Source organism: Protopterus annectens, chromosome 2.part1 (genome assembly GCF_019279795.1).
Source record: "Protopterus annectens isolate FY-2018-M chromosome 2.part1, PAN1.0, whole genome shotgun sequence".
NCBI classification, from domain to species: Eukaryota; Metazoa; Chordata; order Ceratodontiformes; family Protopteridae; genus Protopterus; species Protopterus annectens.
Genome location: NC_056729.1, coordinates 1,784,906,908 through 1,784,978,996, shown reverse-complemented (window position 1 = coordinate 1,784,978,996; position 72,089 = coordinate 1,784,906,908).

Below are 72,089 nucleotides of genomic sequence, written 5' to 3'. Positions count from 1 at the left end.
ATCAATTTTCCTGTAGGCTATATTTATTTCATTTCTAGAAACCAATGTATATGTACTATCATTGTTTAAAATTTCCAACATCCTATTTGTATAGTCCCACTGATCAATAATGACCACTCCCCCTCCTTTATCTGGTTTCATCACATGGATCTTACAATTATCTCCTAATTCATACAACAAACTGCATTCTTCTTTCGTTAAATTACTACCACATGCCTGTTTATTTTGTTTATATTCAGTTCTGACTTTTTTAATAAGAGTAGTCTCAAAGTGTAAAATGTCCTGATAAAGTGGAGGGTTGTAAGTACTACTCCTCTGTAACGTGTTAACCACAATGTTACTTGCATTGTCTTGTTTAAAAATATGCTTGAAATTCAACTTTCTAGCAAAGGTTTTAATATCAAGAATAATATTTTCTATTCCTGGTTTTTTAACTGGCACAAAGGTAAATCCTTTAATAAATAATTCAAAATATACCTCATTAATAATAACATCTGAATAGTTAAAAATGTTAAAACCTTTAAATGAGTGAATGATAGATCGAGCATTTTCGTCAGGACACAATTCCATATTATTATTCAAGCCTGTGTTAATGTTAGTTACTATCTGTAAGTTCTCCTTGTGTACCCTTGTTGATGCTGACTCTCTACTATTGTGCATAAGAGGGTTGTTGCTGGGCCCGGTTCCTCAGTCTCTCTGACCTCCTCGGGCCTTCCACATCTAAAGGGATCCCCTCCCTAGAGGTATTTCTTTGATCATCATAAAACTCCTGTTCATAGGATTGGTGCAAGTTTTGCCCCTGATAATTGTTGTTACCCCTATATTTATTAACTCCATAATGTGTGTGTTTATAGGATTTGTGTGTATTCACTACACCATAATTCCTAAATTCTGAGTCTTGCCATTTACCACGAGAATTAGTACTATATGCTGTCCCACATTTGTATTCTTTCAAATCCCTTTCTATCTTAGATAACTTGCGATTATAACTTCGTGTAACAGCTTTATCTACATCATAAAATGTTCTTGTAAAAACTATTTTGTATTCTTCGATAGAAAAAAGTAAATCCTCATTAATTTCTTTAAATAACCTATCTATTTCACTCTTATCTGACTCCATCCTCTTTTCATTAAAATTAATGAGTATTTTAAGCATAGCCAGCCCAAATTCGTTAAAAACCTTGCTAATACTTTTAAATAATTCACCATCCATATTATCATAAACATTATTAGGAAATTTTTGAATCCTAAGACCCTTCGGGACAATTTTGTCCTTCAGGCATTGGTTAAAATACCAATTTTCTACAGTCAAGTTTTTATATCTCATAAGCAATGATTTAAACATTTTACACTTCTCTTTGTAGTCCAATCGACGTGTACCATCACCCTGTTGTTTATTGTTCATTCTGACAAAAGATTTGTTCAACCAGGTATTAAAATCAATATTATCGTATTTCGAAACATTATTGTTGAATGTACCAGTACCTGGTCACCCTCTGTCCCTATAATGTCCATTGCCAGAGCGATTATTTCCAAAATTGTTTCCAACATTATTATCCCGCACTTCAGTTCTCCTCGACACTCCATTCGCCTCATTACTGGAGTCTGACATCATATCCGTGTTAACATGGACCCGAGGACTGCTTTGCGTACAGGGTATTTCATTCCCCGTGTCGCCTGGGGAATTAGTAGGTTGTGAGTGGTTCTGGATCACTCGAACCAACTCACTCAATAAGCTGGAACCATCTATACTATAGGTAGGAGCGGAAGGTGTAAAACCAAAATCACGTAGGAGACTCCTCGAAACCGCTTCACAAGACAAACCAAATGTCCAAGTCCACACTCTACTCAAACCAGGAACCAAAACCCAAAATCGAAACGGTTGCTATAAAGGCTGTCTTCTAAATACTCGACACCTCCAATAACTCCATCAGATATACCAAGGACCACCACCGTTGTTAGTGCGAAATATTTTATTGACAAATACACTCAAAAGATCTACAGTAACAGAAATATCAGTACAGATTTAGCGCTTTCGTCTCCCACTGGAGACCTCTTCAGAATCAGTACATAACACATCTTGATTCCTTATATAGTACCCATAATTCCATTAATTAAATAATTACTGATCCCAATTAACTAAATATACACGTATAATCATGTTTACTAGTATGCATGTATTTGAAATACACAATGGACGCTTAAAGACATCCGTTAGACAAATTAAATAATTTACATATATATGCCCCTAGTAAACTTTGATATGTATGTTAACATATATACAAACGTGTAACATAATACAATATATTGTAAAGTTAAGATGGTGTGAAATAATATCGATAATTTATATTAATTTATATTAATTTGTATTGAACTGAATGGGGCTGGCTTCCTGCTTAAATTTCCTACAGAACCTACTCATGAAAGCAATAGTTGAAAAAAATCAATGAATTTAGTACTATAAGTAAAAAAGTTTGTTATAAATATGTTGTAAATATTATAAATATTATAAATGTACTCATAAAATTTGTAAGTATACTTATAAACCCCCCCGAATAATGTTATGAATGGTTTAAAAACAGTATAGAACAGTTAAAAAATAAATAAAATAAAATAACAACTCATTGTAACAATGTTGTTTAGATAAACATTGAAATAACACTGATAAAGTCATAAAAACACACACACACCAAGTGTAATATTGAATTGATGAGATTGATGTTAATATTGATATTCCAGTGGGTAACTGTTAGGGGAAGTATATTAGATGTGATTAAAATATTAATATTAAATCAGATGTTAATTTCTCTTGGGGTCTTCTGCTAGTAACTTAAGGGCGGGTGTAATGGAGATGTGGTCATTCAACCCCTTACCAAAACAGGCTTCCGTTTTCAGTTGCCAAATCATTTCCCTATATTCTAATCTTGTCTCCCAATCTCCACCCCTTTCCCTTTGTTCCACTTCTTCCAACACCCAAAATTTAAATCAGCCTGCTGACGTTATCGAATGTCTATACAATGCATTGTTGACATCCTTTTTGTTAATATCCCTCATGTGCTCATATATTCTCTTCCTTAAATGCCTAACTGTTTTCCCCACATAAAATGCCCAACAATACTTACAAAATGCTAAATAAATCACCCCTTTTGTATAGCAACTGCTATATTTCTTGGATTTCAGGGTCATTCTTAAACTTGGGATCCACACACTCTTGGTATCCACCATAAATGAACATTGCGAACATCTCCCACACCTATATTTACCAGTTCTAATAGATACAGTTTCACATGCCACTATATTTTTCTTTTTCTCAAAAATATTCTTCAAGTTTTGATTCCTTCTATAACTATAAGTCAGTTTGTCCTGAAAAACTGTAACTGGTCGGCAAAGTTTTGAAAAACTCCCATGTATCATCAATACATTTCTTAAACCATTTTATACCTTTAAAATAAATTAAAGTTAAAAATGGATTAGTGGTTAACCTGTTTACCATCTTTCTCCTACCATCATTACCCTCTACTGTATTTATTACTTCTTCTCTATATAGTAGCGGTCTATATTGGGTTTCTCTTTTATGTATAACATTTTGTTTTACCCTCTTAATAAGGTCCACAGGGTACCCCCTCTCCTGAAACATGTATTGTAGTTTGTCCATCTCTAGGAGAAAATCATCCCTTTCAGAAGTCATCCTTGCTATTCTTATCATTTGGCCATTTACAATATTCTTTTTTAATAAATCAGGGTGGTCACTGTCAAAGTGCAGATAGGTATTGGAGTGGTATTTTTTCCTATAAATCATAGATTTGTACTTGTTCGAGGCACAGTCATTTTGTAACTTAATATCTAAAAAGTTAATCTCGTATTTATTAATGTCATGTGTGAACTTTAAAAAAATAGTAGTATTATTAATGTACATTATAAAATCCTCTATAAGGTTTTCAGGTCCATTCCATATAATAAAAATATCATCCAGAAATCGGTAGTAACTATTCACATATTTAAAAAATTCACTTCCAAACAAAAACTGCTTCTCCCAATATAACATCACAATGTTCACGTATAAAGGGGCACAAGCCGAACCCATAACTACTCCTTGCTTTTGGTGGTACACATCCCCTTGAAAAAATATATAATTGTTTTTTAACACTAAGTCCACACATTCTAATATCAATCTGAATTCATCATTTGTCACCAAGTTCATCTCCAGTATCATCTCCTCAAACCATTCCATTCCAATACTGTGTGGTTTAACCAAAAACAAGTCCTTAACAACTACTGTTATAAATGTACTATCTTGTTTATATGGATCATTGCCCAATTTTTGTAAAAAATCCCATGAATCAACCAATATGTGTGTATACTTAGTGTGAAATTTTTTTTAGCTTAGTATCCACACATATAGCTAGGGGTTGGGTCTTGGATCCTTGAGATGACACTATAGGCCTCATATAGGGATCTACCATGTTTTTGTGGGTTTTAGGAATACCAAATAATGCCGGAATTGTTGTTTTTTCAACCTTCAAAAAATTGTATATCTGACTATCTATAAGGCCCTGTAACAAGTTGTCTTCTAAGATATAATCAATTTTCCTGTAGGCTATATTTATTTCATTTCTAGAAACCAATGTATATGTACTATCATTGTTTAAAATTTCCAACATCCTATTTGTATAGTCCCACTGATCCATAATGACCACTCCCCCTCCTTTATCTGGTTTCATCACACGGATCTTACAATTATCTCCTAATTCATACAACAAACTGCATTCTTCTTTCGTTAAATTACTACCATATGCCTGTTTATTTTGTTTATATTCAGTTCTGACTTTTTTAATAAGAGTAGTCTCAAAGTGTAAAATGTCCTGATGAAGTGGAGGGTTGTAAGTACTACTCCTCTGTAACGTGTTAACCACAATGTTACTTGCATTGTCTTGTATAAAAATATGCTTGAAATTCAACTTTCTAGCAAAGGTTTTAATATCAAGAATAATATTTTCTATTCCTGGTTTTTTAACTGGCACAAAGGTAAATCCTTTAATAAATAATTCAAAATATACCTCATTAATAATAACATCTGAATAGTTAAAAATGTTAAAACCTTTAAATGAGTGAATGTTAGATCGAGCATTTTCGTCAGGACACAATTCCATATTATTTTTCAAGCCTGTGTTAATGTTAGTTACTATCTGTAAGTTCTCCTTGTGTACCCTTGTTGATGCTGACTCTCTACTATCTGTGCATAAGAGGGTTGTTGCTGGGCCCGGTTCCTCAGTCTCTCTGACCTCCTCGGGCCTTCCACATCTAAAGGGATCCCCTCCCTAGAGGTATTTCTTTGATCATCATAAAACTCCTGTTCATAGGATTGGTGCAAGTTTTGCCCCTGATAATTGTTGTTACCCCTATATTTATTAACTCCATAATGTGTGTGTTTATAGGATTTGTGTGTATTCACTACACCATAATTCCTAAATTCTGAGTCTTGTCATTTACCACGAGAATTAGTACTATATGCTGTCCCACATTTGTATTCATTCAAATCCCTTTCTATCTTAGATAACTTGCGATTATAACTTCGTGTAACAGCTTTATCTAAATCGTAAAGTGTTCTTGTAAAAACTATTTTGTATTCTTCGATAGAAAAAAGGAAATCCTCATTAATTTCTTTAAATAATCTATTTATTTCACTCTTATCTGACTCCATCCTCTTTTCATTAAAATTAATGAGTATTTTAAACATAGCCAGCCCACATTCGTTAAAAACATTGCTAATACTTTTAAATAATTCACCATCCATATTATCATAAACATTATTAGGAAATTTTTGAATCCTAAGATCCTTCGGGACAATTTTGTCCTTCAGGCATTGGTTAAAAAACAATTTTCTACAGTCAAGTTTTTATATCTCATAAGCAATGATTTAAAAATTTTACACTTCTCTTTGTAGTCCAAATGACGTGTACCATCACCCTGTTGTTTATTGTTCATTCTGACAAAAGATTTGTTCAACCAGGTATCAAAATCAATATTATCGTATTTCGAAACATTATTGTTGAATGTACCAGTACCTGGTCACCCTCTGTCCCTATAATGTCCATTGCCAGAGCGATTATTTCCAAAATTGTTTCCAACATTATTATCCCACACTTCAGTTCTCCACAACACTCCATTCGCCTCATTACTGGAGTCTGACATCATATCCGGGTTAACACGGACCCGAGGACTGCTTTGCGTACAGGGTATTTCATTCCCCGTGTCGCCTGGGGAATTAGTAGGTTGTGAGTGGTTCTGGATCACTCGAACCAACTCACTCAATAAGCTGGACCCATCCATACTATAGGTAGGAGCGGAAGGTGTAAAACCAAAATCACGTAGGAGACTCCTTGAAACCGCTTCACAAGACAAACCAAATGACCAAGTCCACACTCTACTCAAACCAGGAACCAAAAACCAAAATGGAAACGGTTGCTATAAAGGCTGTCTTCTAAATACTCGACACCTCCAATAACTCCATCAGATATACCAAGGACCACCACCGTTGTTAGTGCGAAATATTTTATTGACAAATACACTCAAAAGATCTACAGTAACAGAAATATCAGTACAGATTTAGCGCTTTCGTTTCCCACTGGAGACCTCTTCAGAATCAGTACATAACACATCTTGATTCCTTATATAGTACCCATAATTCCATTAATTAAATAATTAGTGATTCCAATTAACTAAAAATACACGTATAATCATGTTTACTAGTATGCATGTATTTGAAATACACAATGGACGCTTATAGACATCCGTTAGAAAAATTAAATAATTTACACATATATGCCCCTAGTAAACTTTGATATGTATGTTAACATATATACAAACGTGTAACATAATACAATATAGTGTAAAGTTAAGATGGTGTGAAATAATATCGATAATTTATATTAATTTATATTAATTTATATTAATTTGTATTGAACTGAATGGGGCTGGCTTCCTGCTTAAATTTCCTACAGAACCTACTCATGAAAGCAATAGTTGAAAAAAATCAATGAATTTAGTACTATAAGTAAAAACGTTTGTTATAAATATGTTGTAAATATTATAAATATTATAAATGTACTCATAAAATTTGTAAGTATTCTTATAACCCCCCCGAATAATGTTATGAATGGTTTAAAAACAGTATAGAACAGTTAAAAAATAAATAAAATAAAATAACAACTCATTGTAACAATGTTGTTTAGATAAACATTGAAATAACACTGATAAAGTCATAAAAACACACACACACCAAGTGTTAATATTGAATTGATGAGATTGATGTTAATATTGATATTCCAGTGGGTAAGTGTTAGGGGAAGTATATTAGATGTGATTAAAATATTAATATTAAATCAGATGTTAATTTCTCTTGGGGTCTTCTGCTAGTAACTTAAGGGCGGGTGTAATGGAGATGTGGTCATTCAACCCCTTACCAAAACAGGCGTCCGTTTTCAGTTGCCAAATTATTTCCCTATATTCTAATCTTGTCTCCCAATCTCCACTCCTTTCCTTTTGTTCCACTTCTTCCAACACCCAAAATTTAAATCATCCTGCTGACATGTTATCGAATGTCTATACAATGCATTGTTGACATCCTTTTTGTTAATATCCCTCATGTGCTCATATATTCTCTTCCTTAAATGCCTAACTGTTTTCCCCACATAAAATGCCCAACAATACTTACAAAATGCTAAATAAATCACCCCTTTTGTATAGCAACTGCTATATTTCTTGGATTTCAGGGTCATTCTTAAACTTGGGATCCACACACTCTTGGTATCCACCATAAATGAACATTGCGAACATCTCCCACACCTATATTTACCAGTTCTGATAGATACAGTTTCACATGCCACTATATTTTTCTTTTTCTCAAAAATATTCTTCAAGTTTTGATTCCTTCTATAACTATAAGTCAGTTTGTCCTGAAAAACTGTAACTGGTCGGCAAAGTTTTGAAAAACTCCCATGTATCATCAATACATTTCTTAAACCATTTTATACCTTTAAAATAAATTAAAGTTAAAAATGGATTAGTGGTTAACCTGTTTACCATCTTTCTCCTACCATCATTACCCTCTATTGTATTTATTACTTCTTCTCTATATAGTAGCGGTCTATATTGGGTTTCTCTTTTATCTATAACATTTTGTTTTACCCTCTTAATAAGGTCCACAGGGTACCCCCTCTCCTGAAACATGTATTGTAGTCTGTCCATCTCTAGGAGAAAATCATCTCTTTCAGATGTCATCCTTGCTATTCTTATCATTTGGCCGTTTACAATATTCTTTTTTAATAAATCAGGGTGATCACTGTCAAAGTGCAGATAGGTATTGGAGTGATTTTTTTTCCTATAAATCATAGATTTGTACTTGTTCGAGGCACAGTCATTTTGTAACTTAATATCTAAAAAGTTAATCTCGTATTTATTAATGTCATGTGTGAACTTTAAAAAAATAGTAGTATTATTAATGTACGTTATAAAATCCTCTATAAGGTTTTCAGGTCCATTCCATATAATAAAAATATCATCCAGAAATCGATAGTAACTATTCACATATTTAAAAAATTCACTTCCGAGCAAAAACTGCTTCTCCCAATATAACATCACAATGTTCGCGTATAAAGGGGCACAAGCCGAACCCATAACTACTCCTTGCTTTTGGTGGTACACATTCCCTTGAAAAAATATATAATTGTTTTTTAACACTAAGTCCACACATTCTAATATCAATCTGAATTCATCATTTGTCACCAAGTTCATCTCCAGTATCATCTCCTCAAACCATTCCATACCAATACTGTGTGGTATAACCGAAAACAAGTCCTTAACAACTACTGTTATAAATGTACTATCTTGTTTATATGGATCATTGCCCAATTTTTGTAAAAAATCCCATGAATCAACCAATATGTGTGTATACTTAGTGTGAACATTTTTTACCTTAGTATCCACATATATAGCTAGGGGTTGGGTCTTGGATCCTTGAGATGACACTATAGGCCTCATACAGGGATCTACCACATTTTTGTGGGTTTTAGGAATACCAAATAAGGCCGGAATTGTTGGTTTTTCAACCTTCAAAAAATTGTATAACTGACTATCTATAAGGCCCTGTAACGAGTTATCTTCTAAGATATAATCAATTTTCCTGTAGGCTATATTTATTTCGTTTCTAGAAACCAATGTATATGTACTATCATTGTTTAAAATTTCCAACATCCTATTTGTATAGTCCCACTGATCCATAATGACCACTCCCCCTCCTTTATCTGGTTTCATCACACGGATCTTACAATTATCTCCTAATTCATACAACAAACTGCATTCTTCTTTCGTTAAATGCCTGTTTATTTTGTTTATATTCAGTTCTGACTTTTTTAATAAGTGTAGTCTCAAAGTGTAAAATGTCCTGATGAAGTGGAGGGTTGTAAGTACTACTCCTCTGTAACTTGTTAACCACAATGTTACTTGCATTGTCTTGTTTAAAAATATGCTTGAAATTCAACTTCCTAGCAAAGATTTTAATATCAAGAATAATATTTTCTATTCCTGGTTTTTTAACTGGCACAAAGGTAAATCCTTTAATAAATAATTCAAAATATACCTCATTAATAATAACATCTGAATAGTTAAAAATGTTAAAACCTTTAAATGAGTGAATGATAGATCGAGCATTTTCATCAGGACACAATTCCATATTATTATTCAAGCCTGTGTTAATGTTAGTTACTATCTGTAAGTTCTCCTTGTGTTCCCTTGTTGATGCTGACTCTCTACTATCTGTGCATAAGAGGGTTGTTGCTGGGCCCGGTTCCTCAGTCTCTCTGACCTCCTCGGGCCTTCCACATCTAAAGGGATCCCCTCCCTAGAGGTATTTCTTTGATCATCATAAATCTCCTGTTCATAGGATTAGTGCAAGTTTTGCCCCTGATAATTGTTGTTACCCCTATATTTATTAACTCCATAATGTGTGTGTTGATAGGATTTGTGTGTATTCACTACACCATAATTCCTAAATTCTGAGTCCTGCCATTTGCCACTAGAATTAGTACTATCTGCTGTCCCACATTTGTATTCATTCAAATCCCTTTCTATCTTAGATAACTTGCGATTATAACTTTGTGTAACAGCTTTATCTACATCGTAAAGTGTTCTTGTAAAAACTATTTTATATTCTTCGATAGAAAAAAGTAAATCCTCATTAATTTCTTTAAATAATCTATCTATTTCATTCTTGTTGTTTATTGTTCATTCTGACAAAAGATTTGTTCAACCAGGTATTAAAATCAATATTATCGTATTTCGAAAAATTATCGTTGAATGTACCATTACCTGGTCGCCCTCTGTCCCTATTGTTAGATTTTATGAATATAAATCTGAAATTAATTATGTTGTAAATATGCTGAAAGAAAAGGCTTGCTTAAATGCAGAAACAAAGTTTAAGTAATATGTGATCAGCAGTCATACTAAATGACCATGGCTTGGAAAAGGAATCTGCTGAATGGACATTTTTCCCTTACAGACTCAAAGCAGGAACAAAAATGCAAAATCTGCTTTTTAAGAACAATGACATGTTATTCTGCATGGAAAAACAGGATGACAGATGTTTTTATACAAAGATCCAAATAAAATACAGGATGTTCACACTGTCAGAAAAGTTGATCTCTGACAATGTGTTTTCTCAAAAATATGTTTTTCTTCATAAAAAACAGGATATGCTTATCAGCATTGACATAAGAACACATGTTTCTATACACAGATTCAAATAGAATACAGGACAATGTGTTTCCTCAAAAATATGCTTTTCTACATGGACATCAGGACACTGTTACAGGATATTCACACTGTCAGAAAAGCTGGTCTCTTACAAGACATTGTTAAACAAGGAAGTTTAGTATTGTTTCTACAGGATAAGCAATTCTCCAAAATATGTTTAAAAAGAGTATATAAAGAGCTGTATGAATCCAGTTGTTTAGGGATATGGTAGGAACACATTTGGTGTTCTGAGGTAAATGTTATATCTCTCACATCATCTGTACTATATGAGAAGTAAAGTTGGAACAGTACTTTTAAGCTGCAACGTTTGTCCAGTTTTATTTATTATAAAAGTTATTGGTTACTGCTCTTAAAGACAAGTGCTGCAAAGTATATTCTCTCATCAGTGTATATTCTGCAAGTTTCTGTATGCAACAGACTGTGAATGCAAATATAATCAGACTTTGAATTTTAGCAAGAATCCAGCCAGCAAGACTGAGTGTCATAAGAACACTGCAAATCCATCACACCATGTGCACCAAGCAAGAAGCAAGTAAGAGACATATAATATTTTTTCAATGGCGAGCCAGCTGAGTGACTAGCACCATATAATTTTTCAATGGCAAGCTAGTCTGCATTTGAACCTACAATCTGCATTCAAACACAGAAGGAGTGATGGTAAGCCCTGCAGAGGGTCACTTCAGTTAAATTGCAGTAACTAACATTTGTACGTATGTGTAAATCCTAAACAGAAGTATTCCAGTTTATGCAGCTTTCAGTAGTAAAGTTTTTTAGACGTCTACAATCTGGAGTGAGACTAGTTCAAGAAATTCGCAGTGCCATAAATTCTTCAAGAAAAGGGGGATATCCACTAGCCCATCAGTCCACTGCCTGTTGTGCTTTCCCAGCTTCTCAAGTGACTTTGAAAAATTTCCAGCCATCTGCAATAGCAGCCTGATCACCTGTTTTCTTGCTCACTGGTAAGACTTTTTTCTACGTCACATTTTTTAGTATGGTTGCTATTCGACAGTTTTGGATATTAAACAGTCTTGGATATTAGATTAGACAGTATGGATATTTTCATGCATAATTTAAGCAAATGTAAAAAAATGCTATGTTGGTATACACAGCACATTAGTAAATGTAAAACCTTATTAGGGCAGGTTGATAGTAAGGCATTATGCAAATGTATTACAATATTTGACTGGTATCTCAAAGAAAATCATGTGAAATATGACAAATGTTTCTTGTGTGCTTCAACAAAAACTGCATTTTGTGTATTATGTCATAAAAAAATATTGCATCATATTGCTAAAAAAATAGACTGTAAAGACAGATTTGAAGAATTAACTAAGAGTAAAGTGTTTCCATTACATTCTGATGTTGAACAGTTATGTCCTGTCACCACATGTGAGTCAAATCAGTTACTGATAGAACCCCTAGTACATTTTGTTACACAGGAATGTAATAAACTTCTAAAAGACAGACACAATGAGTTCAGGAAGCTTAGACAAGTTATACATACATCTTTTCAAAAGTGCATAGGAGTTTCAAATTCAGCAGAACAGCTTACTAAAGAATGTCAGAAAGACCATACAACATTCCAGGAAATTCTTCAAAAGCAGTTGCAGAATAAAGGAAATAAATTAGCTCAACTGACAAAGACTGGGAATTTCCTGCATACACAGTTAATCTGTGCAAAAGAAATATATTTTATAATATGTTTATGTTTTGAAAATGGTTAAACATACATGGTAGGATGGTAGGATCTGATGTCTGGACAAATCATTCTTAAATGTTTTACTTTCATTCAGTTAAAGCAAGACATCTATCAGTACTACAGTAAAGTAAAGCATATGAATACCATTCATTAGCATAGTCAAAAGGTAAACAAAACTGTTCTAGTGTATAAAAATTAAATAAAAATAGTTAATAAGAGTAAAAATTTAAAGTCACAAGACATGACATGCTTGTATAAAGATATACAGATACAAGACAGACATGCATGTGTGTTCTTTTCATCTAGAGTACATCTGTTACAATACACAGGCAGACAACAGCAAATATAAATAATATAAATATAAATGTGTTGGTTAAACTAATATCTATTTTGTTTTTTACAATTTGTTTATAATTATATAGTAACACCAAACAGTTAAAGTTCTGAATTTTAAAGAAGAAAAATCACAGATGGTATTATTCAAACAGTTTTTGTAAAATTAATGGCAGGACAGTTCAATAGTTAAATAAATAAATAATAAAAAAATACTGAAATACATGTAAGGTAATTGTAAAATGATGTCTATTTATGTTGTATAAATGCATAGTTATGCAAATCACAATCACATTAAAGGAAAAATGCTAAAAGAATTAACTATAGTTTACAGAGTATGAAATGTGAGCTAAGACCTTCCTAGACTGAATGAATAGTTACAGGAAATACTGGAAAGATAAGATAAACAACAAGACTGATTGCCAGGCAAGTAGCTTGAGTTTTTCTAAAGCATCATTGTTATTAAAACATAATTGTTAAAATGTTTACAGGCAACACTATTTAGTAATTGTCATAAAATGCCACAATTGTGCATAGATGTCACTGATAATCTGTTTGCAAGTAAATGTTAAAAGGACAAAAAAAAAACTCAGTTGTATCAAGTGCAGCCAGCAAATGGGCTATAGTATATATACAGTTCAAATCAATTGTGCAGGAAAATGTAAATGCCTACTAGAGGTAGTAAACAGCAAAAGCTTTAGAAAAAATTATCAAATCAGACAGGGGTCTATAATAATGTATAACCATAGTCTTAGGCTGACATACATTCTATTTTCACAGCATAGGGCAGGTAAACAGTGCTGAAGTACTACAGGGGGAGGGGTACTTTCTCAGTTTTACACTGACTGTATAAGAGGGAGGGGCACTTTCTCAGTTTTGCACTGACTGTATAAACAGACTGTGACAAGGGTCTGAAATAAAGCTACATAAAAATAAATAATAAGGGTCTAAAATAAAGCTACAGGAAAAAAAAAAAATATCTCATTCATTCTTGACAATACTCTTTTAGGTAGAGGGAAAAACAGGTATTAGTGTATTAGAAATACTGGTAAACTGGATTAAACCTGACAGGATAAGATATTTTACAAGTTGTTAATAGCTATCATAATGGTTATTATTTTATTGTTTAGAAAAAACAAGAGATGATTTAAAATTGCTTTATTAAAGCTGTACAAGAGAGAATAAAGATATGCAAAAATGCATAAATGTTTCTAATAGCAAGAATGGTCACTATTTTTAATATGTGTTTGGCAAGAATATTTTTAATTGCTGAGTATGTAGTTTAAAATAACAGGACATATGGATATGGTATCAGTTCCACTAGATATTTCTAAAGAGACAAACATTTTCCAAGATTTTGCTTAATATTAATGTGATTAAATTTGTAAGATTAGACTAAATGTACTTTATAGTCATTGTATGCAGAAGAATTCAGTACAAATGATAGTCTTTGTATGTACAAATGCAGAAGAATTCAGTACAAATGAGATTAATGTCTAGTAATAAATATGTGTGAAAACCATATTTAATAAAAAGTGGGTCCAGTATACCTAGTAAATTGAAATGCATAAATAGCAAACAATCTGTGTAAATACATACTGTACGGGATACATCGTAATAAGTTCAAAAGTAATTTGTCAAGTTGTAATATCATTGGTTTTACCCCAGTAAAATAACTGCTTTCAAATATTTATTATCTAAGCCCAGTTCAGTACTTTATCAAGATGTTAATGGGCAGTTCAAAGACATGACCACAATGTTATGGTTAAAATGACATTGAAATTGTGTGTTTTCAGCAGTGTATAAATGCTTGCAGTAGCACATGGTTACTGTCTCTTATAGTTGGTTCAACAGTTGCAAAGAGTTAATGAAACAGTTCTAAGTCATAAATGAAATTCTATGATTGCAAAAGAATAAATTGATCAAGTTAAAAAAAAATAACATTAAAGCAGACACAGCTCATAACTAATAAAAAATATTTTCACAGAATGGTCTGCAAAAGAAAAAGTTGTTAAATACATTCAGTTTTGGTAGTAATACTTAATATCATTGTATTAACTATGTAAAATTGCATTTTGATTTGTTGTATCAAACTAAAGGTTTGTTTCTTGTGTTTTCTATATAAAATGTTTTGAGTATGTTTAAAAACAGAGGGAATTGTTAGATTTTATGGATATAAATCTGAAATTAATTATGTTGTAAATATGCTGAAAGAAAAGGCTTGCTTAAATGCAGAAACAAAGTTTAAGTAATATGTGATCAGCAGTCATACTAAATGACCATGGCTTGGAAAAGGAATCTGCTGAATGGACATTTTTCCCTTACAGACTCAAAGCAGGAACAAAAATGCAAAATCTGCTTTTTAAGAACAATGACATGTTATTCTGCATGGAAAAACAGGATGACAGATGTTTTTATACAAAGATCCAAATAAAATACAGGATGTTCACACTGTCAGAAAAGTTGATCTCTGACAATGTGTTTTCTCAAAAATATGTTTTTCTTCATAAAACAGGATATGCTTATCAGCATTGACATAAGAACACATGTTTCTATACACAGATTCAAATAGAATACAGGACAATGTGTTTCCTCAAAAATATGCTTTTCTACATGGACATCAGGACACTGTTACAGGATATTCACACTGTCAGAAAAGCTGGTCTCTTACAAGACATTGTTAAACAAGGAAGTTTAGTATTGTTTCTACAGGATAAGCAATTCTCCAAAATATGTTTAAAAAGAGTATATAAAGAGCTGTATGAATCCAGTTGTTTAGGGATATGGTAGGAACACATTTGGTGTTCTGAGGTAAATGTTATATCTCTCACATCATCTGTACTATATGAGAAGTAAAGTTGGAACAGTACTTTTAAGCTGCAACGTTTGTCCAGTTTTATTTATTATAAAAGTTATTGGTTACTGCTCTTAAAGACAAGTGCTGCAAAGTATATTCTCTCATCAGTGTATATTCTGCAAGTTTCTGTATGCAACAGACTGTGAATGCAAATATAATCAGACTTTGAATTTTAGCAAGAATCCAGCCAGCAAGACTGAGTGTCATAAGAACACTGCAAATCCATCACACCATGTGCACCAAGCAAGAAGCAAGTAAGAGACATATAATATTTTTTCACCTATAATGTCCATTGTCAGAGCGATTATTTCCAAAATTGTTTCCAACATTATTATCCCGCACTTCAGTTCTCCTCAACACTCCATTTGCCTCATTACTGGCGTCTGACGTCATATCCGGGTTTACACGGACCCGAGGACTGCTTTGCGCACAGGGTATTTCATTCCCCGTGTCGCCTGGGGAATTAGTAGGTTGTGAGTGGTTCTGGATCACTCGAACCAACTCACTCAATAAGCTGGACCCATCCATACTATAGGTGGGAGCGGAAGGTGTAAAACCAAAATCACGTAGGAGACTCCTCGAAACCGCTTCACAAGACAAAACAAATGACCAAGTCTACACTCTACTCAGACCAGGATCCAAAAACCAAAATGGAAACAGTTGCTATAAAGGCTGTCTTCCAAATACTCAACACCTCCAATAACTCCACCAGATATACCAAGGACCACCACCATTGTTAGTGCGAAATATTTTATTGACAAATACACTCAAAAGATCTACAGTAACAGAAATATCAGTACGTTTTTAGCGCTTTCGTCTCCCACTGGAGACCTCTTCAGAGTCTGTTGTAGAGGTCGTGTGAGGTACATACCAAATGGGATGTTGTACTCTACAATGGGTCTAATGAGTGACGAGTAGAGGGGAAGAATTACCTCTTTTTTTCTGGATGAGGAACCTTTTGTGATGAGATGCGCCATGTAGAAGGATTTCTGAACTACTGTGGGGATGTAATTATGAAAGGAGAGACTACTGCCCACTTGTGTTCCAAGGTCTCTTATCACACTTTCAGTGTTAAGTAGACTACCACCTATGTGGTAGCTCATGGGTACAGAGTTTTTATCAAAGGGGATAACAATGCACATTTTGGCATTGAGCTTGAGGCCGTATGTAGGTATATACACACACACACACACACATATATATATATATATATATATATATATATATATATATATATATATAAATATATATACACATATATATGTGTGTGTATGTGTGTGTGTGTGTGTGTGTGTGTGTGTGTGTGTGTGTGTGTGTGTGTGTGTGTGTGTGTGTGTATATATATATATATATATATATATATATATATATATAGATATATAGATATATAAAATATGACAAAAGGCCAGGTCCTATTTCTAGTGACGGTACTTCAATGATAATCAAAAGGAATACCTCAATTTCAGTTGTGTACTGCATCAGTTCTCACACTCCAGATGACAAGAGTCCCAGTTGGTTCTCTCTCACATCACTTTATGTGGGCATACCCACATGTGTATAGCTGCAGTTTACATCCTTCCACCCTCTTCTCTCTCTATTTTACAAAAATCTCTACAACATATGTTCCTTAAAGGCATATATAACAACATAGTTATACTTGGTGATTTCAATATCCATGCAATTGGAGAAAGCTCTCTGTCTCAAAACAAAATTTTGCAGCAACTTGGTTTGGAACAAATAATACAAACTGCTACTCAAACCAATACATGAAATTGCTCTAACTCCACACTTTTCACCTAATAATAACTACCATACAAAATAGGTCCCTTCAGAATGAAATGTTCCCCAATGTTCTAAATGACCACTCATAATTAAATCCATTTGGGCACTCAGAATGTATAAAGAACCTCCTCAAATAATTGAAGGAAGATTTTTCTGAAATAATAAGCTACCAACTCTCAATACCATAGTCAGTGTTATAAATTAGATGCCCGTAAATTCCTTGTCTGAACCCACCTCTCCTTTAGAATTTTTCAACAGAGAACTGGTCACAAATCATAATACACTGTATGCCATTACAAAGAGAAGGCTTAGGTCACAGTGCTGCTCATGGCTTTCCGTAGATATTTAAAACAAATTTAAAGCCAGAGATTTGGTCTTAAAGAACTGGGATAGGAACCCCAACAATACGCAACTAAACCAAACTTTTTTGATTTTAAGGAAAGAAACAAGAATTTCAACAAATACTGCAAAATCCATGTACTTAGAGGCAAATTGGTCTAGACCCAATCAGTTTTGGAAAGAAATAAAATTCTTAACAGGGGCTTTAAATACATTTTCTGCTACCAAGAATGAACTCTTAACATTGAATCATTTCACCCTTGCTAAAGATTATGCTCAGTTTTGAAGTCCATTGTAACCAACATAACTAAAGCCTTCCAACAAATTATTCCCCACCAAAGAAAAACAAGAACCTTCATCCCCTGATCTATAGCCTCTAGCTTCTTATGCAGCAAAGTTTCACTTCTTTGAAATTTCAGTAAAAAAATCAAGTCCCGACTTCTCAAACTCAACAATTTAGGATTTAAATCCAGCAGTCTTCATCCCACCTTCCTAAGGCCCGCAGTTGAAAAACATCACTAAACTCCTTACTCCTATCTTTAATCTTTATCTCACCTCAGGCACTGTCTCACCAGCATTCAAGCATGCATTTATAATCCCTCTATCTGAAGTTGCTTTTCCTAATGTATTGAAAGATTATAGACCTATCTTTACACTGTATTCTATTACTAAAATATGTGAAAAACGTTTATTCAAGCAACTACTAGTACAGAACAGTAACAGCTATAGCCTCTTATGTGATGCATAGCATGACATTCATAATGCCTTCAGTATGATTGCTGCTCTGATAATGGGCACTTATATAATTTATTGCTACCTGAATGAGAGACTTATTACTGCAGTTTTTTTTTTTGTTGACCTGACAAAGACTTTTGAAATGGTCAAGCATAACTTTCTTCTAAACAAACACAAAAGACTCAACTTTGGAGATAACACTATCTGCTGGTTTTGCAGCTGTCTAAAATACAGAACCTTCCAAGTCCATAACAATGTCTCATCGTCTACTGCAGGCAATACAGGTATACCCTAAGAGTGTGTTCTAGGTTCTCCTCTCTTTTCTTTCTTTGTTAATGATCTCCCCCTAGAATGACCAAATCTTAAATTAATAATGTATGAAGACGATATGCTACTCTTGCAGTCAAGCACTAATCACTCTGACCTGCAAACCAAGTTACAGGACTATTTCACTCGGTTATGTACCTGATCCACTTCTAACAAATTAAAAATTAGTCCCAAGAAAACCAATGTCATGTTCTTTGCCAAAGAATTACTCACTATTCCTCCGATTCATATGCAGACCTTAATGGGACCATAATACCTAATGTTTCTGAACTCTTTTCTTTACTACCCACAGCTTTTATAACTAATGAAGTCCTTCTCAATTAAAACTATGTTACAAAATCAATCACCTCCTTTCACCTGCTGCTGTCACTCTGACCTGCAAACCAAGTTACAGGACTATTTCACTCGGTTATGTACCTGATCCACTTCTAACAAATTAAAAATGAGTCCCAAGAAAACCAATGTCTCTTAGCAGACCTTAATGGGACCATAATACCTAATGTTTCTGAACTCTTTTCTTTACTACCCACAGCTTTTATAACTAATAAAGTCCTTCTCAATTAAAACTATGTTACAAAATCAATCACCTTCTTTCACCTGCTGCTGTCAGGGACATTGCTAAAAATATTTTAATACCCACACTAGACTATGGCTTTCCTTTTCTCACTGCACATTCAACCCAATACTCACAGAATACTGCAGATTCATTCTATTAGCAGACCCTCAGATATACCATTGCAATTTACTAAAGAAATCCAAATAGCTTTCAGTGCCTCATAGGACCACTGTTCTTCGAAAAACTCAAATTTACAAGTTGTTAAAACATGATCAGTAACCCCTTTTAAGAGTAAAAGTACATTTATATGATAACCCTTATGTATTCAGAAATACACAGGACAACAGTTACACTCTAGTACACCCTCCTTTCAAAACTACCATAGGTGATAGAGCCTTTGTAGACTGGGACCTATTACCTGGAACTACCTGCCTACAGACATCAGAAGTCTAGAAACCATTAAAAGCGTCAATAATGCACTTGAAGAACATCTCTTTACTGAATCTACTTGTAGCTGCTGCCAAGACCATGCTTAGGTAATGTATCATCTCCTATCATGAATATTATAATACATTTAATAAACTTTTCTCAGCCTCTTAATGCGGCATCTTATATGTAAATATTTCACTTGTATATAAGAGGTAATACTGTTCTTGTTCACTGGAATGTACATACGCAGTTGTTGTCTATGTAATTAGTTTGAACTCTTCTGTTATTGTTTACATTTCTACATTTTTTGTTTGTAAAATGATTTGTATTACAAACCAGGCTGAGCCTGAAATTGGTCAGAATTGATCAGTGCACAACCTTGGTAAACAAATATAAATAACTAAGTATGAAAAAACAAACCTGAAGGTCCCAACTGCCACTCAATGATACAAAAAAGGAATGAATGCAGCCAAACATCGAAGCAGCTATGGCAGAATGTTCACAGTCTCAAGCTAAGTCAAGTTATAAATCCACAGAATGTTCACAGTCTCAAGCCAGGTCAAGTTTTAAATCCACATGTCTTATTTCCAGATAAAATCCCTTTATTGCAAGTTAAGTTACAACAGGTAAGAGCTTTAACAAACTTCTTTTTTTTTTGCTCAAATGATTTTTATTTTGATGAAATAACACAATGTTTTAATACATTCATAACATTCAATAACTATTTACAGTATTTATATTCAGCCTGACAAAAAGGATTCAGATAAAACATTTGTAATTAAATAATTAGTTAATATGTAAACTATGATAGGAAGAGTTTGGTTCCATCTGTAGGGTATCAATCAAATTCTAAACTTTCCTCCATGGACTATTAACCAATGGCTTAGGAAAAGTTCTTAACTCTTAAGTTCTTTTCTACATTAGTATGCATTTCTTCAGTGAAGATAGGCATTCCTCCATTGTGTGTGCCACATTAGAGTTCCAGCTTCTAGTTATACATTTTCTGGCTATTGCTAACATGGTCCACAACAAATACAGGTCATCTTTCTTCATATTATTACTATTAACAACATTCAATAAAAGTAAAGACTTTGTCAAAACAAATATATCTGTACAGATAGCTTGAAGAAATTTGTTAATAGCATTCCAATATGGTTTAATATTAGTAGAGTCATAAAAAAGTATGAGACCAGTTAGCATTAGTGGACAGGTGACATCTCCAACATAACTAGCTGTTTGAGGGGTTTGTTTTTGAGAGTTTCTCAGGTGTCAAAAAGGATCTGTGTAGAAATTTCCAATGGAAAATCTTCCAGATTGTGAATAAGAAGTTTTTTTAACTGAAAATAAAATGTTTGTTTTATCTTCCATAGATAATGATATTTGAAACTCTTTAGTTGGGTATTACCAGTACGAATCTTTAGGAGCTGTCTGAGAAACAATTAAAGTATTATATAGATATGATAGTTCATTCTAAATATTGATATTATTATATAGGATTCCAAAAAAACAGTTTATAATTTTTGGTACGGTTGTGAAGGATGAGTTCTGTATTATTCTACATAGATCATTAGTATATTCTGTGACACTCTGAAGAACCAACCAGTCATTAGGGGGTAGGCCATAGGTTGACAATATACATTGTGTGTTCAAAGCTTGTTGATTTTCAATACATTGCAACCAACAAAATAGGTTACTATTCTCCCATAATCCAAAAATCTCTCTATGTGCTTTATCAGGGAAATCCCTTGTTATAGTAAATGGTATTAAAATCTATACCATAGTTTTATATCTAAATTTGTGTTGATGAATTTTCTAAACACATCAAAAATATTGTTTATTAGTGTTAGTTTAGTTAATTTTGTTATACTATACTGTAAATTTAAATCTAAATAGTGCCATATCTTGTTATCTTTGTCAGTTACCAAACCATTTTTTGATAAATAATTTTCATTCATTAGTATAATGGAGTGTAACTGTTTCCATTTGGAAGAGTATCTAGTAGTTATCCAATTCATGACTATTTTAATTATAGATGACTTTATATAAGTTTCAATCTCTGGGAATTTTAACCCCCCTTATTCCCATTTTCTGATATGATGTGAATATGCCACTCTATTTCTTTTAGGGTACCATAGGAATTTCATCAAAGTTTAAGTGATTTCTTTAAGGATTTTCTTTTCTGGTGGAAGTATAAGAGATTGTGCTATATATAATATTTTAGGTAATAAAACCATTTTTATCAGTTGTAACCTATCATCAAATGTTATAAACAAATTATTCCATTTGCTTATCAATGTCTTGATTAAGTCTATGGCTTTAGCATAGTTAAGCTGTAAGGTTTCCCCTATATTCTTACCTAGGACTATTCCTAAATAGTCTAGAGTTGAAACTTGGTTTCCAATATTATGATTAACTGGAACCTGTATGTTCTTTTTTTTATTTAATAATAAGTATTTCGATTTAGATTTATTGAAGGAGAGTCCTGAGATTTTTTGGAAATTTGTTATTACTATATCCACTTCACCTAACACTTCCTTAGAGTTGGGTAAGGTAAGTAAATCATCAGCAAACATCACTATTTTAGATATATATTGGTCATATATATTTATACCTCTTATCTTTGGGTTATTATATATTAAGATGTCAAGTATTTATATGGCCAGAGCAAATAGGATAGGGGACATGGGACATAATTGTCTAGTACCTGTAGTGATTTGGATTGCTTTGGAAGTAAAGGGACCTAATTTGACATATGCTAGATTATTCTCATAGATTTTCTTTATCATTGTTATAAAATAGGGGTGAAATCAAATAATTGTAAAACTTTAAATAAATAATCCCAATGTAAGGAGTCAAAGGCCTTTTAAATATCTAGTCCTATTATGAATGCTTCATGGTTTCCTCTATTGAGGTAATCTATCAGTTTTAATACTCTTTTAATATTATCCTGTGCATGCCTATTATGTATGAAACCAGTTTGGTCTTCATTAATTATTTTAGATATGGGTATTTTCAATCTGTTGACCATAATTGACATAGACGAGATCAGACAGGAGTCCCCATGGACTATGATGTTTGCAGATGACATTGTGATCTGTAGTGAGAGTAGGGAACAGGTGGAGGAGACCCTGGAGAGATGGAGATATGCTCTAGAGAAAAGAGGAATGAAGGTCAGCAGGACTAAGACAGAATATATGTGTGTGAATGAGAGGGAGGATAGAGTAATGGTGAGGATGCAAGGAGTAGAGGTGGCGAAGGTGGATGAGTTTAAATACTTGGGGTCAATAGTTCAGAGTAATGGTGAGTTTGGAAGAGAGGTGAAGAAGAGAGTACAGGCAGGATGGAGTGAGTGGAGAAGAGTGTCAGGAGTGATTTGTGACAGACGAGTACCTGTAAGAGTGAAAGGGAAGGTTACAAGAGGGTAGTGAGACCAGCTATGTTATATGGGTTTGAGACAGTGGGATTGACAAAACTGCAGGAGTTTGAGCTGGATGTGGTAGAATTAAAGATGTTAAGGTATGCACTGGGTGTGATGAGGGAGGACAGGATTAGGAATACGTATATTAGAGGGTCAGCCCAGGTTGGACGGTTTGGAGACAAAGCCAGAGAGGCATGATTACATTGGTTTGGACATGTGCTGAGGAGGGATGCTGAGTATATTGGGAAAAAGATACTAAGGATGAAGCTACCGGGTAACAGGAGAAGAGGAAGGCCTAAGATAAGGTTTATGGATGTGGTGAGAGAGGACATGCAGGTGGTTGGTATGACAGAGCAAGATGCAGAGAACAGGAAGAAATGGAAACAGGTGATCTGCTGTGGCAACCCCTAACGGGAACAGCCGAAAGAAGATGATTCAACAAAGAAATTAGTCTATATGAGTTACAATGATTAGGATCCTTATTCTCTTTTAATATAGGGGAAATTATAGAATATCACTAAGAAGGAGGAATTTTTGCTAATGTTTGAACTTCAAGAAAGGTTTTATGTAGGAGAGAGAGATTATAGAAGAAGGGAACAATCTATAAATTTTGTTAATTTTGCAATCTAATCCAGGTGCTTTATTAGATTTACTTCCTTTAATCCCATCTATAATTTCCTTTTGAGAAATAGGTTTTATAAATCTAGCTTAAGTTCCTCAGGAATTCTTGTTATATTGGGAACTATATTCTCTAACTTCTCATATTCATTTGTACTTATTTTATCTTTAGGATGCTCTGCATAATGATAATTAAAAGCCTCCAGAATGTCCCCTATGTCTATGACATTTTTTTTCTTTTCCCTTCATAAAAGATACTAATAATATTATTAATTTCTGATTGTATCTTAACTTTCATAGATAGGTTATGATGATGCTTAGGAGAGGTAGCATAAGAATTTAATTTCAGTTTTTCCATAGCTAAATTAGATTTATGGGATAATATTTCATTGTATCTCTTATTTGCTTCTTCTATTTTCTTATTATCTGTAGCAATTAAGTTTAAGAGATAATATTTGATTTTGGAGTTGCTGTAACTCTGAGTCCCATTCTTTAATTTTATTTTTGTACCAGCTAACGGTTTTGCCATATAGATAAGCCTTAAGAGAATCCCAAACCATAATTATGTTTGCTTCAGGTTTATAATTAATCTCTTAGAAAAGTTGAAGTTCAGAAGTTAACCAAGATTTAAAGTATTTAATTTTTGTGATATACGAAGGAATCCTTGAAGTAATAACTAACTGATTGAATTCCAAGTGTATTGTTAACGACAGGGAATTATGATGTGAAAAGGGACAAGGTTGTATTGAAAAATTCAAGATTTTAGAATAAAGATCTTGTGAGATATAAATTTTATCTATTCTAGTTTGGGTACCATGTCTATAGTTTTGGTGTGTGAAAAGTAAAGAATTTGGTCCCAAAGCATTAAAGGTGTCTTTTAATTTAAATATTTCTGTCCATTTTTTAACTGCTTAGCTGAGGACAACAGTCTAGGAGATTTCCTATTGGTAGTATCTGTAATATCTGTAATACAGTTGAAATCACCTCCTAGTATAATATTACCTTTAGAAGTAGTTGTAATAAAGTATAAGTGTTTCTTAGCAAGTCCAACCCCCATACCTGGGAACCAGTATAAATTAACCAGGGTCCAAATTCTATTGTTAAACTTAAGTATAACTAAGGCCATGAGTCCATCATTATCCACATGTTTGTAAATAATTTGGGGATTTAGAAAAGTCTTTTTCCACAGAATTGTTACTCCTCTGGTCTTGTTTTTATAAGAAGCTTGAGCTAGTATTGTGTATTCCTTAGGGTCCTACATAAATGTGTCATTTATTTTAATGTGTGTCTCTTGGAGAAAAACTACTTGAGCCTTGTTTAGTTTAAGATACCTTAGTAGGTTAGCTCTCTTATGTGGGTTGTTTAAGCCATTAGTATTTAAGGACATCAAAGTTAAATCCATATCAGAATTCTTTAAAGATAGCAAATAATAAAAGTACTTGTATGAATAGAATCCTGTATGCATAATACTCTTCCTGAATAGACAACAGAATATCAGTTGTTGTATTTCTATTTATCTCAATCCAAATAACTTTCCCCATAAAAGATAAAAGTAAAACAATTGTGTCAGGTATTTCAAAACTAGAAAAACTGTTAAATAACAAAACATTAGCATATTTAACTCTGATATAAATTTTAATACATCCTATACATGGAATGAGATACATTCCTATTCTAGCAAACAAAACTAAATCTGCTAAACTACCAATTCCAACCATCAACCTTTGTTGGTTTGAGCACATGAAAACAAAGTAAAAAATGGAGAATATATTATAAATTAAGAGAAAAATAGTAGTGATAAGTGACTAATCAGATATTGAATTCGATTATATTTTAGAGATAGGTTGCATACACTATTATTAGAAACATTAAACATTTATACAGTAATTCATCACTAAGGAAGCAAGAGACATATTAGGATATATATGATCTGAATTTAGTGCTTAATAGTTTAAAGAATCATTAGCTTTATTAACAAACTGAATGATTATCCAACATAACTTAGTATGTCATCTGCATTAGTTCTAATAAAAACTTTGAAATGACAGAACAAATCAAAGAATCATTTAGCATTTATATTTACTTGCCCTCTGAATAAATCTTATCATGACAATCTCCCACTAAATAAAAACATCATAAGAATTGGGTGTTAGCACATAGTTGAGTGTGTGTGTCTTTCCCAAGGATGTTAACATAGATTCTTAGAAATATTCCATAAGACATACTTGTCTTCAATTAACTCCTAAACTTTTTGGAATAGCAGATGTTTAAATGACTAAGAATCAATAATAATTAACTGACATCACCTAATATGACACAAATTAGTAAAAAAACATTATTTATATAAAACTTACTGTGGATAACAGGTCTTAAAAGTGAATGACACAAAGACAGAATTAGGATAGGGTTAGCTGTAAATATCTACTATAATAATAGGGTAATACTGAAACTTGTAACTTCTTTGTTGTGTTATCACAAGTCATAGATATTACTGAGTTCTTTCCCTGTCTTAAAGTGCTAATATACTAAAAAATGACTTTATAATAACTGAGAACATAAAATCTGAAACATAAAATAATATCTAAGATACAATATGAAATTCATCATATTAAATGCAAAATATAGTTTAATCAAAATTAATCACACATATATTGTCTAGGATTTAGTATGGTATTCGAGTATCCTTACAGTTATTACCATTACCCACAAGCATTTTCTGTAAAGGTATAAGACTATACTAAACACTTGCTAACTGCACAGGAAAGTTATTTATAAAGATCTATTTATAAGAAATCCAGTATATTAATGAGAAATAGTGGCTGTAAATAACTGTTTACAAGAAAAAAACTAACATTTATGTACATATGTGATCAGAAAATATAGTCACTATTATAAAAGGGAACAGTGAATATGTTTGCAGTCAGTGTAGCTGATAATTCTTATGAGAGGCCTACTATGCTATATTAACCGATCAGACTCTTGACATTCACAATTAGGCTTGCATATACACATTAGTAGTAATCTGATCTGCATGCAGATAATGCATGATGTCACGAGCTAAGTAAGAAAGCTTCTCTTCTTAAATTTCAAACTAATATTTTACCACCTAGCATGCTACTCAGTACAGTTTCCTGACCTCACTTTAACTGTATTACAAAGTCTGCTTATTTACAGTAACAAATGTAAAATTTAACTGTCAGAAATTTCCAATCAGTAAATTAACATTCACCACACAAGAAATCACCCCTGGACATCACAAACCATACAACCTTTCTCATAACTAAACTCTATATAACCAGCAAATTCAAAACATCCAAACACAGTCCTTTTAGAAGCACTCTAAAAGAAAAAAAAAGACACCTCTCTCATTACATAGAAACTTTCACATCCCAACTAGAGCATCTAATTTATTAGGCAGAACAAACCGTAAATTCATGTCATCATTCCTTATTTTAAATACAAAGTCATTTTCTAAAGCAAGCACTTACCAGGTACACCAAGCACGAATGATCCGTACTTCAGAGACACTCTGAAACATAGTGTCTCAGCCAGTTTCAAGTTGAATATAGCAAGTCCATTGCCAATGAGAGCGAAAACCTTTAACATTAAACTCTGCAGGAAACATAACTTGTAACTATTTAGAAACCTTGTGCCATAAAACTTGAAAAATCCAAAGCTTCAAAAACCAAATAAGAAACCAGCTATAAAACATACAAGCATATAACTGTCAGAGATCTCCAATTTATGTCAAAAGCTGGCAAATCATTTTTTGTTCACAGGGGTACCAACATTTATTCTGAAACAGTCAGAAGTTATAAATAATAAAAAAAACTAGTTAATATATACTAAATCATAGATATGCCCTGTTATACCATGTATCCAAAACAGTTTTGATAAATTAATCTGAGCAGTGACTATGCATGTGTAATAACTCAGAAGAGCATTTAGCAGATCAAAGGGCTATATATTATTTGAGGTATAGCATGTCACCTTAAGGTCATAAAGCAAAGATAGTTTACTGTTCAATTATATCACTCAATAACCCAATAATATTGTACTAATATACTAAAAATCATGAACAGTTATTTAATTTGTATATGAACAAAAAAAGGTATAGAAATGAAAAGAGAAAAAAGAGAAAGAAAGACAATAAGAAAAATAATTATCATGACATACCTTACTTGGAAAATTTAGCAAGTATAAAACAAATTAGAGTCAAGTTGCTGTAGATGCTTTGAGAGATTTAGTGGGAACAGCAATCTTTGACTCAGTTTTTTGTTTTTTCTTTTTAACATCAGTCCATCCAAGAAGCTTTATCAGTAACTCTCTTCAGTGATACAGATGCCCATTCCATATCTTCAGGTAAGGAAATAATGTTATTGTTTTTTTAATAAAGGCAGTGGCTTCCTCTAAGGCATTAAATTATCTCATTTCATTCTGATATATAATTTTTATTCTGGCAGGAAAGACAAGCTGAGTTTTGATGTTATTCTGCTTTAACAGTTTTTTATGGCCAAGCATTTTTCCTCTGTTCCAAAACCCTGGTAGAATAGTCATTATCAAACCTAATTGGGTTTTGATTAAATTTTAATGGACTTTTCCTCCAGGCAGATTTTAGGACCAACTCCTTGTCTAAATAACTTAGAAACTTTATGACTATTGATCTGGGAGGAGTAGAGGAGGATGTTGACACTGGCTTTCCTAAAGCTCTATGAGCCCTTTCAATACCAAAGGACAAACCATCCTTTGAGTCTAAAATCTTTGGAATCCAGGTGTTCAGAAAATAAATGATATATTCTCCTTCATCTCTCTCAGGGATACCAAAAATCCTTATATTTGACCTTCTTTCCCTGTTTTCCAGATCATCCACTTTATTGAGAAGCAAAATGGTTTGTTTGATGAGGAAATCTTTATGACTTTCTTCTTCTTTCAGCCTTCTATCAAGATCATTCAGGGATGCTTCTAAGTGTGTTATTCTGGATTGATACTGTTGCATAAGTTCCTTGAGAGAATCTGTTTCTGACAATTTTCCTTGAGGTTTTGTAAATTCTTCTTAAAATAATCCATCTTTAGTGAGAGTTCTTGTAGAGCAGATGTCACAAGCTGCATTTCTTTTTTTAAAGCCATGAAAGAATGAGAAGTCTTTGAAGTGCTCATCTCCACAAATGATATATTCTCCTTTATAGTCTGACAGGAAAATTTTTTCCAATGTTTACCAAAGTTACGAATGATATAGGGCAGGATTCACGAAGGCTTGCACGGAGTCTAAGAGTAGTGTAAGACTCCATGCAGCCTTCGTGATCCAGGAACAGCCCAAAGTCCGTGTAAGAGACCAGCTAAAACGTCTCTTACACGGAATGGGTGTGGATAAGCTAATCACCTCACTTGCAGCCGAATAGCATACAAATGAGGATGATTAGCAATCCAGGAAGCCCAGAACAGCCCGTGTAAGAGCCGTTTTAGCTGCGGAAATGTACTCAGTTGACAACTGAGTACGTTTCTGCAAAAACCACAATGGAGCCATGTCAGCTCCAAATAAAGGGTGCATATGTGTCAGGCAGCATGCCAATGGCCAAGTATGTGGCCATTGGCAAGGTAACCTGATGCAAAATTAATAAAAATATATATATATTTTTTTCGGCGATCGCCGATGTTTAAACCCAGCGCATCCCCGCGCAAACGGGCTGCGCTGTATAAAACATAAAAACAAAGGTTATAAACCCACAAATGTGGGTTTTATGCAATACATGGAATGACAATGCAGGGACCAGCAGACCAAAAACAACATGGCCACCGTGTAGTGGTTGCTAAGGGGGGAAGCTGAGTCTAAGAGATGTAACTAAGCATTAGTAGGCAATCTGATGCAAATGAGTGTTAGGATACTGAATTCCACTGTCACATAGCAAATGAGCACATTCTGAGTAGTGTAAGAGTTACAGAAAGGGAAGGAACAGAGTAGGAGATAGGTGACATCACAGGGGGGAATGGCAGAAAGAAATGCAGTTCATTGGAGGTCAGAGTTACATGACATATGTCAGACAGATATCATGGAAAGAGGAGTGCCACAACATAAGCATGGGAATGTCAAGAAATGGAAGGTGTACACTGTTGCCTACACCAAAGTTTCTTGCTGGACGTGCATGCGCATGTGTGTGTGCCATGAAGCGGGAGTAGGACAGTGTGCGCATGTGTAAGGCAGACTGAGCATGTGGGAGCGTGTTGGGAGATGTTTAATACTGTTTGCGCAGGTGTGCGCACACGTTTTAACCCGAATAAGCATATTCTGAACCGTGTAAGCATGTGTGCACGCGTGTAAACCACTGTGAGCGTGTTTCTGCTGGTATGCACACGGCTCCCTCCTGAGGAAACAGAGAGGAAAAAGGAAGCAACAGATTTAGTAGGAAGCTAGCAGGGAATACTGTTGGAGCTAGCAGGTGAAAACAATTAGAAGCAGGTAATTACACAGGCAGAATAGTAGCCCAGCCCAGCACTTAAAACTCTGCAAACAGCAGTGCAGGATGTTTCTCTCAAGAGACACTGCAAGATAGGAGTAAGCTACTAGAAGTGAAAACTGAAAAAGCTGAACTCAGAGCAGAAATGTTAGGGGCTGCCATAGCTGTCATAATGAGACATAGGCGACTTGCTGAGGGTGGTGACAATGCAGATGGTGCCAGACAACCCACAGTGAGGAGATGGAGAAGAGTGTACAGGCCCAGGGTCACCTACCATGGGTTACATGAGCTGGAGATAGTAGAGTGCTATAGAGTGGACAGAGACCTCCTGCAGCAAATAGTGGAGCTGTGCAGGCCACGCCTTACACACAGAACCAACAGAGGGGAACCCATCCCAGTGGAAACCAAGGTATGTGTTGGCCTAAGAATACTAGCAACAGGTACCTTCCGGAGACCAACTGGTGATATGATGGGGATATCACAGGCATCAGCCTCCAGGGTACTGCACCAGTTCCTGGATGCCATGTCAGCACATGTCGGTGATTATGTATATTTCCCCAATGCCCGTGAGGTATTGGCCAGCAATATGCGTCTCTTCCAGCAAATAGCAGAATACCCTGAGGTAGTGGGTGCAATAGACTGCACGCACATACGCATCAAAGCACCAGCCGGTGAGCAGGGTAGGGCCTACATTAACTGCAAGGGCTTCCCCTCCATCAACTGCCAGGTCGTGTGTGATGCCCAGGGCATAATAATGAATGTATGTGCTGGCTGCCCTGGGAGCTACCATGATTCCCACATCTGGCATTTGACGCAGCTGTACCAGACATTTGCCAATGGGGACATCCCACACGGACACCTAGTGGGGGATGCAGGTTATGCACTGGAGCCGTGTCTGATGACACCCATCAGAAACACACACACACCTGAACAGGAATGCCATAATAAGGCACATGCACAAACACGTAATGTAATAGAGCATGTCTTTGGGCTGCTCAAGTCATGGTTCCGGTGTCTGGACACATCTGGTGGAGCCTTGCAGTACACACCAACTACATGTACCCAAATTGTCATGGTATGTGCTATGCTACATAATATGATCTTGCAAAAACAGCTGCAGCAGGACCAGCATAGGGCTGGGCCAAACAGTCCCCCACCATTGTCAAGGCCATCACAGGCAGAGCGTGACTCGGAGGAGGAACAACCTGAGCCTGCCCCAGTAGGCCGAAGGAAGCGTGCCCAGTATGCCCTGGCCTTGGCAAAGAGGCAACGCATAGCACATACACTGGCTCAGTAGGAACCCTGGGAATGATACCCCCTCTGACTCACTCAAATAATAACAGGGATGCCTAAAATGACATGACCTGCTCACAAACATGTACAGGGAGTGTAATATGTGCATCCGACACAGGCAGCCCTGCAGCACCACCTGAGGCATGAATGCCATGTGTTAAGTAATGTAACACCATGTACTATATGCACACCTGAGGACCGTGACTAACATCCTACCCTCACCAAGCATCATGCCACAATATGACAATGAGATAATCAAGTGCAATAATTGGCTGAAGTATCGCAGTTAGTCAAAGGGGATCCAATGTGTGCCAGCCTGGGATGACATGCTGAGCATGATATGATGCCCCACCTGCTAGGACTGGCATGCACCTATCAGTACAGGCAGTATGGATACTGGCAAAGGCTGTTGTTACCCACAGCATGCCCTGAATAGGTAAGGCTCAAAACACAAACCTACCTCCATAGTTATCAGAAGGGATAAGAACCTAGATGTAATGCTACCCAATGCCAGAAGTCTAAACAGCAAGATGCATTCAGTCTAAACTCACCCAGTATGGAGAATGTTGATATCTGTGCTGTAACAGAAAACTGGGTCAAGGCTCACAACAGCACCCTAACACTACCAGGTTACACCTCATACTGTGCTGTACAGCCTCAAAACATGGAACAAGCTACAAAAGGAGGGTGACTAGCAATAATTGTCAAGGATAACCACACCCCCATGTTGGTACCACAACAAGAAGCAGCATGGACTAGCCATGGTCAAGTAACAGTGGCTAAAACTGCCCCCTAGTTTATAGCCTGCTACAGACTACCATCACAACACCAGGAACTGCACCTGGCCTATGCTGGAATACATGAATATATCAAGTCCTCCAAACCACATTATATTGGGTGACTGAAAATACCCAGACATAGACTGGGAGCATTATACTAGCTCCAACACTGTAGGACAAAAGTTCATAGAATCCATAAACCAAAATGCCCAGGAACAACGTACCACTCCCACAAGAGGGGTAAGCATACTGGATGTGATAATCAGCAACATGGGTACTGGATGGCAAGACAAGAAGTGTATTGCTCACTGGTAAAACCAGACCATAGAGTAATCACACTGGATATGCAAATCCTGACCACAGTCCCTGGCCAGAAAACCACAGTGAAAAACATGTGTAAAGCAATATTTGCACTCCTCCAAACTGATGTGGAATCCATTAAAGGTCCTGTGCAGGTGCAAAATATGGGCCACATCTCAGAACCTGTAATACAGCCATTCCATGAACACTGCCAGGAATGCTTGGAGTATGCAATCCTAAATTAAAACAAGACACAATGCCATACACGCAGGCATCTGGCATGGTGGACACCAGCCATAACCAAACCATGCAAGAGAATGAGGAAGCTACTACATGATAGAGCAAGCATAAAAAAAGAAGTAATCACTGATCAGTAGTATGGCAATAAAATATGTCCACACATACAATCCACTAAGGCCAGCCACAACAAGTTGAATCTGTGAATCTTGAGGCAATGTTACACCTGCCTCAAGTACACAGACAACCCCCAACTCCCCCCAAGAAATACAAATATATGTGAGAGATGCAACCATCTATCCAAACTGGAGGCTGAGCTCCCTCAACTCAGTACTCCCAAAACTAGTCAGGAGGAGAAGGTAACCACACACACCACAAACCCAGTCCCACATAGACCTAACACAACTGCAAACCAAAGACATAAACACAGAAAAACATTCCCGGAGGCCCGAATTACAAACACACCACACCAACAGAGGCCTCCAAAGCAGACACCCAATCAAACAACCTCCAAACATAGCACATGCAACATATAGTACACAAAGCTGGTGTGCCAAACAGTCACAGGCCAGAAGGAGAAACAACATGCCTGATACAGTTGTAATAGGTGACTCCATAGTGAAACACGCTGCTGTCCCGCACACCAGACCGAACAAGTGAAAGGGTACAGTAAGCTGCCTGTAGGCTGCTACAATACGCCACATAACACAAGTATGCAGGTCATGCCAAAGCAAGTAGAAATATGATGCAGTCATAGTCCATGCTGGTGTGAATGACCTGAGATGTACCTCCCTGGACTACATGAAAAGAGACATAGATGAGCTCTCCGATTATGTAGTCCAGGCCGGTATGACACTGACCGTTTGCAGCATCCTACCCTCACCAAGAATGATGCCACAGTACAAACACGGAATGGTCAGTTATAACAAGTGGCACAATTACTGGTGTCATTCCAAGGGGATCCAATGTCTGTCTGCTTGGGATGTCAAGCTTGACAAGCCATGCAGCTGTTCCAGGGATGGCTTGCACCTGTTACCCCTGGGCATCTGGATATTGGATAAGGCTTTTGCCACCTCCATAGAGCCTATTGTAGGCAAGCCTGAAAAGACTAACCCACCACCCTACAAAACATAAGTGGAAAGAAACTTAAGGGTAATGCTGACCAATGCCAGATGTGTAAACCCCAATATGCATGCTCCCAAGGCCATCCCCAGTATGGAGAACATTGATGTCTGTGCAGTGACAGAAACCTGCTGCAAGCCTCCTGACAGCACACCAGCACTACCAGGTTATACCACATATCATGTGTCATGGCCCCAAAACCTGGAACAAAACATAAAAGTAGGGTGAGTATCCATATTCAGCACAGGCACCCATATGTCCAGGAAACTGACAATGCACAAGGCATTGGAGTCCACCCATGTGCAACTAACCATAGGCAAGACTGCTGTACAGACCACACTCTCACACACAGGAACCCCACCCAGCCATCCTGAAGACACTGGACAGTATGAATGTCCCACCAAATACCAAACAAGGTACTCACAAATTACCACATAGGTGGTAAACCATTATGTATGGAAGGAGTAATCAGGGACCTAGGGACACAAGTGGACAGTAACCTGTTATGTGACACTCACATTGCCAATGTGGCTAGGAAGACTGTCTATATTGGACATTGTATCATGAAAGGATTCACATCTACGTCAACAGAGGCCATTGTGCCCATATACTGTTCTCTTATCACACCCATAATCTAGTACAATGCCTCATTTGGGATGTACCTTACCTGACACCTGCAGCAGTTAGAAAGACCTCAAAGGTACCTCACCAAGAGGATAAAGGGTCTCAAATATATGTCATATGCTGCCTGGCTGTAGACACCCCAGCTGAATGCAGTCACATACTGCCTACACAGAGGCATTGCATGCCTGTTGTACAATGCCATGCCCAACACAGGAGTAATGGACATGCTCCACCCCGGAAAACTCAAAGCCATTGGAGCTGTGAGAGTGAGAGATGTCAACCTCAACACATAATGAAATAGGATGTGCTGGAGGGACAGATACATAACCCAGAGGCTCCCCACACCCTGGAATAGAATCCCACTCCATGTTAGGCAGAGCCCCTCACTGACACTCTTCAACAGGAATCTTGCCAAGTGGATGGATGATCGTAGAGTTACACTGGGGGTCTTCACTGTGTCACATCCAGACAGAGGCACAGCAAAGCAAATCATAAAAGGCCATAATATTCACATAGCAAGGGGTGGCGAAAGACACACACACTCTGGCTAGGCTTACAAATGCCCTAGGGTGGATAGCCTAGTATGAACCTATGAACCTATGAGGATACAAATTGTACAGGACACTAAGGATAATCCCAAGGCTTCCACAATTAGAAGTTATGTACTCACCATAACGTTCCATCTGAGTAGGTGACTTCATTCGGATGCAACCTGTGGGTATCGGATCCGACCTCGGATCCAAGCCGGCAATTCAAAAGCTTAGGCTCCGAGCTCCTAGCTCCTCCCTCTTACCCATAACCCCTTGCCAAGCCCTGACTGACCTCAGATTGAGTTTGCCTCAAAATACTGACTACAGTACACTAAAACAGCATAAATACTCGCTCTATAAAGGTCAGGGGGATGGAGGGGGGGATGGTTGCATCCGAATGAAGTCACCTACTCAGATGGAACGTTATGGTGAGTACATAACTTCTAAATCTGAAGTAGGCAGACTTCATTCGTCTGCAACCTGTGGGACAGAGTCCCTAGCTATCTGAATCTTGGGCGGCCGTCATGGAAGGATGTTTCGGAGCACCGCTGAGCCAAAGGATGCTCTTCCTCTAGAAACAACATCCACCTTATAATGAGAAATAAAAGTATGAGGCGAGGCCCAAGTAGCTGCCGCGCAGATATCATCCAATGATACACGGGACTTAAAGGTGGCTGACGTGGAAACTGCCCTAGTAGAATGAGCCGTAACCCTCTGAGGAGCAGGTCTACCTGAAGTGTCATATGCCTGCAGAATACAATTAGCAATCCACTTAGATAGTGTGACTTTAGATACTGCCCAACTCCCCCCAAGAAATACAAATATATGTGAGAGATGCAACCATCTATCCAAACTGGAGGCTGAGCTCCCTCAACTCAGTACTCCCAAAACTAGTCAGGAGGAGAAGGTAACCACACACACCACAAACCCAGTCCCACATAGACCTAACACAACTGCAAACCAAAGACATAAACACAGAAAAACATTCCCGGAGGCCCGAATTACAAACACACCACACCAACAGAGGCCTCCAAAGCAGACACCCAATCAAGCAACCTCCAAACATAGCACATGCAACATATAGTACACAAAGCTGGTGTGCCAAACAGTCACAGGCCAGAAGGAGAAACAACATGCCTGATACAGTTGTAATAGGTGACTCCATAGTGAAACACGCTGCTGTCCCGCACACCAGACCGAACAAGTGAAAGGGTACAGTAAGCTGCCTGTAGGCTGCTACAATACGCCACATAACACAAGTATGCAGGTCATGCCAAAGCAAGTAGAAATATGATGCAGTCATAGTCCATGCTGGTGTGAATGACCTGAGATGTACCTCCCTGGACTACATGAAAAGAGACATAGATGAGCTCTCCGATTATGTAGTCCAGGCCGGTATGACACTGACCGTTCGCAGCATCCTACCCTCACCAAGAATGATGCCACAGTACAAACACGGAATGGTCAGTTATAACAAGTGGCACAATTACTGGTGTCATTCCAAGGGGATCCAATGTCTGTCTGCTTGGGATGTCAAGCTTGACAAGCCATGCAGCTGTTCCAGGGATGGCTTGCACCTGTTACCCCTGGGCATCTGGATATTGGATAAGGCTTTTGCCACCTCCATAGAGCCTATTGTAGGCAAGCCTGAAAAGACTAACCCACCACCCTACAAAACATAAGTGGAAAGAAACTTAAGGGTAATGCTGACCAATGCCAGATGTGTAAACCCCAATATGCATGCTCCCAAGGCCATCCCCAGTATGGAGAACATTGATGTCTGTGCAGTGACAAAAACCTGCTGCAAGCCTCCTGACAGCACACCAGCACTACCAGGTTATACCACATATCATGTGTCATGGCCCCAAAACCTGGAACAAAACATAAAAGGAGGGTGAGTATCCATATTCAGCACAGGCACCCATATGTCCAGGAAACTGACAATGCACAAGGCATTGGAGTCCACCCATGTGCAACTAACCATAGGCAAGACTGCTGTACAGACTACACTCTCACACACAGGAACCCCACCCAGCCATCCTGAAGACACTGGACAGTATGAATGTCCCACCAAATACCAAACAAGGTACTCACAAATTACCACATAGGTGGTAAACCATTATGTATGGAAGGAGTAATCAGGGACCTAGGGACACAAGTGGACAGTAACCTGTTATGTGACACTCACATTGCCAATGTGGCTAGGAAGACTGTCTATATTGGACATTGTATCATGAAAGGATTCACATCTACGTCAACAGAGGCCATTGTGCCCATATACTGTTCTCTTATCACACCCATAATCTAGTACAATGCCTCATTTGGGATGTACCTTACCTGACACCTGCAGCAGTTAGAAAGACCTCAAAGGTACCTCACCAAGAGGATAAAGGGTCTCAAATATATGTCATATGCTGCCTGGCTGTAGACACCCCAGCTGAATGCAGTCACATACTGCCTACACAGAGGCATTGCATGCCTGTTGTACAAGGCCATGCCCAACACAGGTGTAATGGACATGCTCCACCCCCGAAAACTCAAAGCCATTGGAGCTGTGAGAGTGAGAGATGTCAACCTCAACACATAATGAAATAGGATGTGCTGGAGGGACAGATACATAACCCAGAGGCTCCCCACACCCTGGAATAGAATCCCACTCCATGTTAGGCAGAGCCCCTCACTGACACTCTTCAACAGGAATCTTGCCAAGTGGATGGATGATCGTAGAGTTACACTGGGGGTCTTCACTGTGTCACATCCAGACAGAGGCACAGCAAAGCAAATCATAAAAGGCCATAATATTCACATAGCAAGGGGTGGCGAAAGACACACACACTCTGGCTAGGCTTACAAATGCCCTAGGGTGGATAGCCTAGTATGAACCTATGAACCTATGAGGATACAAATTGTACAGGACACTAAGGATAATCCCAAGGCTTCCACAATTAGAAGTTATGTACTCACCATAACGTTCCATCTGAGTAGGTGACTTCATTCGGATGCAACCTGTGGGTATCGGATCCGACCTCGGCATAAAGGAGACCGGGAGGCCAAGCATGCACCAGAGCATCTCTCGGGAACTCCCCTGGTGGGGGAAGCAGAGCGAGGAAATTGTCGCATTTGGCGTTTGAGGGAGAGGCAAAAAGATCGCAACAGGGTTGCCCCCAGATGGCAAAAATCTTCTTCGCTACTTGTGGATTGAGAGACCACTCGTGTGGAGAAAGAATGGTGCGACTGAGCTTGTCCGCAAGGATGTTGGACTTTCCCGGAATGTGCGTTGCTACCAGAAAGCGTTTGGTGGAAATTGCCCATTCCCAGACTCTCATGGCCTCGACAAAGGGGTAAGACCTGGTTCCTCCCTGTTTGTTGATATACCAGACTACCGACATGTTGTCTGTCTGAATCGCAATAGTCCCTGAAGGAAGAACGTGGTGAAGTGCTTGCAACGCTAGGAGCACCGCCCTCATTTCCAGGACATTTATATGCAAAGACGTCTCTGTGGGATTCCACGTGCCTTGGACAATCTTTCCCACAGAATGCCCCCCCCACCCGAGGCAAGAAGCGTCCGTGGTCACTGTGGCTCGGGGAAATGCAGCACAAAAAGGTCTCCCTGCCAGGGGCTCCGGAGAAAGAAGCCACCAAAGAAGGGAGTCCCTGCACGCCTTGCTGACCGCAATAGGAGCGTTGAGAGGGGAACAAAGAGGGGACCACTGAACCTGAAGGGTCCATTGAAGAACCCGCATGCGTAAGCAAGCATGAATGAGAAGCGGAATAGCTGCCGCCATCGAACCTAGGGTTCTCAGGACCGAAGCTGCAGTTGGAGATGGTTGCAGGACCGCTGTCACATGACACTTCAGGTTGGCAATTCTGTCTGGAGTGAGGAAGGCTCGCATTGATCTGGTGTTTAGTCTTCCTCCTATGAAATCTATAACTTGTGTAGGGTGCAGTAAAGATTTCTCCCAGTTGATCGTGATGCCCAGCCTTGGGGCCAGTTGAAGAAAATAGTCTCTGGCTGAGCACAGAAGATGCCTTGATGATGCCGTCAGGAGCCAGTCGTCCAGGTACGGAAAGACCTGTAATCCCTGGAGCCTCAGGTGGGCCGCTACCACCGCTAGCACCTTGGTGAACACCCTGGGGGCTGAGGTGAGACCAAAGGAGGACCCTGAACTGATAAGGACTGGCTAACAGGCGGAAGTGAAGAAACCTCCTGGATTGTCTGTCCATGCGAATGTGGTAGTACGCGTCCTTGAGGTCGATGGAGCACATCCAGTCGTTCTCCCTCTAGAGGGGAAGTATAGATTGCAGGGTGACCATCCGGAACTTTTGCTTGGTTACTGACAGGTTCAGCTGGGAAAGGTCTAAGATAGGTCTTAGGTCCCCCGTTTTCTTTGGCACCAAGAAGAACCTGGAGTAAAACCCTAATCCGGTTTGATCTCGGGGGTCGTGCTGGATAGCTCTTTTTTCTAGCAGCTGTTCGATTTCGACAGCTGCCGCCTCCCTTTGGTCAGGTGGAACATCTGGGAGGCTGCGAGATTTGGGAACCTTGAATAGGGGAATTGAATAACCTCTGGATATGACACGAAGCACCCAACTGTCTGTTGTTATGGACTCCCAAGAAGTCAGGTGCCTCGAAAACCGCCCCCCCCCGACTGCCTCCAGAGACGGACAGCCGGGCAACCCTTCAGGGCTGCTGCGTGGGTCTATCAGAGAAAGGCTCTCTGGACCCAAAGTTGCCAGGAGCCCCCCTGCCTCTAGCATGACGACCTCCCCGTCCTCCTCTGCCACGGAAGGACTGGTTATCCGGAGCAGGTTGGGACTGCTGCGATTTCCGGAACCACATCTTCTTCTGTCCCTTTTGGTTCTTAGAGAAGGACCTCTGGGGAGCTGAGAAGCGGACTCCGGCAGACAGCGCCTTCCGTCCTTTTCACTCTGGACTAATGTTTCGCGAACAGTCTTGCCAAACAAGGCAGAACCATCGAAGGGGGCATTCGCGAAGGTCGCCTTGAAGGGCTCTGCAAAATCACAGTGGCGGAGCCAGGCCTGTCGCCTCATGACTAGGCCTGCTCCGCTGGCTCTAGCGGCTCCCTCAGTAGCATGAGAAAGCAGCCATAGACGTATTGGAAACTGATCTGAGAGTGGCCATTCGTGTGGAATATACCTGTTTATCCTCACTCGACATGGACTCCGGGGGAGATGCAGCGTATTCTTTAATCAGATCCCGCTGCATCCTAATGACATGTGCCATGTAGTTCAGCGCTCTCAAAGAGAAGGTTGCTGAACTGAAAACTCGCTTCCCAATGCGATCCATCGAGCGGGACTCCTTGCCCGGAGGATGCATGGAGGGACTCTCCTGGGCCAATTCCCTCTTCGTGGCTGCAGCCATCATCATGGCATCTACTGGGGGGCCCTTGCTCCAGTGAGTGCGGTCCGCCGGAGGGAAAAGGATGCGGTCCGGGCGCTTGGGGACAGGCTCAATGGTGTCCGGATCCTTCCACGCTCTGATGGAAATAAGATCCACCAGAGGGTCAGCAGGAGGGGACACCCAAGAGGTAGAAGGGCCCGCCTCGAATGCCTCCAAGAACACAGACTCGTCCGAGGAAGCCTTGGGGGCAGACCACCCCCCCCTGATCCTTAACATCTCCATAATGTCTCCAAATGAGACGTCCTCAGGGGGTGACCTAGGGAGCCTTCCCTTCATCCAAGTCTGTGTCTTCAGTAACGGACTCGGGGAGTCCATGTGCCTCCTTTGCACTTACGCCCGAGGTACTTCATCGGGGCTGTCCGAGGAGTACTCTTCAGCAGTTGGATGTTCCAAGGGAACCACTTGGGACATCGAGGCGGCTGTCCCTGGGACCGCTGGTGGGGCCTGGCCCAACTGCAAGGGAGTGCGGATGGAGCCGTGGCAGGGACCGGGGTCCGGACGCCTCAACAGTGCCCTTTCCACTACGCCAAAGCCGAGGGGAGCCAGCTTCTAAACCCCGAGCCGACCCACTGGATCCGACGCGACGGATCGGAGTCGGAGCAAACCGCCGGATGCGAGACCGCGCGCTCCGACCTGGACGGAGCCGAAGACACACCAGCTCCTCGGATCCGAGGCTCGCCCTCGGCTCAGAGGTCGGGTCCGGCACCAAGCACTCAAGGGATGGGACGGATCCGAGTGCGCCGACCCATCGGATCCGACCCACCACCGATCCAAGTCTGCCCGGCGCCGACAGCTCCAACCCGTGGTATGGGTCGGAGAAGGAGCCAAGGGGCGGTCAAGCCTCCCGGATGGGGGGCTAGGAGCACTCCCATTTGCATTTGGGCCTGGATGAATTTCCTCATCATCCGTCCATATCAGCTTCACTCATTGAAAAGTTGACCTGGCGGAGGCCACCAAGCGGACCTAGAGAGCCGCCTCGGAGACCTTCTAGAAGGGCTAGCCTCCTCCTCGGGTCCAGGAGAGAACCGAGGGAGTGGAGCCGAGGAGGAGGAAAGCTAGAAGGCACAGGGAGGCCGCTTAGATGGAGGAGTCGAACTGGAAGTTTCGGCCTCCGCTTGTGGTGCCTCCCTGTGCCTCTCCTTCTTCTCTCTCCCTAGAGGACTCTTTCCTCCGCAACTTAGAGGGAGGTTGAGTCCCAGCCGAGGGGAGAACCCACAGCAACAGGTTGCTGAGTGGAAGGGCAGAGGCAAGCGGTATCTGGAGGTAAAAGACCCGCCAGCACCAGCCGACCTCCGCTCCTCAAAGCCGGGGTTGAACCCTGCACAAATGGTACAACCAGATGACAGGTGTTCAACCCCAAGATGACCACGAGTGTGGCCATCCGCTGGGGACAGCTTATGGCCACACTCGGTACATTTAGAGAAAACAGCCTTATGGCCTTCAGACATCACAACCCTAAGGCCTAACACAAACAAACTACGCAAAAACCCGAGAAATATTAAATAAAAGAGAGAGGAAAGCCTATACACACTCAACACTAACAATATCAATAACAAAAATAGAGATTTTCAAAACTTTTTTAGTCAAAAAATCTTATCTTTCACCAACAAACGCCAGGAGCTCTAGAATCCGTAGCTACTTGAAAAGCGGCAAACGAAATCTGAGGTCAGTCAGGGCTTGGCAAGGGGTTATGGGTAAGAGGGAGGAGCTAGGAGCTCGGAGCCTAAGCTTTTGAATTGCCGGCTCGGATCCGAGGTCGGATCCGATACCCACAGGTTGCAGACGAATGAAGTCTGCCTACTTCAGATCTGATGTTAGGAACCGTGTTGGGAATTTACAGATATGCTCTGAATCACACAAATATTACAAACAACATACCAAACACACACACATATTGCCAACATACATCCTGACAGGTGCAGTGCAAACCCCCCCCCCCGAATGCAAAATATCTATCCCAGCAGACTGCTGGCCCCCTGACATTGCAGATGCTGAGGTAACAGCCAGCATCTACAAAGCAAAACACACAGCAGCAATTGTATGAGATGGTGTCCTGGGCTGAGTCCAACATGGACGCCAAGAAGAATGGAATGCCAAATCACACTACTGCTCAATGTCAGCCTTACCACAGGATATGTACCCAAAGAGCAGTGTACAACAACAGTGGTCCTTCTCAACAAAGGTGTTGCCTGAATGGATACTGAAAACTACCACCGCAGAATCCTGATAAGCTCAGTCTGCACAGCTATGGAAAGGATCAGCATGTGCCGCAGACATAAAGATATTGGCGACCTACTGACAACGGTCCCTACCCAGTGTGGCTTTCTTAAGTGCAGATCCTGCCCCTAAACATGTTTGACTCATATGAAACAGTCATTAAGGTCATTGATGAGGGCAATGTGGTCCACACAGCGTAGCTGGACCTTGCAAAGGCTTCTATACAATACCCTACGTGTTCATTATAGATATGCTCACCAGCTTAAATATAAACCCCTATGTCAGTAGAGGGGTTGCAAACCAGAACAAGGACAGAACTGACATGTTCAGACATGCTGCAGCCATGTCAGACTACAAACCAGATATAACTGGCATCCCACAAGGCTTGGTCCTTGGACCTCCCTCGTTTGGTATATATGTCCCATAGGTACAGGCCAACATGGAAGGACTGTGTCTGAACATGTTTGCAGAGGACTACAAACTGCTCACCATATGTGACCCTCCAGCTGACACAAGCATCCCACAAAAGGGCCACATAGGAACAGACAACTGGTGCCATAGCCATGTCAGAAAGCTAATTGCAGAAAAGTGCATAGTCAACCCCCGTGGATATACAGTAAGTGCCCACAAATTACCACATAGATGTTAACCCATTATGTACTTAACATGTAATGAGAGACCTGAGGACATAAGGTGATAGATATCCTGCATTGGACAAACATGTGGCTGTAGTGTTTACAGAAACATACCATATACCCACCTAATCATGAAGGTTGTCAGCTCTAGATGAGGGGAGGTCATTGTGGTTCTGCAGTCATCCTTCATCAGCGTTACAATTGACTACAATAGCCCCTGAGGGATGTACCTCAGCAGACACCTCCATCAACTGTAAAGTCCCCAACAGTACCTCACCAGTAGTATCAAAGAGCTTGCACAGATGCCATGTGTTGCCCGATTAAACAAACTGCAGCTACACACACTGCCATACTGCCCACCCAGAGGCAAGCTGTGCCTGATGTATAAAGCCATGTCCAAGCTGGTATCAATAAACATGCTGCACCTTGTACAATCTGAATGGCAGTGAGCTATGCACATGAGAGACCTGAACCCCAGCACTGACATACATAGGACAAGCTGTACTGCATGATCCATAACACAGAAGCCACCCCCACCCATGAGTAAACTCCTAGTAAAGGCTATCCATAGAGTCACTCATCGATTCTCCTCAAGAGGAATCTTGATGAGTGGATGGGAGATGGTAGGTTTACCCTGGGTATCACTGTTATGTCACAGGTAGACAGAGGCACAGTATACTAACCATGACATATGTCATGGCAAACTCCACTTAAAATGTGTGTCGAAGGACAAACACGCTCTCCGACTAGCATTAGAAATGGCCTAGGGCACATCGCTAGTGTTTGCAAATGTACACCTATGTTGTGGAATACACTACCAATGTTGGACAAGCCTGGTTTAAGTAGTTCATATCTGAACATAATGTAACATGGTCAGATGTGCACAACTGGCCCCTAACCAGGCTGTTGTGGTCACTATGGAAATGTAAAGCAGTGATAGGACTAAAGCCCAGGATACTGTCCATCACAGTCAAAGTACTGAACCAGTACACTATACGGTACTACAGTGTTAGGTCAGTATGAAAGGATGTTGACAACTGTATGCAAAGTATCCCATGCAAACCCTGCAGGCACAGTATAATCCCTGTTGTGTTCACACACAAAGCAGTTGGACAATAACTACACAACATGACACACAACACACAACCATAAATGGGAGATTTTTGTTGAAGTTCACACATCCACAAATGTGGTGGGCTGCAGAGTTCAACATATGGAAAGCTCACACTGGGCATGCTCACACACTTTGATAAATGAGACATATGTCAGACAACATGCCATGGGAAGGCTGAACTGGGCATGCTCACACACTTAGGCCAAATCTCAGTTTAGCAGTTGGCCACACATATCTGGTATTTGCACGTGTTATTCCAGGAACCAACCACATTACAGCAATCTGCCCAGTGCACACAGTTAAATGACTACAGAGACATATGTGATATAGTGGATCCCTCCCATATGCAAACATCTTCCACAGATACACAAGTTGTTCATACAAACAGGGAATGCTATGGCAATAAAGACCTGCAAACAGTCTATCAGCAACAAATAATGTGCATTTGACAATTAAACATATGGGTGTAGAGGTTAACACTAGGCTGTTTGCCCTAGGGAATGACAGCTTAGCCAGAGTGTGCTTGGCGTCTGCCTCCCCACAGGATGCACATTCCCCTTTCTAAACACTGATGATGTCAGCACCCTATAAGTACAGCAGGAGAAAGGAAACTTTCCAGAAATGCGAATAGTGTGCTCCGCTAATGCGTCCATCTCACGTATCATAACATAGTTAGGTAGGAGTTTGAATCCTGCAAATGCTCACTGTGGGTTTGTTGTGTGTGCAAGTCTGTATGAAGGAAATCCCCTTTTGGCAACTGGGAAAACACACTACAGGATTCACATTCCCCTTTCTAAACACTGATGATGTCAGCACCCTATAAGTATAGCAAGAGAAAAGAAACCTCCCAATAATGCGAATAGCGCACTCTGCTAATGTGTCCATCTCAAATGTCATAACATAATTAAGTAGGGGTTTGAATCCGGCAAGTGTGAGTGGGTTTGGTCTGTGTGAAGGAAATGTCCCTTTTGGCAACTAGGAAAACACACTACAGGATGCACATTCCCCTATCTAAACACTGATGATGTCAGCACCCGATAAGTACAGCAGGAGAAGGGAAACCTCCCAGTAATGTGAATAGCATGCTCCGCTAATGCGTCCGTCTTGAGTGTCATAACATAATCAGTTAGGGGTTTGAGCCCTACAAGTGGGTGTGTTTGGATGAGGGGGTTAGTGTGTGTGCAATTTTGTGTGAGGGAAATGTCCCTTTTGGCAACTAGGAGAACAGACTACAGGATGCACATTCCCCTTTCTAAACACTGATGATGTCAGCACCCTCTAAGTACAGCAGGAGAAGAAAAACCTCCCAGTAATGTGAATAGCGCGCTCTGCTAATGTGTCCATCTTGAGTGTCATAGCATAGTTAGGTAGGAGTTTGAATCCTCCAAATGGCAAGTGTGTGTGTTTAGATGAGGGGGGTTAGTGTGTGTGCAATTTTGTATGAGGGAAATGTCCCTTTTGGAAACTAGGAGAACAGACTACAGGATGCACATTCCCCTTTCTAAACACTGATGATGTCAGCACCCTATAAGTACAGCAGGAGAAGAAAAACCTCTCAGTAATGTGAATAGCGCACTCCGCTAATGCGTCTGTCTTGAGTGTCATAACATAGTCAAGTAATGGTTTGAAATCTGCAGATGGCAAGTAAGTGTGTGTTTGGATGAGGGGGGGTAGTGTGTGTGCAATTTTGTGTGAGGGAAATGTCCCTTTTGACAACTAGGAGAACAGACTACAGGATGCACATTCCCCTTTCTAAACACTGATGATGTCAGCACCCTATAAGTACAGCAAGAGAAGGGAACCCCCCCCCCCAGTAATGCGAATAGCGCGCTCTGCTAATGCATCCATTTTGAGTGTCATAACATAGCCAGGTAGGGGTTTCAATTCTGCAGATGGCAAGTGTGTGTGTTGGGAGGAGGCGGGTTAGTGTGTGTGCAACTTTGTGAGGGAAATGTCCCTTTTGGCAACTAGGAGAACAGACTACAGGATGCACATTCCCCTTTCTAAACACTGATGATGTCAGCACCCTATAAGTACAGCAGGAGAAACGAAACCTCCCAATAATGCGAATAGTGCGCTCTGCTAATGCATCCGTCTCGAGTGTCATAATATAGTCAGGTAGGAGTTTGAATCCTGTACATGGCAAGTGTGTGTGTTTAGATGAGGGGGGGTTAGTGTGTGTGCAATTCTGTGTGAAGGGTGTCCCTTTTGGCAACTAGGAGAATAGACTACAGGATGCACATTCCCCTTTCTAAACACTGATGATGTCAGCACCCTACAAGTACAGCAGGAGAGGTTATGTGGCATGGACAATGACTGAGTCATATGTGTCTATGCCTCTGACTGACCTGTATGCTTGTGTTATGTGGTGGACCATAGTGCTCCACGGGCATATCACTGTGACCTTCACCTTGTCCAACCTGGTGAGCATGACCACACTGTATCGGACAATAAAGGTAGCTAACACAACTGTGGCAGGTGTGTTGTCTAGCCGTACAGGCTGTGACTGTTTGGCACACAGGATTTGTGTGCTATGTGTTATGCGTGATGTGTTCAGGCATAACGTATGCCTGTGTGCCAGCTGCAGAGGTGTGTGTGCCGCTCAGGCAGGATGCTATTCTAAGGCTCCACAAATGGCCCAGTGTGTTCACATGCTTGTATTGCTGTCAGTGTAGGTCTACATCAGACTGGTATTGTAGTCACTGTAATAGTGCATGCCACCTGACAGGTTATGCCAGTACTGGGTTCAGAGTGCTTAGTCCCCAGTTTGGCTAGGTGGTTCCATCTCATACATGTGTTGTACGTCCATGTGTAGGGGAGAGGGTTGACTGTGTACATGTGGCAGCTGTGACATTGCCACATGACCCACATATTCCACAACTGTACCATAGAGGTGACTGACAACTGACCTTTGCACATGCTACCATAGTATTGTGATTGCCATGGTGATTAACAGCACATAGGGCCAATGGAGAACAAGGTACATAGGTTCATAGGTTCATACTAGGCTATCTGCCCTAGGGCATTTAAGAACCTAGCCAGAATGTGTTTGGCTGTCGCCATCCATTGTAAATATATCTTGCCATGCCCTTTTCTGAGGTTAGTATACTGTGCCTCTGTCTAACAGTGACACAGAAGTGATACCTGGGGTAAACCTACAATGTCCCATCCACTCATCAAGATCCCTCTTGAAGAGAGTCAATGAGGGACTCTGCCTAACCTGGACTGGGATTTTATTCCAGAGTGAAGTGAGCCTCTGGGTTATGAATCTGTCCCTCCAGAATGTCCTATTTCTTTCAGTGCTGAGGTTCAAGTCTCTCAAGCGTGTAGCCCGATGGGATTTGGATATTCTCAAGTGCAGCATGCCCATTAATTCCGGGTTTGACATGGCGTTATACATTAGGCACAGAACGCCTCTGAACAGGCGGTATGCCACTGAGTAGAGCTGGGGTTTCTTTAACCGGTCAGCATATGGCATCTGTTTGATCCCTTTGATCCCCTTGGTGAGGTACTTTTGGGGTCTTTCCAGTTGCTGCAGGTGTCTGGTAAGGTACATCCCAACAGGGGGATTGTACTCAATTATGGGCCTGATGAGGGATGAGTAAAGAGGCATGATGCCCTCCCCTGATGTAGAAGTGAATCCCTTCATGATGGGGTGGGCTATATAAAATGTCTTTCTAACCACTTTGGCCATGTGGTTGTCAAATGAGAGATTGCTATCAACTTGGGTCCCCAGGTCCCTAATTACTTCTTCTGTATGTAATGGAGTACCACCTATGTGGTACTTTGTGGGCACTTTGTTTTTGCCAAAGGGGATGACTATACACTTGTTTGCATTCAGCTGGAGGCCATGGCTCTGGCACAAGTAGTCTGTTTCTATGAGGCCCTTTTGGAAGATGCTTGTGTCAGCTGGAGAGTTGATTATGGCGGCCAGTTTGCAGTCATCTGCATATTTGGTCAGCCACAGTCCTTCCATGTTGGCCTGTACCTCCGATCAATATATAGCAAACAAGAAAGGTCCCAGGACTGAGCCTTGCGGGACACCACTTGTAACTGGTTTGGAGTCTGGCATGGCTCCAGCAATTCCAACCATGTGGGTTATGTCCTTGAGCCAGTGTGCAATCCATCTAGTGACATAGGGGCTTATAGTTAAGCTGGTGAGCTTCTCTAGAATGCCCGAGTGGGGTATTGTATTGAAGGCTTTTGCGAGGTCCAGGTAGGCTGTGTGGACCACCTTCCCCTCATCAATGGCCTTGGTGACAGTTTCAAAGAAATCAACCAGGTTTGAGAGGCAGAATCTGTCCTTAACAAAGCCAAACTGGGTATGAACCAGTGTCTGTAGGTCCCCAATATCTATATTTATGTGGTCCATGATAATCCTTTCCATAGCTCTGCAGACCGAGCTAGTGTGGCTTATGGGGCGATAGTGTCCAGGATCCGTTGAGGCACCACCTTTCTATAGAGGGAGCACTGTTGCTGTACACCACTCTTTGGACACCTATACTGTAGTAAGGCTGGGATTGAACAGTAGTTTTATGTTTGGTTGTAGCACATCTTGGAGTTCATGTAGGACACAGCCCGGGACACTGCCATTGATGCAGTGTGTATTGCTTTGGAGAGGGTGGCTCTTACCTGAGCATCTGAGATGTCAGGAGGGCAGAACTCTGCTGGGATACATATTTGCACTTTCGGTGTGGAGGGGGGGAGTTTGCGCTGAACCTGTCAGCTAGAATGTTGGCAATGTCTGTGGGTTTGGTGTTTCTATTGACATTTTGGACTACCTCTGAGCATATCTGGGAATTACCACCCAGGTTCCTAACATAACTGAAGAAAGCCTTGTGATTATCCTTAGTGTCCTGTGCAATTTCTCTCGAAGCTGGCCTTAGGCAATCTTATGAGTGCCTGTAGTTATTTGCTAATACTGATCAGTGATGCCTTCCCTTTTTGGGATTTTGCTGTATCATTTAGTAGCTTCCTCCTTCTATTGTGTAGTTTGTTTATGGCTGGGGTCCACCAGACAGGACGTCTGCCTTTGGAGGATTGGGTCTTGGTTTTATTCGGGATCACATGATCCATGCATTCCTGAAGGTGTCCATAGAATGCATTTATAGAGGAATCTGCGGTCTGGTCGGTAGTTTCCACAGGCCCGGGGGCTTTGAAGGTTTCCACCTCAGTTTTGAGGAGTGTGAATTTGCTTTAGAGAAGTTGTTCACTGTGGTGTTCTGGGCAGGGGGTGGGGTCGGGATGTAAATATCCAGTGAGATTAGTTTATGGTCTGATCTTACCAGTGAGGGATACACTTCTGGTCTGGAGCATAGAGTCCCCATGTTGGTGATGATCAGGTCCAGTATGTTTCCCCTTGTTGTGGGAGTGGTAACAATCTGTTCCATAGCATTTGAGCTCATATATTCTAGGAATCTTTGGCCTAGGGTGTTGGAGCTAGAGTCATGCTCCCAGTCTATGTTTGGGTAGCTGACGTCACCCAATATAATGGTGTTTGGAGAGACCTTCATATGTCCACTGTTTACAGGATGGCCGAGTGCAGTTCTTGGGTTTGGAAGGCTGGTCTGTAGCAGGCTACAACCTGGAAGGCAGTTTCACCCATTGTTAGTTGCACATGGATAGTCTCTGATGCTTGGTGCTTTGCCACCAACCTGGAGGTGTGGGTATATTTGATGAATATCAATACTTCCCCTCCATTTGTGGTTCGTTCCAAGTTTTGGGGCTGAAAAGCATGGTATGAGGTATAACCTGGTAGTGCTGGGGTGCTCTCAGTAGCCCTGAACCAGGCATCTGTTACTGCACAGATATCGATATTCTCCATGCCAAGGAGAGTTTTGGGTGCATGCATCTTGAGGTTTAGACTTCTGGCGTTGGGTAGCATTACTCTTAGTTTCTTATCCCTTGTGATACCTATGAAGGTGGGTTGTCATTTGAGCCTTGCCTAACATAGGCACTATGGAGGTAGCAAGAGCCTTTGCCAATATCTGAAAGCCCAGGGGTGACAGGTGCAAGCCATCCCTAGCGAAGCAGGTGGTTCAACAGAAGATGAATATGTGAGGGTGTAGTGCCTGTGATTACTTAGCAGTAGCATATATGACTGCTCACATGGACAAATGCCAGGTAAGTCATATGCAATGTGTCACAGGCAACGTACATGTGAACAGGACAAACAGTGATATTCTGTCAAGTGAGACATGGACATACATATAGTAAGCTATGCAGATGTCACTAGGAGTCCACAGAAGCTCTGTAACTATGCATTGCAGGTGGGATCAGTATTCCAGGGTAATTGCAAGCAAACATGCATGCAAACACAGCTACAGTAAGCAGAGCTGCATGTAGTCCATTGTACAACAAACAAGCTGTATCACTTCCAGTAGGTAACACTGCAAATATGCAAGCACTATGCACATGTACATGGAAATACACAGGTCAGATGGCTAGGGTCCAGTCTCAGTGCACACAAGTGTACAGACCATGTACTGTCAGGATCTACAATAACTGGATGGAAACCCATGTGCTCATACCTGCAGTAATACGCATGTCAAATAACAGACACTGAGCCTTCACTCAGTGGTTCCATACTTAGTAGGATGTATGCTACCTGGCCTGCCACCACAGTATCCCTGACATGTATGGGGACTCTCCCTCCTGTGACAGTTAGTTTTGTGTGTTGGGGCTGTCTAGCATGGTATGAGATGTGAGCTTGCAGTGCTAGGGTGCTCCTGTGTGTCCTGTACCAGTCATGTAGTACTACACACATATCAACATCCTCAAACATCCGCATTGCAGAGTCCAGTGTGGGTAACATGCCACTTGCAGTTTACATGTCCATCATTGCGTATTAATACATTAATTACCTTATCCTGTGCTACCTATGTATGTAGCCTTCTGTTGACATCCTTACCACCAGTATGCCAACATGTGCAGATGATACACTATGGTACTTACCATGGGTGTAGACAACAGTACATGACAATCACACCCTTACTGCATCAGGCATGCTGTGATATACCCACAATTATTTCAGCACACATTACTGTTAACAACATGATACTATTACTACACGTCTATGTAGTCACCCTGTGCATCAGCAACATGTTAACCTGTACCTGCACTGATGTTACAGATTGCAGGAGGTGGCACAGTTTCATCATATGCACAGGGTGTGAACTTGGTATGCCTGAGTCAGCCACCCATACCACCGATTGACATGTATGTGTATGTGTGTTGGTGAGGGACAGCAGTACAAGGTGGGGCAATGTTGATGCAGTGTGTGCGTGTATGCGGTAGCCCTAGGTGTTGTCAATTTGCATGTATGCATGGATGCACACAGTTCCACCTCATGGCTGCCATATACTGGTGTTTGTGGACAGCCACAGACTGTACCTGCCAGGTCATACAGATCAGTGTCTCTGGCCATGGACACGGTACCTGTGCCTTGCAGGGGTGCTACGGACCGTATCCGGTACCAACCCAGACTGGGTACTGTCATCAGAAGCAGGTGTTCATTGACTGGACACAGATCCCTGTCGGGCCTGGCCAGAGCCATGTGCACGTAGTCTCCTGGGGCGGTCTGATGACAGCACAGACCCAGCATTGCTGGGGCTGCTGCTGGCACTATGGTGGCAGCCACGGCCCTGTTGCCATCCGCGACGACTGCCAGCTGCTGCTGTTGCTGGCATATGCCCACGTCGACGCCTCAACCGTCCACCATCGCCCTGGCTCATGGACATGTAGTTGTGGAACCAGTCTAATATGTCCCCACAACGTCTGTCTATGACATCGGTGAAATTACGGATGGCAGCCGCAATGTCATGCATACTGTCAGTCATGGCTGTGCGACATGCTGTCAACTCCCTCAGACCCTGTCTAGTGTACCATTCCATACGTGACTCTGCCTGCATGACAGCCCAAAACATATCTGAGGTTGTAAGACCTCTGTGAGCATGTCTGACAGGGGCAGTACACCCACGGATGCTTCCACAATAACCCCTGGACATCTGTCTGTGTGGTACCATCTCTGGGCCATGCCCATGGCTGCTGTGTGGGGAGGCATGTGCCACAGATACCACATTACCCTGGTCAATGTCCACTGTATGCTGTCCATCACCTAGGGACATTGGTGACAAAGGGTGTATTGGCAGGATAACTGTGCGCATTGATGGGGTTGACAGCTTTGTACTGTCAATCGGCTGACCAATGACGGACCCTGGCATACCTTCCTGTGCCATTACACAGATGTCATCATTATCAGTACCCATGGCACCTGATTCAGGTTCCCTGCTGCATGACACCAGAGCAGCACCAGAACATGTGGGAGGGAAACAGGAAACACAGTTTACAATGTCTACACATTACCAGTGATGCACACATGCACAGGTGCACACATGCACACATGCACACATGCACAGGTGCACACATGCACAGGTGCACAGGTGCACACGTGCACACATGCACACATGCACACATGCACAGGTGCACACATGCACACATGCACAGGTGCACACATGCACAGGTGCACATATGCACACATGCACACGTGCACATGTGCACACATGCACACGTGCACACATGCACACATGCACAGGTGCACACATGCACACATGCACACATGCACATGCACACATGAACACATGCACACATGCACATACACACAGTTGCACACAATTGTACATGACTCAGTATGCATGATATCAACACACAGACACAGACACACCTACATGCATACAAAGAGCACTACTAAGTGAGCCTAATATTACTATTACTATCAAGACTATTACAGGTATTGTTAATACACACTCACCAGCATGGATAGGCTGCATTGCTGTTACACCGGAGGGACCTGCAGACATGAAGAAACTAATGTCAGTGGGCACAACTGTGCCATTGTTACTGAGTATGATACAGGTCAGTAGTACAACAGTCGCCTTTCACAGGTCAGCTGCTAATATTGAGGATATCACACTTGCACATTAAATACTATGGTGACAGCTATAAACCAAGGACACACCTCACACATGCATTCACTACCAGTGTACACAACAGTCAACTATACATATGGCATATTACCTGCATGCTCACTGTCTTGCTGCTGCATGGCTCCAGCCTCCATCATAATGCATGTCTGCTGCTGTTGTTGTTGCTGGTGGACTGGAGCCACTACACTCATGAGTAGTCCCTCCAGTCTGGTGAGTGGGGGATGTGTAGCCACCCCACCACCTGTGGCGACCTGTTGCCTGTGGTTATCCGACGCACGCTGATGGACATTTCTGATTAAATCACTGCAGTGATGTCGTACCTGCTCATATGTCCTATTATGCGTGCCTATGTCATTTACCCGATGGACCAGGTCTTGCCACAGTGCAGCCCTCTCCTGCTGATTCTGGCTGGTGCGGGAAAAGAGTATTGCATAATCCCGCACCAGGCTCTGGTGTATCTCCTCATCCTCAGCTGTGGAGTAAGCAGGATTCCGGGGTGAGCCATGTACCTGAAAAAGAAAATAACCTGATATTAGCAATATATGTCAGCAGAATTTGGCACACATACTACACATGCTACTTGACTGTTATGAACAACATATCTCACATATATAGCATCTGTCTGTCTATTGGTGGATACACATGTAAATGGCCAGGTATCAGTGCTCAGCCAGCAACTGTGCAACAGTACCTGGCACACTCCATATGACATACTACCAAACCCCGGCAGTCAGAACACTGATTCAGGTCCAGAGCACCTCCTCCCTCTGGGGTTTTGTATCTAGGTACTCTATGGCCTACATCATCAACTACTGTGAGCTGACCACACACTAATTGCCCTGGATATACATATCCCACCTCCACCACCTGCACAAACGACTATAGTGAATAACATTGCAGATGCAAACTTTACACTTTGTAACAGTGACATGGTATCCTTTCAGCCCACTGGGCCAGTGGCAGATACAACCCACAATGCTGACCCCTACACAAATGCTTTCTACAGACATCTCCAAGAATGCATGAATCATGCAATCCCATATATGAGCAAGACACTCTCCACAAAGGGACAGCATCCTGTCTGGTGGACCCCAGCCATAGACAGATTGTATTACAACAGATGGAAGCTACTGCAAGACAGAGCATAATTCTATAAAGGGAAGGCATGTCTGAGCAGCACTAGTAAGGATCTATTTTTCATCATACAAACATCCATGGGCAACTTTGAGAGGGAAATCAAGAGGGACCCTACAGATAACCAGAAGGCCTTCTTCAGTTATGTTAGCAACCTGGTCAGAATCCATCCTCTATGCCCATAGTTAGTACTCAACAACAAATATTTCACTGAAACCACAGATATTGACAACATTGTGGCAGACAGGTTCAGTGCATGTGTCACCCCGCCCTCTCCCCCAGAATAAGACATAGTTATCCCAGCTGACTGTAACCTCCCTGTCATCACAGATGTCCAGGTGAGAGTCGCCCTCATGAAAGCAGAATACACAACATGCCTGGGGCCTGATGGTATCCCCAGTTGCATGCTACATAAACTCTGACAGGAGATAAACACACATATAGAAGTGCTATGTAACACTAGCCTGACTACAGGATATGTACCTGTACACTGGCGCACAGCAGCAGTGGTTCCACTCCACGAAGGAGGCACCTCAACATACCAATACAATACAACACAATACATTACATTATAATAAATACTATACAATATGCTATTGCCCCAGTACATACTGTTCTGCTACCCTGACCATTGTGACACATGTGGTGTGATGGTACCTGCTGCTGTCACACAGTTACACAGGGTGACTCATATGGCATATTACCTATCTGATTAACATTCAGCAGGGGTATGTGTGACATTTACTCATGGGGAGTCTTGCTTCTTAACACTGTGTAGTTTATTGCAGGGTATGTCTTATCTGTGGGTAGGAACCTTTACCTTCACATGTGCTCTCTATTGCAGTGGCATGGACAACACACAGCAGTAATTTAGGTTGTGGATGGTGTGAGGTGTTACTATGGTTGTTGGACATCTGTCATGGGTGTGACTTACGTATGTAAATCCAGGAGTGGTAACCTCTATGTGGGTAGTATGTGTGTACTCTGTGGTGTTGTCAGTCACTGTGCATTGGTAATGTGTTTGAGTGCATTGTCACAGTGTTGTACATGTCACTGTGTCCTTCTCCATATCTGTAGCTGTCATGTGAGGTACATATCATGGCATCCATTATGTGGTGTGGAGGGGTACACTGACCTACATGTCCATAGCTGACACACCATGTCTGCTGACACATACCATGTGCAGGTATTCCAGGAATAGTGTGCCACTGCGAATATCATTGGGGGCACTATTGTACACATGTATGACCCTGTTCACCCCTGACACATGCAGTGGTGGGCAGCCAATCACATATCTGGTGGTTACTGGTGTAGGTGATTTGAAATGGGGTATGGTACTCCAGTTTTGACACTGATGTTCACTCCATGACTTCGTCACCAGGCACCTGTTGCAATACATCTGTACACATGTGCCTCACTCAGAATATATATACATCTCTCTCTCTCTATATATATATGTATATATATATATATATATATATATATATATATATATATAGATAGATAGATATATATATGTATATAGATATAGCTATATGTATATATATATATATGTATGTCTGTATTCATATACACATATATATATATATTGATGTACATATATTGCTATAGATATGGAGGGGGGCACAGAGGGGGTGAGAGTGACAGAGGGGGTGGGACAGGGTGTGTTGAGGTCATCATATACAGTCATACCTGTAGATAGTTAGATCAGTCTGTCTATGTATATGTATCTACATATATCTATATCTGTATGTGTGTATTACATATATATGTTTGTACATATTCTATCTATCTACATCTGTCTATGTATTCCTACATCTCTCTCTATGTATGTATACATATATGCATATCATATATATATATATATATATATATATATATATATATATATATATACATACATATTTTGACATACATACATATCCATATGATAGGCAGGTATATCAACATGTTTGTCTACCATACTGTATACACACACTAACATACTACTAAACATACATAACTGTGAAATCTACTTTGTACATTGCACTACAACCTACAGTCAACCTACATTGATATGTGCACATAGATGCTCTCACATAAAAATGTATCTACAGCCTTCACTGATAATTGCTGTATGTCCCCTGCCCTTTACACATCTTCATATACATATGGATACAGACAATGACACATATGGAGGGTTCACAGTATGTAGACCTTTATAGTATTACTTCACATTACCTGTGTTTGTCACAGCTGCTTGTGTTGCCGTCTGGTTTTCTGTCCTGCTGCTCCACTTGCCAGTTGTCAGCTTTCAGGTGGCTGTTGCTGAACAGTTTTGTTTGTGTCTGCTTAATTTCAATTTTCTCTGTCTCTCTCTCGCTCTCTCTCTCTGTCTGGCTGTCTCTCACGTCCTCCTCAGGGTGCAATGAAAGTATTGCATGTGTGGACTGGGAGTACAGCATACATTTGTAGGTATCTGCATATGTCCATGTGATGGCCTCTGCACCAATTGTTAGCCAGCATTTGCTAATTGCATGCAGCCAGTTGTGTGCTGATTGCAGTTCTCACTGTGATTTCAGAACAGTGCTATAAAAAGGTATGTGAGATAGGTATAGCCCTTTCAGATTTTAAGGGCAGGGACCATGCTGGTATGCTGTGGACAATGTTCTGTGAGTGTAAAGGTTGGTATCTCTCTCATATTTCCAGCTGTGTTATAGATTAACATTCCTCCATTCATTTCTCCAGTTTCCTGTACTAACTGTGTATGTACACTGACACCTACAACTACTACTACTGTTAAGGTGTGTCTGTGTGCTTTCCTTTCACTTTTGCTTGCACTTTGTTGCTAAGGCTTCAATATTTGCCCTTTACAGTCACTACTTGTATGCCTGATAGGTGTCCTGACTGTGGTGTGCTGCTGTGGCTTTCCTATTTTCCATGTACATTCACACCTTGGAATGCTTGCCATATCTGCTAGGGTGTTACAGCATGCAGTGTGGTCTGGCCATGGTGTGGGCCTTGACATCTATTAGGGTATTTGAGTATGCTGCTGAGCAGGCCCCAGAGACTCTCAGGTTCATCTGTTATCTGCCTCATGGAATGGTACATATCAGTGGGGTACACCCATTAAATTGTCTGGTATGCTGCAGTTGTGAGTGTGGGTTAGCATGAGCATATATATTACTACACTTATTCTGACATGCAAGTGGTGAATACTTTCAGGACTCCATAGTTACCATGGCATGTGTTGTTACACCTTTCTGCCTACTGTTTGTACATTTCACATGGAGTCTGTGGGGCATCCCTGTAACTCATTCACTGTTGCTATATCTAGGCTCTTAACTATTCAAATATGGTGATGCCAGACCTCTCATGTGTACAAATATTTGCAGGTTATCCACATTTCTGCCTCATATTTTGGTCAATATCTCATGCACAGCTTTTTCTGGCAAATCACTCTGGGCTCAAGTCAGAATATAGTGACAAACATTCAAGTTACAGACTTCATACCCTTCCAAACATCCCACAAAATGCAGAACCTGTTACTCTCTGAACTGTCTGAGTTTGTTGTAACATTATTTGTAATGTGTCCCTGGTTTTGGGCCTTTGCTCCACATATTTTATTACTTGGTCCCGATGTGTTCCTGTAAGAGGTTGTGGGGTATTGGCAGTGATTATCCTGCTGTGAGTATGTGTGTGGCTTGCAAGGTGCTACAGTGACATTATTACCTACTAGCTACCAACTAGCATGGCTGTTTCTGTTCACACACTACTATTATGGAAATCCACTAGTTTTGACAGTAATTCTAAATGACATGCTTTGTGTACTACACATCCTATATTCCCTTTACATTAATTCCTACTATTACATGATATATTTATTTTATCGCAATGTTCTTGTGTAAGAGTCATGGCTTAGTGATAAGTCATGCAGACTACTGTTTCCATGGTCCTGGGTTCGGGACTGACAGTGGGATTTTATTTTGCTTTTGAACTGACTACAGGACCTGTCAATCAGAGTGACTAAGGCACTTTTAAGCAGTTGTAACCGGGTTAGCGCTGGTTTGTGCGGAGGTCATGCATGCGCACTGGCGTTTAGCTCCACGCACACACGCGCACACACGCTTACAACCGCTTAAACGTGCTTACTCTTGCGCACACCCGCTCTATTTTCTTTGAAAGAAATGAAAATGGGGAGACAGGAAAGTGGTGAAAAAGGGGTCAGAAAGAGGGTAAGACAGTAGGGAAACAAGCTTGGGTTTTGCAGGAGGGATGTAGGTAAGGCCCATAGCTGCCCATTCCTTCATCAGCAACAGCTGTGCATATGTTTGTAATTTGGTGTGACATTTGATACCTTCCACCCCTGAGAGAGGTGTAAGGATAACAATAATACTTGTTGTACAGCCAATTGTAATTGATAGTTTCCATGTCTGGTAGACATATGTGCGGAATGGGCAGCTATGTATGGGGCATAATTTTTTTGTGTGTACAGAGTGCCCATTTTTTTTTTTTTAGGTGAGAGTGGTATGTCAGGTGAAGGAAGTCAGTATAGCTGGGGAGGTAGGTTGGGTAGGTCAACAGACAAGACAAACAAGACGCATACAGGGGTGGTGTATGACACATGTGGGGGGGGTTACACAACTGACGGGGATGGAGGTTTGGATATCCAGAGCCCATGAGCCCACAGATGGCAACAGTGGAACTGATATCCCCACCCATGGGCAGTTGCCACTGTTCTTTCACTGCCCAGGACGGGGCTGTGCCAGGGGCTGTGTAGGCCGGGCAACAGGCATGCCTGTAAGTTGTGCCACCTGTGCCTCAAGCTGGCATAGGGGCTCAAGAACAGAGTCCCGGATCTCCCTACACACCACAGTCCGGATGCTATGGAGGGTGAGTGGTGGTTCTTCTCCAGCCATGCTTGCAGAGGGAGGACGGCCCCATCCCCTGCAGCGCTTCCACCTGCAGGTGGCACAGGGCCACCGGAGGAGGGTCCAGACTGGGCACTAGTGCCAGGTGCACTCGCCAGCTGAGGTGGGAGAGGTGGGTCCGCTGGAACCCGCCTTCCCTGTCATTCTATGTTTTGCATTATGTCATGACAGTTTGGGTTAGTAACATACAATACCATTCGCAATTAGTTGTAGCAGCATGCATTAGTATTCCCATTAACCAAACACCCAGATATTCACACCATTGAACAGCAAGCATAACACATGCATAATTTGAACAGCAATACACAGTCCAACAACATGCAGGGTTGATTGATGGCAACAGGCCATCAGGTTTGGATGTATGAACAGGGCAGATGCATCAACGGACATGCAAATATTTAGGACCCATCAGGACAAATGTCCAGGGGTGTTAATTGTGATTGCACATACCATTTTCACGTGGAATGGATTATATGTGGTTATAGGGTGGGGTGAAGAAAATATTATTAACACCTTTGAATACCAATACATATGCTGTACATTTCTAATAGCTACAGATATATACACACTACTGTTCTAACTAAGTTTCCTATATGATAACTACTTCACTTTGGTGATAGGACTGTTACTGCTACATCAATATACATTTTATTGTTATTCATACACGTTCATATCTGGCTTTGTTCAGCTACATCATCCTGCTACATTTGCTTTATATAGCTGTAGACAACTGTGGATGTTTGATATTTCAGACAATCATACTATCTGCATATTGCATACTGGAAGCAACATATCCAGATTTTGGGACACACATTCCAGCTGCAGCAACACTTTGGACACATTTCACAGTTTTGTTCTACTTGCCACATTCATTTCATTCTGTACTGACTGCAGTATACTTTATACAGGGGTTATTACTACTTTATTGGTGGATTCATAACTCTTTCTTCACCCTCTCACTTGTTTTCATTTTACTATTCAGGATGGTACTTACTTCTAGGCTTTATTGACATGTTTTACCTGTAGTTATTACAATCCTTTCCAGCAGTCTGACCTCTGTCATGTTTCAGTATTTCAACAGGGATATATTTCACACATGTGAGTTGATCATCTTCTGCAGCTGTACTTTTCAGCCTGCTGCAGGTTGTGCACTATGATATTATAGGTGGGGCATCTTTATTTCAGACATTTTCATTTTTCTGTTTGGATTTCAGACTGCAACACACTTTTGTAATCAAGCAATACTTGCAAACACTTTTACACTGTTACTTGCACATTTTATTACTTAGTGACTACACTGCACTCTTTTGCTAACTGTCATACTTTTATATTTCTTTACAGTTACTGGGAGTGGATTACTGACCTGCCTGGTGGTGCAACTGCACCAGCCTATCGCCATAGGCTCTGCGGTTCGCAGAATGGACACCTGCAGCTGTAATATAAATGAAGTAATATTGGAATACACATCTCCATAATATCAGCTAATTTAATTTCTTACATACATAATTAAATGTAACTTCCACAGTAGTGGGGCGTTGGGTATTTGCCAGGCCTCCTGGATCCAAAGGTTCAATTGGTCCTGTTTGCATCTTTTCAGGTCCGCATGTTGGTGACGGACCTGCTCACCAGTCCTTGGAATCCCTGTGGCACTGGTAAGATCATGAGCCCACCGGACCCACGCCTCAGCCCTATATGCTCCCCACAGGACCTGGCCCTGCATGAGTTGGGCCTCATGATTGTGGACTAGGAGCCAGACCATGTATCTGGACTCCTCAACGCCCCACCTTTTTGCTCGAAAGCAACTACCCTCACCTACACCTGACATTCTGGCTGCAAGTCAGTTCTACAATTGTTTATGCTGCGTATTCCCGCCTATGGGGCTTATATATGCCGTTTTTCCCGCACTTATCTGTGATTGGCCATTTTGGAATTGTATCCACTTCACAAAACCTGCTTTTTCATGCTCAACTTTCTATTCATTCCTATATATTTCTATTACTGCATTTCAGAGTGCAGCTGTCGTAGCTTAGTGGTTCAGTACCTTGATTATGGTGCATGGTATCCGGGGTTCGAACCTGACCATTGCTTTTTATATTTTATGACTGTCTAGACAGGCTAGGGGGTGTGTCTGTGTAAAGGCAGTTTTGTTACAGCTTGCTCAACGTTGCCCATCGGTTAGCTTGTTGGTGCGGTGCGCAGCTCCACGCAAATGGGGTGCGCTGGTTTACACCTCATTTGGCTGTCAGCACGCATATCACGCTCAGCTCAGCTAGGGTCACACAGTTTCAGCATGTTAAACCACTGCTCACCTACGGGCACTCAATGTGCACCTGTTAAACCACTGCTCAGCTACGGGCACTCATTTTGCACCAGGTAAACCACTGCTCACCTACGGGCAGATGCACTCACTCTGTTAAACTGTAGCTCAGCTATAGGCACATCTGGCATTTTTTTATTGTTTTGTTACCTCACATTTCTTCAAAATAAATGGACTATTTCATTACATTTTACATAAAATGTGATTTTATATGTGTACATGTTTGTCAGGGACTTGTTTTGTGCTTATTTTGCTAAAAATAAAAGTTGGTGGTGTGGGGGCTTGAACCATGAATGCCTACTCTTCAGTGGACGTCTCTACCGCTACACTATTGCGTCTTGGTTTGCTTTGCATATTTAGTTCTTATATGCTTTCCCACTGACGCTAACTGTAGCTGCGCTACGGGCACACCCGTGCAAACGAGCGCACACACGGGCAAACATCTTTACAATTTAAAAAAAATATATAACATGTTCATTTATATATTTTCTGTTCATAGTCTGTGGGGGCATGTGTTGTGTTGTGTTTATTCACATTTCTGTGGACTCTGTCGTGGGTGTTTACTTTGGGCACTTTTACTCTTCTGGGGGCGTGTCCACTTGCAGGGCTTGGCATATGGACACGCCCCCTACTGTCTTATACGGACCGTGTTAGACTTAGGTGTGATTCAGCATGCTCTCATGAATATGCAGAGCATGCTGACATCACTCCGTTTCACTGCAGCCTCCGTTTAAGAGTTATAACTCTTACACGGAGGCTTCGTGAATCCTGCCCATAGTTTATACTTTCTTCTATCAATTCTAAGTATTTTTGCTAAAATATAATGTACGTTATTTCCCGTTTTGTATATTAGTTTCATGGGGCTCTGAAAAACTGCTGCTATCAGTTGGCCATCTAAGCTCCGCCCCCTGCTTTCACAAACTTCTGTTTGCTTCATCAGACCATAAACAAGCAGACTCAGCCCCTCCCCTTTTTATTCGTATGCAAACAGTCAAATTTCAAATGAACAAATCACAGCCAATCCTATACTCAAAGCACCTCCCCACCATTAAATTAAAGCACTCACAATAAAATATACATCTAAGATTCATAAAATAACATAGAATCAAAATAAGATAAAGTAGAGCTAACATTATAGAATTCAGTGATGTCAATTTATTTCATGTGTTTATTTTAGCAATCTCCTATTTTTCAACTTGGAAACAATGGAAATATGGTCATTCAGACCCTGTCCTATGTGTGCCCCCAGTCTTATTATCCAGTCAAGCTCTCTCTCCTCTGTTCTTGAGCTAATGTCACCCATCATGACATCCTCTTTAACTATTTCTAGTACATTAAACTGAAAATGATTTTCAACTCCACAAGATAAAATATGTTTGACAACAGCACTATAAGTTTGTTCTCTTTTCAAACACTGCATATGGTCCCTGATGTGTTCTCTTAGCCTTCTGTTGGCTTTACCCATATAGAATGCTCTGCAGAGAGTGCCCCAGGCTAAATACACTAAATTCATGCTGTTATAATCAGCATCTATGTTAAAGAGAAACTTCCTCCCTGTATCAAGCCAAGTACGTTTAATCCTCAGTATCATCCAGTGTTTGAAGTTTTTTATAAAATATGTGAGAAGCACACATAAATGAATTTTTTAGCAATAATAAGAATGTGAGTAATAGGTTTGATAATTTATCAAATGATGAGAAACAAGCGTTAAAAAAACTTGGAAACTGAAGGAACAGTGGTGATTCGACCCACTTTGTGCCCACTGAGTGGCACACAGCTACAGTTATCCCACTCCACAAAGGGGGATCCACCTTGGATCCTGGGAACTACTGCCCCATTAGTCTGACAAGCCTGATCTGCAAGGCCATGGAATGTATCATCATGGAATTTATAAACAAAGACATTGGCAACCTTCAAACACTGGAACCCACCAAGTTTGGATTCGTGAAGGGCTGATCTTGTCTCCAGAATCTGATTGACTTCTTCGAATCAGTCTCTAGAGCTGTGGACGAGAGTAAGGCAGTCCACACAGCCTATCTAGATCTCGCCAAAGCCTTCGACACCATCCCCCACTCTGGAATCATAGATAAACTTACTAAGCTGAGCATTAATCCCTACGTCACTCGATGGGTTGCCAACTGGCTTACTGACAGAAGCCACACTGTAAAAGTAGCTGACTCCAAATCCAGCTCCAGACAAGTGACAAGTGGAGTACCTCAGGGTTCATTCCTTGGACCGCTCTTGTTTGGCATCTACATCTCTGAAGTACAGGCAAATACTAAGGGACTCTGGCTAACAAAGTTCAGAGATGACTGCAAACTGGGAGCCATTACTGAATCCTCAAATGAAGTGGATATTCTACAAAAGGGCCTTACAGAAACAGATGCTTGGTGCCAGAGCCATGGGCTCAAGCTCAATGCCAAGAAATGTATAGTTATCCCCTTTGGGAAAAAAACATGTACCCATGAATTACCACATAGGTTTTAGTACACTAAACACCAAAAGTGTGATAAGAGACTTAGGAACACAGGTGGACAGTGGTCTCACCTTCAATAACAACATCACCACAACAGTGACACATCTCATCACTAAGGGATTTTCATCCAGAAAAAAGGAGGTCATTGTCCCACTGTACTCATCCCTCATTAGACCCATTATAGAATACAACACCCCATTTGGTATGTACCTCTCAAGGCATCTGGAACAACTGGAAAGGTCACAGAAATACCTCACTAAAAGAATCACAGGCCTAAAGCAGATACCCTATGCTGACCATCTAAAAAAACTTCAGCTATACTCTGTTGCATATCGTCTACTCAGAGGTGATCTCTGCTTAACATACAATGCCATGTCAACCCAGAGCTGTTGGACATGCTACACTTAAAAAAATCCGAATCCCTCAGACTCACATGCTCCAGGGATCTAAACCTTCTCATCACAATGAACAAAACATGCTGGAGGATTATGTTCCTGACCCAGAGATTCCCCAGATTCTGGAATAGACTGCCCATACATGTCAAGCAGAGCACCTCTTTGGCCCTCTTCAAAAGGAACCTTGACGATTGGATGGGAGATAGGAAATTTACCCCGGGGATCATGTCAGTTGCCCTGCTAGACAGGGGTCCAGGGAAATAAATATTATGGGAAGAAATTGCCAGGGAATTGTTATGGCTAGGCTTGTATAGACCCTAGGGCCGATAGCCTAGTACCTTTCAACTGTGCAGATTTTTCACAGAATGTGCAGATTTTTGGCTCATATTTTTGGCATGTTCTTCTTTTTTCCTGGTAAATCACTGGGATGATCTCAGGATTGTAGTCACTAAATAATGACATACATTTGAGTTTCAGACTTCAAATCCTTCAGAAAATGTATATTAAAACAAATCATGTTACTCTAGCAACTTTCTAAGTTTATAAGAACAATATTTAAAATATGTCCCTATTTGTACCCCACATTTTGTCAAGCTTTGTCCAGATTTTTTGCATTAAGAGATTGAGAGGTATATGGCAACCTATGAACCTATGAGCTGATAAGGGTGGGTTAACTGTAGTGATGGACAGGGATTTTTATTTATCTTCTTTGACTGCTAAAATGAACACATGAAATAAATTGACATCACTGAATTCTATGTTGTTAGCTCTAATTTATCTTATTTTGATTATATGCTATTTTATGCTTATTTTATATGCATCTTAGATGTATATTTTATTGTGAGTGCTTTAATTTAATGGTGCTGAGGTGCTTTGAGTATAGGATTGACTGTGATTTGTTCATTTGAAATTTGACTATTTGCATGAGTATAAAAAGGTGGGGGCTAAGTCTGCTTGTTTATGGTCTGATGAAGCAAACAGAAGTTTTTGAAAGTGCTTACCTGTTGTAACTCACTTGCAATAAAGGCATTTTATCTGGAAATAAGATGTGTGGATTTATAACTTGACCTGGCTTGAGACTGTGAACATTTTGTGGATTTATAACTTGACTTAGTTCGAGACTGTGAATATTCTGCTATAGCTGCTTTGATATTTGGCTGCATTAAAATATAACTAACTAACTAACTAAATAAATTAATCAGGTTTCTGTATTATATGTATGACTGCACTGTACTATAAATGTTACTTTTAGAACACTTGTTAGAATTTCTGTGTAGTCATTGATAGCAGTGGGGGTAGTTTCACCTCATCACTGATATTCTGTCCTGCCTTATATAAGTGGTACATTTTGAGTAATCTCTGCTTAATATCTGAGCTTTGGCCGGCTAACATCTACCTGATATCAACTGGACATATAAGTGAATTTAAGTACACTTTTATCTGTCTTTTTCATATAGTACTGTATATAATTTATTTATTTGTGTTTTTCACTGAATATTAACTCAACTGAAGTTGTGGCTGTCTCTCTACAGAGTACTTGTTAGAATTTCTGTGTAGCCATTGATAGCAGTGGGGAATAGTTTCACCTCATCACTGATATTCTGTCCTGCCTTATATAAGTGGTACATTTTGAGTAATATCTGCTTAATATCAGAGTTTTGGCTGGCTAACATCTACCTGAAATCAAATGGACATATAAGTGAATTTAAGTACACTTTTATCTGCTCTTTTTCATATAGTACTGTATTTAATTTATTAATTTGTGTTTTTCACTGAATATTAATTCAACTGAAGTTGTGGCTGTCTATCTACAGAGTACTTGTTAGAATTTCTGTGTAGCCATTGATAGCAGTGGGGAATAGTTTCACCTCATCACTGATATTCTGTATTGCCTTATATAAGTGGCACATTTTGAGTTATCTCTGCTTAATATTAGAGCTTTGGCCGGCTAACATCTACCTGAAATCAACTGGGCATATAAGTGAATTTAAGTACACTTTTATCTGCTCTTTTTCATATAGTACTGTATTTAATTTATTTATTTGTGTTTTACACTGAATATTAACTCAGCTGAAGTTGTGGCTGTCTCTCTACAGAGTACTTGTTAGAATTTCTTTGTAGCCATTGATAGCAGTGGGGGGGGGTAGTTTCACCTCATCACTGATATTCTGTCCTGCCTTATATAAGTGGCACATTTTGAGTTATCTCTGCTTAATATCTGAGAATTGGCCAGCTAACATCTACCTGAAATCAACTGGACGTATAAGTGAATTTAAGTACACTTTTATCTGCTCTTTTTCATATAGTACTGTATTTAATTAATTTATTTGTGTTTTCACTGAATATTATCTCAACTGAAGTTGTGGCTGTCTCTCTACAGAGTACTTGTTAGAATTTTTGTGTAGACATTGATAGCAGTAGGGGGTAGTTTCACCTCATCACTGATATTCTGTCATGCCTTATATAAGTGGTACATTTTGAGTTATCTCTGCTTAATATCTGAGCTTTGGCCGGCTAACATCTACCTGAAATCATCTGGACGTATAAGTGAATTTAAGTACACTTTTATCTGCTCTTTTTCATATAGTACTATATTTAATTTATTTATTTGTATTTTTCACTGAATATTAACTCAACTAAAGTTGTGGCTGTCTCATTACAGTTAGTTCCCCACCCACCCTCTCTGTTCTTATTTTGGTGTTAATGTTGGTGGCCTTGAAATTGCCCGCCCCTCTTCTAGATTTGTATTTGGATACTCCTTCTGGGCCCATCTCATTTGCTCACTCATCTGAGTGCAGTGAGATCATATTCTGATTTCAGGCACTCCTACTGTGTACAAAGAGAGCATTTGGGAAGGACAATCCCTGTAGCCTCTTAATCCTGCTCTGTTCCCTCCCTCAAAAAAAAAAAAAAAAAATATATATATATATGGGTCTACTGCTTTTCATCGAATACCACGCATTCAAAAAAGAGCAGTAGACCGCTCAGTTACGCGAAAGTGCACTTATTCAAAAGTGCACTTTCGCGAACTCAGCTTCTACGAACAGATCGCACCACAGAGGAGGACAGCAGGAAAACGTGCTATGTCCTCCACTGTGGTGCGGTAGTCATGGACCTTAGGGTTATGGCACAGGTCATGGTAAGGGACAGCTAGTAGGGCTATTCACTTACCATGACCCGTGCCCTAACCCTAAGGTCTGTGACTATCACACCACAGTGGAGGACAGGCTCTCCTTCACTGTGGTGCAGTAGTCACGGAACTTAGGGTTAGGGTGTGGGTCATGGAAGGGAGATAGCCATACTAGCTATCCCCATACCACGACTCACATCCTAACCCTAAGGTCAGTGACTACTGCACTAAACAGCAGTACATAGCCCGATCGCTAAAGTGGGTTTCGCGAAATTTCAATTTCGATTAAGTGCTCTTTCGTGTAACCCAGGGTCTACTGTGTGAGTTCAAAGAAGTGGATTTTTGAACTTATACAGTAGACCCATATATATATATATATATATATATACTAAGACAGTTACAGTAAGAGCAGCTGAATTAAAAAAAAAAAAATATATATATATATATATATATATATATATATATATATATATTAGTTGCTCTTCTGCGTGTAGTTATCTGTTCAGTCACTCTTACTCTGCACTTATTACTGCTTGTTAGTAACCTTCTAATTTACTGCCTTCTGCACTTGTTTTTTAGTCATTTGTTAATTTAATTGCATTTATTTGAACTGTATTTTCCATAGTGTTGCTACACACTCGGGTGTGATGGCCTGCACTGCAATTTGAATTGTATTTACTGCTGTTTTAGCTGCTTTTCTGTAACAAAAAAAAAACAATTCTAAGCTTGTTTTCTTCGTGGGTTTTGGCCCTGAAATTGTAGTTCATCGGTCATTTGGGCAGTTTTTCCATCTCTTTCTACTTTCTGGTTAAAAGCCCATTTTGTGTTTAGTCCCTGCCTTTCCTATAACTAGTATAGTCCAGGTGAAGATTTGCTGTATCCAGGACTGTTGGTAAGCTTCTGAGCCCTCCCAAGCCCTTCTGTGTTGGAGGGAAGCCTTCTAGCTTATCAGTGGGAGTGGTAAGCACTAGGTAACCTATCTACCACAGGAGGATTGGTTTCTGGCCAAGAAATTATAGTTTATTAGCCATTTGGGAAGCTTTTCCATCTCTTTCAGCCTTCTGATTTAAAAGTCTGTGTTTGTGCTTGCTTCCTGACTTTCCTGTTACGAGTCTAGTCCAGTTACAGATTTGCTGTATCCAGGACTCTTTGTAAGCAGTGGGAGTGTTAAGCATCAGGTAGCCTATCTATCACAAAAGGAGTGGTCCCTGGCCCAGAAATTGTAGCTATTGGCTGTTTGAGCAGTTTTTTTCATCTCTTTCAACTTTCTGGTTTAAAAGCCACACTTGCACTTGTTTCCCACCTTTCCTGTAACTAGCCTAGTCCAGATACAGAGTTGCTGTATCCAGGACTGTTGGTAAGCTTCTGAGCCCCGCAAGCCTTTCTCTGTTGGAGGAAAGCCTTCTAGCTTATCAGTGGAAGTGGTAAGCACTAGGTAGCCTGTCTACCATGAGAGGAGAGGTTCTTGGTTCAGAAATTGTAGTTTATTGACCATTTGGACAGTTTGTCCATCTCTTTTAACTTTCCAGTTTAAAAGACCACATCTGCGCTTGTTTCCCATCTTTCCTGTAACTAACATACTGGGTAGCACTAGAAAGCCTTAAACTGATAAAGGCTTTCTAGCTTAGAAGAGAGACTTTGGAGTGATTAAGTATCAGTTTTCTGTACTTTCTTGCTGTACTTAACTGTTTTCTGCCTAAAAGCAGATTTTCCAGCATTTATTGTGATTTAAAAAGCTTGTTTTTTTCACATATTGTACTTATTTGACTATCTGCACTTTTAAAAAGTTGTTGTTTGTTTAAATAATTTGTTTAACTGTTGTAGGCTACACACTAAATTGCAATAGCCTTTTCTGATTGTTTGTAGTCATTTAAAGCTGTTTTAAGTGTATTTTTTCTGTTTTTGCCTTATGTTTTCAAAACAAAAACAAAAAATAAAAAAAAAACATTCCTTGTTTCCCACCTTTCTAAGCTAGTATAGTCCTGTTTTCAGGCTAGTGCTGAATTCAGGGCTGTGATACTAGTTTCTGAGTTGCCCATACCTTACTTGGATAGAAGGAAGTTTCTGTGTTCACCTGTGAGAGAGGGGAGCTTTGAGCAACCTATCTGTCCCTGGAGGAGTGGTTCCAGCCCAGACGTTAGTAGTTTATTGGTCATTTTGGGCTAATTTCTATCTCTTTCATTTCCCTACTATAAAAACCGCATTTGCACAGTTTTGCGCAGCAGGCAGCACTGGTTAGCTACGGTTAAATTATTCCTGGCTCCAGTAAGTCTATTCTTCAGTTTTTCCCATGAAACTAGTCTAACTCTCAACCTAAGCACTCAAAAAGCATCTTACAGCCCAGCACTTGCTCAGACCTAATAGCAAGCACTAATATACCCTGACACTGATTGCCCAGCAGGGCAAGGCTCTTTATTCACCCCTCACCAACCAAGTGACTAAGCAGCTCACCCTACTATTCAGGCATGACCAAAGGGCAATTTCAGGTGTACTGTCCAGTCCAGCTGGTGAATCTGGGTATCCTGAGGCAATGTTACAACTGCCTCATGTACACAGACATTCCTCTCCTCCTACCACAAAACACTAACATATGCGAGAGATGCAATTATGCAGCCAAACTGGAAGCTAAGCTGTCTCCACCCAAGATTGGAACAGACAGTCAAGAGGAGAAGGTTAACACTTGCACCATACCTCCAGCCGCACACAGACCTACTAAAACAGCACTGGCAAAAAATACACATAAATATACAAAATCATACTCGGAGGCTCTAAATAAAAACCTGCAAAAGCATTAGAGACCTCCAAAGCAGACACTCAAACAACCTGCACCTCCCGTCACAAACCAGACAACAAATAAAACACAAAATCAGTGTGCTGCACAATCACAGCCCTTAAGGCAAAATAACATACCTAACACACTAGTAATAGGTGACTCTATAGTCAGGCAAAATGACATCCCACTCACTAGGCTGAACAAGCAGAAGGTTACTGTTAGCTGCCTGTCGAGGGCCAGAATCCGCCACATAACATAAGCACTCAGGTCACTCCAGAACAAGTACAAATATGACTCTGTCATTGTTCATGTTGGTGTGAATGACCTGAGAAGTACCTCCCTGGACTACATGAAAGGAGACATGGAAGAGCTCTCTGATCATGTAGCCCAGGCTGGTATGACCCTGACCCTGAGTAGCATCCTGCCCTCACCAAGAATGATACCTCAGTATAAATGATCAATTTCAACAATTGGCTAAGCTTCTGGTGTCATTCAAAGGAGATCCTGTGTCTGTCAGCCTGGAATGACATGCTCGACAAGCCGCATTGCTTCACAAGAGACAGCTTGCACCTGTCACCCCTAGGCTTTTGAATACTGGCCAAGGCTCTTGCTGCCCCCATAGTGCCTTTTTTTAGGCAAGGCTCAAAAGTCAAACCCACATCTGTAAACAGAACAATTAACAAAAAAACTGAGGGTTATGCTACTCAGTGTCAGGAGTTTAAATCTCAAAATGCACGTGCTTGAAGCACTCCTCAGTATGGAGAATGTCGACATCTATGCAGTAACTGAAACCTGATTCAAGGGTCCAGAGAGCACCCCAGCACTACTGAGCTACAAGTCATACCACACGTTTTGGCCACAGAACATGGACTGAAACACAAAAGGAGGGGGGTGTATCCATATTCATGAAGGATACCTATACCTCCAGGTTAGTGGCGCAGCATGATACCTCTGAGATCACCCATGTGCAACTAACATCGGGCAAATCTGCAATGCAAATTGTGGTCTGCTACAGATCACCCTCCATGACCCAGGACCACCACTCCACCTTTTTGGAGACACTGGAAAACATGAAGGTCCAACCGAATACCTTGATATTGGGCAATTTCAATTACCCTACCATTCACTGGGAAAACTACTCAAGCACAAACTCCCAGGCCCAGCACTTTCTGGAATTCATCAACTCAAACACCCTGGATCAGCTGGTAAACTCCCCTACCAGAGGTGAAAACATATTGGACCTGGCCATCACCAACATGGACGCTAGGTGTTCCACACTGGAGGTCAACCCGTCACTAGTTAGATCAGACCATAAACTAATCACTCTGGATGTCCACACCCCA